Source organism: Amblyomma maculatum, chromosome 10 (genome assembly GCF_055883805.1).
Source record: "Amblyomma maculatum isolate TAMU_Amacu chromosome 10, ASM5588380v1, whole genome shotgun sequence".
In the NCBI taxonomy this organism is placed as follows: Eukaryota; Metazoa; Arthropoda; class Arachnida; order Ixodida; family Ixodidae; genus Amblyomma; species Amblyomma maculatum.
In genome coordinates, this window is record NC_139353.1 from 52,217,675 (window position 1) to 52,289,763 (window position 72,089).

Consider the following 72,089-nt stretch of genomic DNA (forward strand, 5'->3'; position numbering starts at 1 on the left):
CACTATTTAACAGCTCAATGACAGCACATGATGAATGATTGGAGAACAATGCAAAGACCGCCTATGGGATTGCGGTAGCAGCGCGCCATCTGCCTCAGTCGCCTGCGGGATACCGACCGTGTAGGATTGCTCGCACTGCGGTCTCTCCTGATACAAAGCGCCCCAAGGCTGCGGAACGCAAGCGGCGGTACAAAGAAGCACAACGTGACCGGCAACCACCTCGCCCTTGACCACAGAGGCGCCGTGCCAAGCGGATTTCACTGAATAAAAGCACTAGCAGAATGTGAAACAGTAGTCGCTCCCTTTACTCGTAGCAGCATTCATGGCTACATGAGCAACCGTTGCGTAGCAGAATGCCGCACTCAGGCTTTCGCCTTTTACTACTTTAGTCATTGAAGTCCCCCATAATTTTAGATCGTTAGTTACAAATTTATTTCCTAGTTTAACGTTATTCCGCTTTGTCGAAAACGTAATACTTCATGCGTTCGAAAGATGGCGCCCCATATATGCGTGCTGCATGTAGTTTTATCTCGAGCTGCGCAGGAAACATCGTGGCATTCGTCGTAGTGCCACGGCACGACCACTATACCACCGCATATAGCCACGCTTTGTGTAAAACTGCAACACAACCTGGCGCTGCGCAGTAAAGTTTTTGTGAACTTACATCTACGTCGCTCCTTCATATAACCTAGGTAAATACACTAGACACATACGCCATCTCACTAAAGGCAGACGCAGCCATAACAGGACGTTTGCCGAGACCATTGAAGAAAGAGAAGACAGACTAGCCCATTAGCTAGGAGCTTATCAAACGCTAAACCGAGACAAAAACGAAGCGGCAGCAGCCGCTGAGTTGGCGGTAGCTGGCTATGCTCCTAAATTTTGCTACAAGGGCAGTTAAACCTCTCCACTCCTTTCGCTGCACTCATGCTGAAGGGAATGTATACTATGCTTTTTTTCTTTCCGACCACCGGATGTATACCTAGACATCTTGTACAATCGCTTTACAGTGTTCTGAATTGAACCATTTTACAGATATTTTAAGTTATAACTGTGCAACAGCAACAATATATCCCTACATCTTCTCGCTGCAACATTGTTTTCCTTATTTATTTTCAAAACGCATCTCACTTATGTTCTATCGCAGTCGTAATTTTTTTAGAGCACGGGGAAAATTTGAGAAGCAGAATTGTGCTCTGCAATCACAGCTTGCACAATATCTATCGATATGTTCATAAAAGTATGTCACTATGAGGAGGTTCTTTAAAACTCACAAATCAAAGGGGTGAATTAGTGGGTATAACCAAACACGCTACCAAACCGGTCAAACTGGAAACATATAATTTTATACAAGCACATTAGTCTAGACAAAACCAACATCAAATTACAAGTGAAATTCTTAACAGACAAGACGAAGACGAATACAAACTAATGACAGTCACCGGACTCTACAAGAAGGAAGTCCATGCGGACATTCCCGGTGCCGCGGGATTGGAGTGCCAGGAACGCCCTGGGTCCAAAGGCGCTTTGGTCAGGTTAACAAGTGGCTGAAAGGCAAGAGACGCCCAGCCGAGGCGAGAGGCCGCAGGCTGGCGTTATGTGGCAGCGACGTCCTATTTTCAGGTGCGTCTAGTGTGGGAAGGAATATTGACTAATCTTACCGTAGCAGGGGAAGTCCTCTGTTGCGAAGAAACTGGTGAATCAACTACAAATGGAACCTTTGCACCCGGAACCCCGCCAATTATAACATCGTGAAGGGAAGTGGGTAGGCATCATGCATTAACCTTGCCCGATAAGTATGCCATCGAGATCCTCATCTCCGCCTCTGGAACTTCATTGCTAGTACCATCTGTCAAGGACAGCATAGCCATCATAAAAGTAAGTCACAACAGTCCAAAGCTGCGTCACCCACACATTCAAAAAGGAAGTCAATTAGTTTTCTCTCAAATATTAATTACTCAGTGCGATAACAAGGAAATATATTCAAAGCGATGTTTTCTGCTCATCGTGTGCTTATAACAACAACGTTATCAAGTCCAAATGCTGTATCGTACTGTATCCAACAGATAATTCATATTTAAATGGAACATGTCTCAGGAAGGTAGACATAAACTATAATGTAAACTGATAAACATGTTGTGATGCTTTATTTAAGTCTTTATTACACCTCATTTTCACCAATTTTAAAAATTTGCTATCATTCTATCTTTGCTCCTCCCTCCGCTCCCCTTCCATAAGCAGGTCGGTTACACTACACAAATAATAATATTGACAGAGAAGTTATCTTCCGCGCAGGTCAAGAACACATTAAAGAAAGTTTACCGATAAAAATCGTTCATTTAAAAAAATATAGCAATGAACGAACTTAGGGCACGATCTTTTGTTCCAAGGTGCAAGAGAAAACATGCAAACAGAACTGCAAAGAGAAAACAAGAAATCATGTTTTTCATAGAGGCCACATGTGTAGTTCTTGAGGAAGACACATTGTCTCACGTGACATAGACTTGATTCTTGACTTTGACGTCACTGCCATCGCTGCGCCGTTGAAACCGAAGAAGGTTAGAAAGAAATTCGATTATAAATCATTCAGCATTTGTAGGCGAATATCTTAAAGTGATCCACGAACAGTAACGTCCTACGCATCACTGTAAAGGATAAAACACGAGCCCGAGAATTTGGTGCTTATGTTCCCTTAATTTTCTCAATTAATTACAGGCAGTCCGAACATCAGAGGCCTGTTCGCCTGTACGAGGAATCCCGAAGAAGTCATAAAAGATTAAGAAATCTAATACGGAGACAGCAAGTGGCATCTAGAAGTGGAACATCAGTGCCGTGGGAACGCATCCCCGCAATGCTGGTCAAAGGCCTATTTTGCGGCAGTAGAATTACAATGACCGTGACATGTACACCACGAAACTAAATTAACCAGAAAAGAAAGACATGGTCACTCATTACTGGTTTTGCTATTTCTGCCGCTTTGATGATATAACCGGCCTGATTTACGTCCTACTCACTGGCAAACATGCTTCGCATTTGGTAGGTGCTAGTGGCAACTTAGCTGGTTTCCCCCGGGTTTCTATGAACAAAGGATTGCCACAAGCCCTATGCTCGTCTCTTTGCCATTGATATGTTTGTAGACGGGTTGTTCGGTAACCTCTCCCCCTTTCCGTGAGTCATCAATACTCGAGTGAAAGAATACCGTTATTTTGCCATAAAATGTACTCAGGCCTTTCTTTTTCATTGCCACAATGACGAACTAAAGAGATTTACGTTGACAGTTTCGGCTAGCATTTTCGTTCGTTAGGTGGCAAGATAGCGGATTTTAGATAATCAGCGGGATGGATTCCAAAAGCAAGCAACTGTGGCGAGAACAGGGAGAGAGACAGGAGGGCAAAAAAAGATTTGAAAGTGTGTTGGGATACATTTTAGCTTGTAGCCTGTTGGCACACAAGCTGGAAGATGCCGAAATATGGGAGCGGCAATTTTCCTATAAGGTGTGTGCTTACACTTATAATAATGGCGCTGACGTCGATTCTACAATTCACAGCGCTATAGAGCCGAGATAACTTGAAGGGAATCCTCTATTAACTGCACAGCCAAAAAAACTAGAAGGGAATACTGAAATATGTTATTTTGCTTGTCTATCCTCTTGTCCGTATAATTAAAGACTCTTTTCAGATTCATTTATTCGCTCTTGGAATTTCTTGAACTGCGTAATTGTTTGAGGACAGCTAGCCAGCCTAAACATTAAATACGAATAATCATGTCCTTAAGCGCACTCTCTTGCAAGCTCACGGTACTCTCTCCATGTTCTGGGGTAGATTTGCGTCACTTCAAAGCAGAGAACCTACGTTCGACAACGCGAGGGCACATTCACTTCGATACATACGAATCTCTATCAATTATCAAGAAATTAACCATAGTTTCAACATCTTCTAATTGTTACCTGAAACCGCCTGCTTCTGTTAAACATTTCTTGTCAATGCTAATTGCACGGTATAAATATGATTTGAGGAGGAAATATGACTATATTGCCAGTAGTTAGCATTGCATACATTCAGTACCGGAAATCAACAACAGAGCTTGGAGGGAGTGTCACAATTTAAAGGGAGTGCGCTAGGGGACATGGATGCCTGCTTTTTGCTCCCTTAGGACCTTAATTGTGTTTATACTGTAGAAACGTTGCTATTGAATGAAGACGTGCGTACATCTCGGATTACGATGACCTAAAAACGCTGCCGTGCTTCATATGTCCCTTAGGTTAGACAATCCATCTATTGTACGGAGGAATTTTACACGAATGCAAGAACTCTTTACCCTCTCTCCCAGCCGCGACAGAAGCATTATCATTCTCTCCCCCAGCATCCCCAGCCTTTCTGCATATTTATAACTATCGCTAATTGTTGGTGGGCAGAAGCGAAAAACGTTTAAGTCGAAGGCGATAGCTTTTTTTTTTAAGTAGAGCGCTCCGGAAACTTCTGCGCCAGCAAATTGGTCATCAAAGCGATCTCTATCTCTTGCTACAACGATTTTTATACTACCTCGTATATTTACATTGCGTATTTCATTTGGTAGTCAATCAATTAACATATCGAAAGTTTTGCACACTTTTGCACACAGACGTATTTTCGCCCTCTGCCTCCTACAAGCATTCTTTTACTCATCAATCAATTCATTTCTCGACAATTGACGGTATTACACCTTCTGCGGACGCACAAGCCCTGTCCACACTCATGACCCTATAAAGGCTTTTGCCTTCAAAGTGTGCCATCATTAATTTTACATAACATTCAATTACGTAATTTTTTAATAAAATAATGAATGAGATAATGTACAGTGGATTGGTCTTAAAATACCTTATATCCTCTGTAGCAATTTTATATGGTGCTCAGTATTTTTCTTGTGTAAAAAACGAAGAGTGTGCCTTCGGCAGAATTGCGCACTCCAAAAGCGCCAAGTATTATCGTCTACAAACTATTCGTTTTGAATAAATATATAAACTAGTCACCTGCAAATTGTAAGGGTAGAAGTAACCTACATGTTATGTCCGATAGCAACAATACCAAGTGCCTGGGTCACAAGGCAGAGCTGTCATGCCTCTTTTCCTTCGAAGTAGTGCTTGTGATTATGGAAGGACGAGTGTCTTTAAGACCCCCTGCTCGGACATTTCGGTTTGCATTTTCTCAATTTATGCGATCAGGTAACGAAGCGATCAGGCTTCAGACCTATATCACGCCGACAGTAGACAGTGTTAGGCTGCCTGCGAATAAGTCTTTATCAAGGTAAAGAAGCATATATATATATATTGTGAGACAGCACTTGCACAAAACGTCTGTTCTATTCCAGAACCAGCTGGCACACAGCGCGCGACGCTCCGAGCAGCAATCAGCGATGATGATGATAATGATGATGGATCTATACAGATGAAAGAGGTGAAAGTTCACGCGTTGCGCTCACACAAATCCCCCCGACAAAAGAGCGGCCACCCTGGTCGCTGATTACAGGGATGAGGGACGACGGGCATAGGGCTTCATGCGCGAGACGTGGACGATCTCTTCGGAGCGACGACGTCGATCTGCGACGGTGTGCGAGGGAATAACGCGATAGTTCACCGGAGACGTTTGTTGGAATACTGTATAAGGGCCAATGTAACGATGGAGAAACTTCTCACACAGGCCAGGAATGCGGATTAGTGTCCACAGGAGAACTTCATCACCGGGGTAAAAGGAGGGAGTTCGATGGCGTTGATCATACAGGGCTTTGCGTTCTTGTTGAGCATCTTCAGTGTTCAAACGGGCAAGTTGGCGACACTGGGCCATACGAGTGGCAAACTCTTCGCCCAGAGATTCAGACGTAGAGGGAGCAGAGAAGAAAGTAGTGTCCAGTACTGTCGATGGTTGACGGCCATAAACTAAAAAGAAAGGGCTATAACCAGTAGTGCGCTGAACAGCGGAATTGTAGGCGTAGGTGACGAAAGGTAAAACGTTGTCCCAGTTCCGGTGATCAGGAGCGATATACATGGATATCATGTCGGACAAAGTGCGATGAAACCGCTCGATGAGTCCGTTGGTCTGAGGGTGGTAGCTAGAAGAAGTCTTATGGACGGTGTTGGCTGCGCGCAGTACTTCCTCAAGGACTTGAGAAAGAAATGTCTTTCCACGGTCGCTAATGAGAATACGAGGAGCACCATGACGCAAAACTATCGCACGCAGGAAAAAAATTGGCGACTTCAGAGGCGGCACCGGAGCGAAGAGGTGCGGTTTCAGCGTACCACGTTAGATGGTCGATGGCAGTGACAACAAAACGGTTGCCGTCTGACGTCAAAGGGAGAGGACCAAACAAGTCTATGGCGACCATGTCAAAAGGCACAGATGGGCAAGGTAGAGGTTGCAGTAGGCCAGCAGGAGGGGATGTTGAACGCTTGCGATGCTGGCAAGACGGACATGATGAAATGTATTTGGCGACGCTGGCAGAAAGCCCAGGCCAGAAGTAGCGGCTCTTGATACGGTCGTAAGTTTTAAAGTGGCCTAAATGTCCAGCAGTGGGGTCGTCGTGGCAAGCCTCCATAATTTTAAAACGAAGGGAGCGAGGGGCAACGGGTACCCAGCGTTGACCCGTAGGGTGATAAACGTCGCGGTAAAGTGTTCCATGGTGAAATCGGAACCGACGAAGCTGACGGCGCAAGCGACTGTTTGGGACAACTGATTCTCCACGGAGGCGAACGATGATTGGGCGGCAGTAAGGGTCAGTCAGCTGCAGGGACGAGAAATCAGCATTGTTCTCGAGTGGAGCTATAGCGATTGGTGCAACATTCAGGTGGCCAGCAGAAGGCTGACTCGGATGGCAGCAGGGAGAGGAGACCGTATGTGGGGCCGCGTCAGTAGGTAGCAATGGGCAGCGGGAGAGGGCGTCAGCGTCGAGGTGTTTTCGCCCAGATTTATAAGTGATGGTGAAGGTGTATTCTTGAAGACGTAGTACCCAGCGACCCAGTCGACCCTTAATGCGGGTAATGCGGCGAGTAATGCTCTCGTGCATTACCCGCCTTCTTGGGGAAGGAAATTAACAGCATGTCACTTTTCTGGCAAGTAGTATATATGCATTATACATACGGTACTGAAGAAAACGAGCCTGCCTGCTGCAGCGTCTAACCTCCGGCTCCTCTGGCATGAGCCACATGCCTGAGTGTGATATTCGAAATCAAATGTCTGCGAATGACTGATGTTTGATATTTTTAAGGACATTCTCTTTTAGCGTGCATTTTTTGCAATGCCTGAAGCTTTCAAGCCATGTTAGGATGTTCAACAATGCGACGAAATGCAACGTCATCTGTCGTGTTGACCCGTTCGCAGTGCTGGATGTTCTTGCTCTGTTTTGCGTTGGCATATGTGAAAACCGTATGTACACGTTTTCTCATCTATATATAAAATTGAATAAAAAAATTGAGCACACCTCAGATATGTTAACAATTTTGTTTGCGGCTACCTGTATTTAATCTTTTATCCTTGCTTCCGCCGCATTTTTTGTGGCAGGTGTAGCTGTGTGAATGCGACATACACAGTAGAAGCAACAAAAAAAAAGTATTTGCTTAATATAGCAATTAGTGCTTGCCTCAAAATATTGATGTATTTCCATATATTGACCGACAATGCGAAACATACTTGTGTCCTAGTGATTCAACCTAGAATGAACCTAGTTTCTTGCATAGCTTCGGGTGTAAGTGTGATTTTTTTTTAATGCTTAAAAAGATGTGCTCTGAAATACGAGTAATCTTCCCTTTAAATTTTGTATTAAAAACACTTGATATGAACAGTTAATGAGCATAGAGGATTGCACAGGTTATTTCATTCCAATATTCAAAACAGCACTGACGAGGTACACGGTGAAGTGTGCTTTCATGCACAAGCATAGCAGTGCAATGATATTCTGCAGCCGTTTAATGAGAACAGTAATCTGATATTCTTGAGCGCCAGTGACGTACTAAGTTCAGAGCCTTCCTTTTGCTCTCTCTTTGTGCGCCCTTGTGCCTAAAAAAAACAAATTTGTTAATTTTATTTCATGACAGACCAGTTGCTCATGCATGCATTTCTAGTGGAAAGCCATATCTAGGTCTAATTGTAATCAAGAAAGAGTTTTTTACTCTACCGTAAGCTTGCCTTGTTGGCGACGTTATGCAACTGTAAATGTGTAGATGCACATGATCGGTGGATTTCGTGTATTTGTTTTACCGTTTCTTTATATTTTGCCTAAAAAATGTTAGCATGTAGCTATGTGTGGTGATTCGAATTAACTCTCACTTAAAAACAACAGCTCTATTGCACCCTTTGCTGTTATTCCCTTGTTCGCGTCCTTCTGTGCTATCTTAATACGAAGGATGTCTTCGTTTCGTGGTCGTTACGGGGATCCGGAAGAATATGACGGTGCCTCCACTTTCTCCAATATGGTTCAGCCCCCTCACTGTGTTGAGCGTGCTTCAAAATATGTGTGTCAAGGAAACGCTTTGCGGTCTCCGAGAGTCAAGGTGGACTGAGTAAACCAGAGACAGTGCTCTTTATTTGCACCTGAAGAAATAAGGAGCGTAGTTGCATTTTTTGACTGACGCCACGAGTACCCATGAAAACAGAGTCGTTTAGCTTGTACAGATGACACGAGCTGCGGAGATTAATTTCAAGTTTTGAAAAAAGATAACCAGCCACAAAGGTATTCGTTTCCGAGTTTGGCTCGCACTCGAGCCTCGGCCACCGCAGCGGAAACGCAGACGCCATCTGTTACGTTAGCTTGTCGAGAGGAGCACATAAGCAGGCCCCGTGTGTAATAGGTGGCATTCCTTCCATTCGCATGAAACCCTCCGGTTGTAGTTGGGAATAGCAGCGCCATCTGTTGTTGTGCGGGCTTAACGTCCTGCCTTGCCCTTTGCATTGCTTGCCATCGCCTCCGTGGCGGCACTTTCGAAGCCATGGGGTTGCAGCAAAAAGCTGCCCTGAAACCAGTCCGCCGCGGTTTATACAGTGTTGAGAACATGGGATATGTTCTCCCTTCGCTCAACTCAAAGTGCATAACGTAGGCGACTGGATGTAATGGACCAGTTGCAGCTAGCGCAAGCGTTAACCAAGTCCCAACAGCGCCCAAGAAGTGACCGGTCCTCGGTGGTACCGTCCTCGAGCGGTTATCTTGAATGCCTCTGAACGCAGACGCCGTGTTCGGTAAAGCTGTTTTCATCCTCAAATCCGAACATCCGTGCGTTGTAACTTACAGCGACGTTTACTAGTTGCCATAAAGTTCACTGGCGTCACTGCATGACTGCGACGCACGGTATAGCCGACGCACGAGATTTCAAATGCGTATTTTTGCCTTTCCATATATCGAACTACTTTGCAGATTAGAAACTTTTAAAAAACATGGCTCACCATTGATGTTGACAGCCTTAATTCAGTGTCGCATTATGTTTAGCCTTGAAGTCATTATTAATAAGGAGACTAAGCATTTGAAGTCCAATATTCGTGCAGTCGACGAACTTTGTTATTTCTTACGCAATATCTACCTTGTTGTAAAAGCCAATCTCTCAGGGCCGCGCTCACATGTCTCTCATAATCTAAAAGCGAAGGCATTTCTTTGCTAATGTGTGCCGTTTACAGAAAGGGTGATCAGAAAACATCCTTCACACCGGCACTTAAAAAATATCTGTTGTCTACACTGGGGTTCGAACCACTATTCTTTCGATCCTTAGAGGAGCTCGCAAACCAGTACTGCACACCAGACCCGTGAGAAACAGATCATTGTTCTCCTAGTCTAAAAATGACGTCTCCATGGCAACGTAAGCGGCATTACTGTGCCTTGGCAGACAATATAAAAGCTATACTGGGCTGGCGGCTCTTCAGTCACTCTCTCTGGACGCGGTAGTATGCTGACCCGTAATAAGTGTGTGATATGTGTGATACGTGATATGTGAGCGTGTAACGCAGAGAGCAAGAATCGAAAACGTGCGATACAAAGACAGGCGACTCGTACTCAGCGGACTCTTCGATATCCGACAGCAAGAAGGGCCACACTCACTGCGTCGATGCGTCGGATACGCCAACAACGGGAAGCTGGCTATATTCAACGCACACCACACATAAATAATCTCAAAATGTCTTGTAAACAAACTTCTGCAAGGAGGAGGAGGAAAAACTTTATTAAACGAGCGAGTTTGGACCCTTCAAGGGCCCAGGGCCACCGCACGGCCCTCACATTACGTGCATGTGTCCAAGTCACGTAGGGCCATGGCACTGGCACCCCGGTCCACACAGCGAAGTTGTATGTCCAGGTCCTGCGACGTAAGGAGGGCCTCCCATTCCTCCCATGATCCGATGGCGGGCTGTCCCTGCGGGGGAGAATCGGCAGGGCAGCCGAAAAGAATGTGGTCCAAGGTGGCGTGCAACTCTCCACAGAGAGTGCACTCAGGGGAAACGGGTCGGTAGTAGGATAGGCGTTGAGGGGTGAGAAGCGTTCGGGTTTGAAGACGCCTCCAGAGGATTTGTTGGGAGTGAGACAGCTGGGGGTGGGGAGGGGGGTAGAGTCGACGGGCAAGGCGTGCTTGCTGTGTGAGCTCAGAAAATGTATGTGCCCGCTCCCTCGAGAAATCCCGGCATGGGTCGCCATTTGCCCGGCTAATAAGTCCTCGGGCTATGTTATCGGCGGCCTCATTTCCGGGATTGCCAGAGTGAGCCGGCACCCATATAAGCTCAATACGCCTGTCAGAATTCAGGGTGCACATTCTCAATATTTGCCACGCGGGAGGATGGACGCGTCCGCGGGCAAAGTTAAGTATGGCTGTTTTGGAGTCGCTAAGTATGTAAGCCGCATCTGTTTGGGCGATTGCTAAGGCTATAGCCACTTCCTCTGCTTCCTCCGAGTTACAGGGAGGGTCTATGAAGTGAGTGAGTAGGGGGGCTGCTGGATTGTAGGCCACAGCTACCGAACGGTCTGAACCACATGCGGCGTCCACCCAGCGGACATCCTCTGCAGTCCCATAGTGTTTATGGAGAGCTTTGGCTCGCGCGACGCGGCGGGATTGATGGTGTTCTGGGTGGACGTTCCTAGGAAGAGGTTTGAGGATAAGCGCTGAATGCACGGCCTGAGGGAGAGGGTTTAACTCTTCAGCATGTGCGGGTATGCGAATGCCGAGAGTATCCAGTATATGTCGTCTTGTTTGCGTGCCAGCCAACCGAAGGTACTGTGTGTACCGATGTGCCTCTATAAGTTCTTGTATATTGTTGTGCATTTCTAGTTTTAAGAGCCTGTCCGTGCTAGTGGTCTTCGGTAGGTTGAGCGCTGCTTTGGTAGCCATGCGGATTAAGGCGTTGAGTTTATCTTTGTCTGCACAGGAGAGGTTCAGGTAAGGAGAGGTGTAAAGAATGCGACTGAGCACAAAGGCATGTAGTACCTTTAAATTGTCAGCTTCATCTAGGCCGGCTCGCGAGTGTGAAACCCTTCTCAAAAGATGGATGACGGAGTAAGTAGACTGTTTTAGTGCCTTCAGGGTAAGGTCGTTTTTCCCCGTGTCCTGTAAGTTCAGACCAAGAATGCGGAGGTTGGGAGTTTGTGGTATGGGAGTATCGTGCAGATAAATTGTTATGGGGCCGGTAGGAACACGCCGCGGCCGGAGTAGAAAGAGTGCGGACTTTGTCGGGGAGCATTCAAGGCCAATTTTTTCCGTGTGGGTAGATATAGCTGTGGACGCTTCTTGAAGTGTAGATTCTATGTCTCCATCCGAGCCGTATGTGGTCCAAACCGTGATATCATCCGCGTAAATGGTGTGTCCCAAGTGTGGGATACTGCTTAAAGCCTTTGCCAGCGGGATCATGGTAATATTAAAAAGGAATGGCGACAACACTGCGCCTTGCGGGGTGCCAATGTTACCAAGTGTGAAAGAGGGGGTCTGTATATCATCTATATGCAGGGAGGCGGTGCGTCCGTTCAGGAAGGCCCTTATATAGTTATAGGCCTTAGGCCCTAGCTGCAGCTCTTGAATGCCTTGCAGGATAGCACTGTGCGTGACCTTATCAAATGCTTTGGTGAGGTCTACTGCCAGTATTGCTCTGGTGTGGTGTGCATATCATTGAGGATAGCATTTGAAATCTGTAGTAGGGCGTCCTGCGCCGATAAATGAGCTCGAAAACCTAGCATGCTATGGGGATACAGTCCATGGGATTCCATGTGTTGCGTAAGACGGTTGAGGATGACATGCTCAAAGAGTTTCCCCAGACATGATGTCAGGGAGATGGGATGGAGATTTTGGGCATTTATGGGCTTGTTTGGTTTAGGAATGAATATTATTTTACCGTGCTTCCATTCATCCGGCAGCTGCCCCGCTTCCCAGCACTCGTTAAAGTATTCAGTGAGCAGGGAAATAGAACGGTCATCTAGGTTTCTGAGCATGACATTGGTGATTTTGTCCTCTCCAGGGGTTGAGTTGCGTAGCTTAAGGAGGGCTGATCTAACTTCGATCTCCATAATGGCGGCATCTAGGGAGGGTTGATCAGGGCCTATGTAGTCTGGATAGGATATTGCTTGGCCCACAGTAGTATAATTTGATTGCAGTTGGGCTAAGAGCGATTGCTGACTACATCGATGTTTATGGATAAGCCTTTTGAGGGTAAGCCGAGTTTCCTTTTTATTTTGTGCGGGGTCTATCATGTGTCGAAGAAGATGCCAGGCCCTGGAGGAGGAGAGATTACCTCGCAACCCATCGCATATTTGGTGCCAGTTATGTTTACTGAGGGCGGCGCTGTGCTCCTCTACTTGCTTTTGAATTTGCGCCAGTTTATGTTTAAGTTTTCGATTATGCTTATGTTTTTTCCAGCGCGCAAGGATACTCTTCTGTGCTTCGAGAAGGTGCATTAACCTACTATCTGCAATGGGAGTCTCGGGGGTGGTGTCTAAAGTTTGCGGGAAAGCCTGGACATCCTCCTTGAGCTGTGTCATCCATGTGTGGAGGTTAAAGGGGGTCTTTAATGTTCTGGCCTCTCTGTGCTTACGCAGATTATCCCACCTAGTTTGCCGGACACGGTAGATTTTAGCTTTTTTGGCAAAGTCAAGCTCTATAGTTATTATATAATGGTCACTGCCCAGGGTCTCATTCGAGTTGCTCCATACCAGTGTTGGAAGGTTTCGGCCGAATGTAAGGTCAGGACTAGTATCGGTGGTGACACTATTGCCGATTCTTGTAGGTGTGCTGAGATCATTATATATAGAGAGGCCCTGCATCTGAAGGGTGTTGAGTAATTCCGCTCCTCTCTTGTTGGTGCGCATGTAGCCCCAGTCTATATGTGCGCAGTTAAAGTCGCCTATAATAATGAGGGGGTCCTTTTTTGCCACTGTGGACGCAGCTTTAATGAGAGCAATTAATTCGGCGACCGGCTGTCTCGGAAGGAGGTAACAGTTAAGGATGAATAGGGGATAGGATTTCTGAGTAGACGGGATTAATTCTAAATATGTGTGAGCCACGGGGGAGTGTATTTCGTGACAAGTGTATGGAATTAAGTGTTGAACATACGTGGTAACCCAAGGGTTGGGAGTGATGTCAGAGGGTACCAGAGCATATCCTGGCAGTGATACATTTGTTCCAGCATCCTGGAACGCTAATATATCGGGGTGTGTGGAGGAAGCAGAGAGTAGTTGCTGCAGGGGGTCTCGTTTGCGGCAAAACCCCCTGCAGTTTCATTGCAAAATGCGTAGTCGGGGGTTACTGCTTCCTGTCGACAGGGCCATGCTGGAGGGTAGGAGGGCGAAGGATAGAAGTTGGTGTAGGGTTGCAAAAAATGTCTAAAAAACAGTTCGGTCAAATAAGCACTACGATGGACCCAGCAGCCTTATCGCTTTTAAAGGTGCTCAAGTGTCTCGTAGAATGTTTTTCAATATAAAAGTTTAAAATGTATATATTACTAACCATTGCATTATGTACCTTTATTATGCAATATTTCGCGGATACGACGTTTGTTCTCAATAAATGGCTTAAAATTGCAAAGCTTAATTAAGCGCTGTGGCTAATTAAAATAGTGATGAGCTAATTTATTGCGAGACGTTTCTTCCGGAATCAAATGACCTAGATACGTTTTTCACGTCACTGCCACCGTTGCGCTGTTCCGACCGAAGCAGCATAAAATATATTTGCAAATTATTTCTCGACCGTAGGAGAACGTGACGTGGTGTTTTTCTATGTATTCGAATGACTGGTGCATCACTGCAAGGAAAACACGTAATGAAATATGCACCACCGATATATATTTGAAGAAATGTTACGCTGATAACTTACAGAGAACAAAAATAATTCCTTTTTTTAGTCGGCACCACTGTATAGAGGAGGTTTGCACAAGCTCGATATGAAAAATATTGGCCACAGACAAAGAAGCTCCCGATGAAAAAACAAATTTCTATTCTGGCGACTGAGCTCTATGGCTGTGCTTGTAGCTTGCTTTTCAAGCATTCTTTGTTAAAATTGTAAGGTCATAGAAGTGCGTCTTTCTGACGGCAAAACTTTACTGGGTTGCTCTATGTGCGCTCGGCCTTCTTTGCTCCACTCTTCTCTACGGCTTTCTGAAAGGCATTTGCTGTTTTTGGTTCGTTTGTAAGTGTGGAGACGCTCGCAACATGTCACAACCTTCGCTGCGAGCCGACTGCAGCAGAACATCCTGAAAACAGCTGTTCTCTGCGCTGTGTCTCCTGGCTTGCGATTAGACATCTGCAACCAAAATGAAACGTCGACCTTGCCAAATTGCAGTCCTCGATCTGTAAACACATGGACCATCCCTATGGCTTTGTCGTAGGCTGCTGCTAAAAATTTGGAGGTCATGGCTGTAACTGCATTAGGGCAATGCGGCGTTCTTTAATTTTTACTATTTTACTTTTAATGTGTTTCGTATATTTATATACTTTTTAGCTCTTTTATAATGTTATGCCTTTTTTCATTCAGCACTGTCAATTATTATCTTCAGTATAATTGTTTATTATAATTATTAATAATGTATATTTCCAACATCACTAAATGTTATTCTTTATTTTTACCTAGCCTATTAATGTTTTTGCTATAGTAATCGGTTTATAAGAAAGGGAAGGCGAATTATCGGCCACATTTCCTCTCTGGACACCTGAACCTTCATGACTTTACATTTTACGTCGACATTTCGCGTTTACGGTTTAGCCTCGCTAACATACCGCGCGTTGCACAATTACCGCCTCGCATGTAGAATGTTTCTCCCAGCTAAACCGCGGAATCCTCGCTGCTCAAATTTCGCCCGGAAATGGAAATCTGTCGTTAGTATTTTAATACCACATATTTTTGGTTTACTTGCTGATTCAATAAGAAGACAGATGTTCTTAACGTATGCGGCGGAGGTGAAGCAAAATAAACCACTAACACAACGATAACATCAGTAACGCCATCTTCCACAACAATCCTTCATTGCCTCTCGTTGTGCTGTGATAAAGTTGATGGAATCAGCACAAGATGGCATCTCTCGTGTGAGCGCTGGGGCAGTGATTTCTATCGCTGCCGCCGCATACGATAGGGACATGCAACGTTTTCTGATTGAATCAGGCAAGTACCTCAAACATATATGCTATCAAAGAATCCTAACGACGAAGTGCCATTTCTGTGCGAAATTTGAGCTTCGAGGATTTTGCGGTTTAGTAGAGAAAAGCGTTTTAGAGCGCGCTGATACTTTTGCAACCCACTGTATGTATTAATGCTTTTGCATTAATAATAATGCTTTCAAGTCTTTACAATCTATTATGTCGAACTTTCTTTCAAAACGGTGCGAAGTGAAGCAACAACAAATTGGTTGAGATTAGCGTCGTTCGTACCAGGCTGGCGGCTCCGCGGTGCCCTCAAGCCGGAGTTCACAAGGTGTAATCAATGACTGCCTCAAGGTGATTCGGTCACGCTCTAAACTTAGCGAAATATAAGTCAGCGAATGTATCTGAGATCTGGGTAACGGTGTCTGAACTAAGAACCGAGCACGAGTATGAGAAATTACAAGAGTACGCTTAAGTCTACTCAAGAGCGGATATGGCGAAATCCCCTTTACATGACTGTTTTCACAAACTCCATCGTGATTTTTATTCCTAATATCCTCATCCCCATTACTGATGCAAGTATCCTCATTATCAACTAAATGCACCTTCATTGCCATCCCTACTACCATCACTATCAGACCATCATTAGGAGACCAGCTATGCTGGTTTCTGGGTTAGACCACAGTTCCATCTTCAAAGCTCAATTAATCACATGCTAGACTGTGAGTCTCACGCTACACTCTGGATGTCGTCCTGATCGTCTTCATCTCCTCTGACAATATTACAGTCAGGGCTTAATCAGCTTTCCTTCTTTAGGATAACTACAAGTTAAGCTTAGCTAAGCGTGGCAAACAATGACATGGAACAAAGAGCTGAACAAATAAGTGTGAGCTAACCCAGTGCTAAACACTGATTTGAATCCGCCAAACTAAACCGCTGCTATTTCTTTTTAAGTGTTCATCCGCTTCGACCTGGACAGCGGCGTCGTCCACATTGGCCTCATGCTGAGTGTCTTCAAGCATGGTGTATATTTTGGAATGACGCGTGTCATGCTCAGTCTTAGTCACTAATGGCGGAATTTGAGGACTAAGGGTGACTGTGCCCATCAGTCAACTATTTTGACGAGCACACAAGAGACCTTTCTGATGAGTACTCGAGGAGATAAACGCCAAATATGGTGCTCTTAAGCCTATTAACACAATTCATACTTTTCGGCCACTTGCTACCAGCAGTAAGTACATACGAAAAAACAGGAGCGTACCGGATTATGAGCATTCATAATTTTACGCCCTGCCATGACAGTAGATCATTCCGAGCTCAAAGAAGTTAAAATTGAGTTTTTTCTTCTAGTATACAACGCGCTACAGAGGCGCAAATGGGGACATTCAAAAACCTCGGTACGTCGACAGCGTCAGATACCACGTTCTTAAACTGAATGCAAAAGAACTCGGCAGAAGACTGTAATTGACGTGTCTTTTTTTTTTTCAGTTGTAATTTAGGGATGAGCGCCCGATTCCATGCTGCGACAGAATTCAGACGTTAATAATCACATGCTCACATATGGTTTAAGTGCAAGGTTTCAACACACGAACCACTGAAGACTCCCCCCTTTACAGCCTTCCACCCTCCTTTTCTCCTCCTCCTCCTCCCTCCTCCACTGTACCGAAGCTCATGCATCCCCATAGTTCAGTGGTATGAGATTTCAAAATGAGACTGACAGAACTGCCAGATCAACCAGGACCACCAGGACTACAAGATGAAGAGAGACTTCCAGACTGAGGCGCCAAGCCCAATGCGCGTGCGTGGAACGAAGACTGTGAGCATGCCCATAGTAATGCCAGGAAGGGAAAGTTGACTTCACCTGTCAGTGACGAGGTGTTATTAGCGGCCAGAAACCGTTCTGACGAGGAGTCGTGCTAATAAGAGCTACCGCGGCAAACAAAATGTAGGATTTGTGGCCCGAATAAAACAACTACAATTTTTCGGCTACTTCTGTCAACGCTCGTCTCTACCGTACCGCCTGCTAGCGGTGGTTCGGCGTTTCCACATGTGCCCTTAACTGCGATGTGTTTGCTGCCTACTGTGGCTGTGATTATTTTATTGAAACAATTGGGTGACATCACTCACTAATCCATACGTTGAACTCATAACATTTTCATGAACCTTAATTTCATTTTTGGCATTCGACAAATTTGCTACTGGCAGCACGCTGAGGCTTCCCGCTAAGTTTGATTTAACGCGAGTAGAGAATCTGAGTGACGCTGCTTTTAGCACATAAAATCCAGCAAGTCAATGAAATTACAGTCGTTATTTGAGGTGAAAGCATGAATTAAGCTGTTGAGCTTTTCAAATGTGCTCATGTGGACGACCTGAAAAAAAAAATAGTGTGACTACATGATAGGCAACGGCAACGTCTGTTACGAAACGGTGCCTGACTACAGGCTAAACAACATTAACTGAACAATTAGAAAATATTTTTCTCATTTACGAAAATTCCCATAAGCGACCCTATATGACAATAAAGTAGCGTTTTAGAGTCCTTCCTCAGCCAAATTTGGAGTGCGCCCCTGCATTCGGAGAAAGCGGGTTATCGCACTATTGAAATGAAAGGAACAAAGGTAGAAAAAAAGCCACATTCTTATTGTATGCATTGAACTGAACAAGGATCATTTATGGTGTTCATCAAAACTACATATCGTTTTAGGACAATTAAATGAGGATCATGCTATATTCAGAATTATTGTGTTATTTTGTAAGAATGAGTGTTCAATCGCGTATAAAAACCCGCTTGGCTATTATTTCCCGCCAGACGCTCAGAAATTATGGGAAGTATAAAATAGTGATATGTGTATTGGTATGAGCCAAACTTCACTAAATGGCACCGCGAAGTGCGGAAAGAAGCCCAGAAGCTCCATTAATATTTTTATGCTGATGGGTCAGAGACAACGAAGCAATAAAGGCTTATTAAATTTGATTACCTGAAGCCTAACAATTAATGGTTGCTAAAAAGCCCGAACCAATTCGATAATCAGACCTACGCAAATAAGCAAACAAAACAATAAAATGTATGAAAAAAGGAATATAAGATGAGTCTTTGTAATAGTCGCTCAGTTATTTATTATTATGAAAAATCAAAAGAGCTTCTAAGAAGCAAAACGAAATGTGCTGCAGCTCAAATACGCTGGACACAGATTCCACCGTATTTAACGCGAGTTAACACCCGGAATTTGAAATCCGGTGCCATTAGGCCACAGAAAATAATCAGCAACATCTGCCATCCAGCGATAAGCGCATTTCGCTCAAGCATCAACTGTAGAAAATCTGATGTTCAGCAAGGCAAGTCCTGAAACGCGCTTATCTACCGCAGGCTACCAAAAACAACTAGTCAGGCTGTCTCATCTGTGTCCGGTTTGGTTTTCTCGGCAGTCCACGCAGGATGGCAGGTAACGAAGCAAGCTTTTTGAAATCCGGTCGGTAAGCTCTAATGAGCGCATCTCAGAAAGGCAAAGGAGCACAAAAGGGCTTTACCAAGCATTGTGCATTTAGAATAAACCGTCGAAAGATGAGTAGACCAAAGCGCTTTTTACAAAGCATTTCACACTTGAACAGTCGCACAAGAAACGAGGGCTTAGCTTGCAACCAGACACAATATTATTGTCGTGGACAAAAGGGAAAGACGTGAAAGACAGGGCTAAGCTGTAGAAGCAGGCGCAGTTCCGAACACAGCGCGCGAGCCGACTTCATTGTCCTCTTCTTCCAGGCGCCACCTAAGAACATCAGGAACACCAGGTGGCAATGTGATACTCGACGGCTGAGAGAATCGAAATCGGAGATGCTCTAGCATGCCAGACCGATGCGGAAGACGCTGTGCCACAATTACGATAGCAATGTACCTTGTAACAGTATTTTGTAGGTGTAGGTCGGAATGCCCGCACTGTCAGTAAGGAAAATACCAGAAATGGGCCTTAAACATCGTGCACGTGCTATCGGATGTGTACCAAAATAGTCATGTTAGAACATGACAAGCGTGACATGCGTGACGGGCTGTGCTTATGTCACGTTTATGCGAATGAAAACCTAATGCTCAAGAAACACGTTTTAAACTAGATTTTCGGACTATTTTCGTGGGCAATTTACATTCCCTTGGCGTTCCACTGGTTTCTCTACGCTGCACTATTAACTTCTATGTTTGATATTTAATTATGCTGCTGGCTCAAGTCTCGGATGCAGATAAACCTTACAAGACGAGCTCAGTACAGAAAACGAGCAAATAAAATAGGCGCATATAACGGCTCCCTTCGTCTAACGTGAGCACTTCAGTAAACACAACCGAACAAGACACTTTTACTTGGCTTTTTTAATCGTAGCTCATCTAGTGAAGAGCTATTTTGTAATCTCTGTACCCCTAGAATACGTAAAAATTGAAATACCAATCATCGCAAGTTCATACAAAGGCAGCAGTGGAAGGAGAATAAAACGCTGCGATGAAATGCAACACGTTCCAGTTACAACCAGAAATTATTATCCAACTTATCACACGTTATTGCTCACACCACGCACTTCAATAATAGCCATATGTAAAAAGTAAAAACATCCCACATTTTTTTGAGCGCAATGTGCCAGTAGAGCTCGATTCGAAAAACCTATCTTACTTTTTATTATTTCCTCTTAACTTCTTAAAATGCTTTACATGACATCTTATATTATGGTTAAAAAAATAGAGAACGGCACACGGGTTCAGACACAGCCGCACGTCGAGGAAGAAGGTCCTTCCGTTAACCGTTAAATCTTATTTGCCCCCATTCTAATAATTCAGCATAATAAAATGTTGCCATAAAAAATCAGCGTAAACATCTTCGAGCTTGACCACTTTAAGTCGATCTTGGCACTGTGGCGGCCAAAATGGCGTCTATCTATACGCATTTTCGCTTTCAGTCGTCTCCACGCTCTCGTGGCGCTGTGATTCTCCCCTCGGCGGCCGGTGGCAAAAGAGAAAGCCCTCCGCCGTGCACAACCCGCGTGACCGACTTCTAGGAGAGGCCACAAGAAGGAAGAAGTGAAAGAGCACATCTGTCGCGAGGAAACCTGGAAAAGAAAGAGGTTTCCGTGACAACCAGACCCCTCGATCTCCCTTGGTTACACTTCCCGTCTGTCTCGCTCCTCTCCATAGATTATTTTTAAGAAGCGAAGAAGGAGCGAAACGGAGATTACGCCGAAGGCCGCCACACGCAGAGAGACGGGGCTGCGCTTTACGTCGGAATAAGGCTGCTGTCGGCGACAAACGGTGAGTATCCCTGATGCCGTTCACCACTGTCCGATCAAGCTTTCTTGCGCGGAGCTTAACTTTCCACGTCCATCTGTACGATGGACGGGAAGCATGAAAGGTAGATATCACTGGAAACTCAAGTTAGCATAGCTGCTTAGTTTCTGGTGTTGTGCCTACCGAAACAGCGCTGGGGTTTGTAAGGCACGCTTCAAGTCGAGAACTAAGGACTGGCTTATTCCGCCGCCAAACTTTATCGCGTAAACTGTAAGGCTATGAGTGCATTTTGAGTCTGGCTTCAACAGCAACAGCGGAAACGCAACCAATCCACGTAGCTACATCCAACCTGTGCAATGCCTGGAAAATACATCTGTTTTCCGTCGCTTTGGGTTCATCCAGCTAGGATGGTGTGTTTGAGCGCATCCATTTGATTGTGTCACCAATTCTTTCGTTTGGCTCGATTGCTACGCAGGGGTCGTTACAACGAAAAAGGAAAAAAAAAAAGCATAGGAGCAGTAAATATATTAAGTCACCTGAATAATATACTTGGCAGGCATTTCCAAGCAAGTAGGAAGAAGCGCTAGCACGCGTACAGAAAGAAAAGCGTATTTTGAGAAAGCTGGGAAAACTCTGGCTCTTGTAAAGCCTTTGGAAACATACAAGAGTGTGGTTTGAGGCTTTTATAATTATCGGCTTTTGCTTTATAGACCGCCTTAAGCATGATCTTCGATGGAGTCATGAAAAAATGATTTTCATATTTTAGTTTGTATAGCAATTTCATCAAGCAACGCCGCACCGTCATCGCGGGGGGGGGCTTAAACCAGCCACAAGATGACATTCTGTCTCGGCAAATTCCACGCGTGCTTCGAATTACATCGGAATTTCACACATTCTGCTCATTTAGGTAACTCCTAATTTTCGATCATCCCTTCGAGCAGTTCACTACGAATGTTGGCAGTGTTTCTATTGATAGCTTTTTAAAAACGCGTAAGAGAGGGTTGCTTGGGTGAATACAAAGGCGGTAATAATGAAGGAGCGGTAATAAAGCTTGTTGCATACGCTTATCTCTGTCACTTGGGCCCATAAAAATACGAAGACTCTGTTCTAATATTCAGCACGAAAGAATAATCTTTTAAGAGGTGCCCTTTCATACACTAATAAAAACTGGGCGTTGCCCACACAGGTCTGCTCTAGGAGACCTTCCCAGTTATATCTCTGAAGTCATGTTTTCCGGTTTAAGCGATGGTTTTGACGTCATATTCGCGAAAGCGGTATCCATTAAGTTTAATTTCGTTTGCTTTCTTATTGGCCACCAAGGTTAGGTCTTGGTGACCGGGATACCAGATAGCACATATTTAATTTGCAAGTGCAATTAAAGGCACGCAGCCTGCTCCTGCGTAAGACATACATCGGAAGTCCTTGCTGAGGGTCTTTCACGCGGTATTATTTCTAGATTCCGAGATAAATGTATTCGAAATAGGCATGCCCTCCTTAAAAATTCCAATCGTACAGGTTGGCCTCGTTTGAAGTTGTCTGAAATTATCCAGAAAAGATTGATCGGATCGCGTATTTTCCAGCACGTGAGCTTCAGTTCGAAAGATTAATTTAAAACTTGCGCAAATGCATAAACACCAAGAAGTCAAATGTAATCGCCGTAAATTTACGTTTACTATGTGCTGCCCAATCTGTCTTTTCAGTTGTTCCGTTTAAAAGGGTTTTTTTTTTCTTAAGCGAAAGGAAACATAAAAGCACGTGCAACTTATTATTGAAGGAGGGCCCGTCGTATTAATTTCGGCCGTGTTTCGTTGTGATTACTTTCTCCGTAACTAGTTTTGTCATTTTTTTGCATAAAGTAACTTTCTGCCATATTACCCCATGTTAGTAAAGCTGGACAAAACATATGGCTTTTGGACTAAGAGGCGACACATCTTATTGAGAAAGAGGTAGAGTGTAAAGAAGAAAAGTATCTGACACTAAGCACTTCTCTGCAGCTCCCGTGAACGCTGGACCGAACAGTAAATTTTCGTTTTTTGTGTGTTTTTTTTAATTTAGAAATAATTATGCACACAGTAATTCACCTTGGAGAATTATACACTTGCAATAGCAATTACCAGTCATCAGAATTAAGCGCATACTCTAGATGTATCATCGAGTATAATTGACAGTGTAAAGTCAGGAGCATACTTTAGGGGGCACCTGATGCATAAGGAAGACAGTTCTCCCTTATATGGTTTTGAGCCAGGCAAGAGAGTAACTTTTTATTGTAAGTTCATACGTCTCCCTTCATAAGTGCCATCATAAAAGTTTACACCAATATATATAATATGGTACAAAAAAATAATTTAGTGTTAAAGCGACTCTCCACGGAAACGAGTTTGCAATAAAATAACAATAACCCTGGTGAAGAAATGATGAATTATTTTCGAGGCTCCGCTTCAGCGGAAGTACACACGCGTCCATTCGTGTCCACATCGCTTGTTATAGAAAGTAATTGCGAGGCGCTGCAATAAAGCAATGCCTTTTCCTTCGAACACAAGCTGTCCTTATATATTTGAATTTCTATAAGATGTCAGTTTGCTTATATTAGAAATTTGTTGGTGGTGAAACATTTGCAGCTGAAACCTGTAATAAGCTTTGTCGAATGTTATGATTTATGTCGACGGTGCATATACTATTATGCTTTTATGTAGACATCAAGCTCGTGTACCTTTGCAATGGCAAGTAACATCTTGAAGCTGTATACATTAGTCATAGGACAATTGGCATGGTTTATGTGGTTTAACGTTTCAAAGCCACACATACTATGAAAGGCGCCGTGCTGGAGGGCTCCGGAAATTTGTATCAACTTCGGGTGTTTAAAGTGCACTGATATCGCCCACAAGACGAGAGCCTTTCTTTTCGTTTCCATCGAAAAGCAGTTGCAGTACCCGGAGTGAACAATTGTCCTGGAGCCCACAAAATGTCAGCCAGAATGTGTACATAACCCATATTATAGGTTCCTTTCTTTCCTTTTTCCTGCATTTTCTCCAGACACAAAGACAATTCCAAAAATAACTGTCACATAAAGATGATGCAGCGAGTCCCTTACAAGTATGTCGACGGATACTGCGTCAACACTTTCGTCAACGATGACATCGTTAGATCCGCACTGAACTACAAACCCAAACACGATGACGTCTTCATCGCGACATACCCCAAGTGCGGCACAACCTGGGTTCAATTTATTGTGCACGGAATCTTCAACCGTGGAGCGTTTCCAAAGGACGCTGTAGAGTTCATGCTGGCATCACCATTCCTCGAAATGCTGGGAGCCGAAGCCGCACTGAAGATGCCTCGCCCCGGGGCTATCAAGACTCACATGCCCTTCCACAAGGTTCCGTACTCGAAGGACGCCAAGTACATCAACGTTTCTAGGAATCCTTTCGACGTGTGCGTTTCGTTTTACCACCACACCAAGGGAAAGCCGTGGTATCCTGATATGACGTTTGATGATTACTTTGAGAACTTTGTTCAAGGAACAGTGTCCTTCGGGGATTACTTCGACCACTTGCTCTCCTGGTATGAACACAAGGATGACCCGAACGTTCTGTTTCTTACGTATGAACAGTTGAAGTCTGATACAAGGTAAGTAATCACCAAGGTGTCGATAATTTCCGCATTCTCATTCCTCGCAAATGCGCATAAATATAGCGCACTGCGATATCGGAAATTTGCCCAGCATAGCTTAGAGCGATGGCACAGCTGAGTACTGTAGACTCATTTAAAGTCCTTCAATGAGCGATATTGAAACTTAAAAGCCAAGCTGTTTCCGTATCCGTCACACTGCCCTTTATGGGTAACGCTCCAGTTCCTCTTATGGGTTAGTCGCCAGCAGAATTCGTCGCAACGGGCATCTCTCGTGCTCAGACCAATGTTTTGGTTTATAGGGCTTTGGTTTTGGTTTATAGGGCTTAACGTTCCAAAGCAACTCAGATTATGATAGACGCAGTAGCGCAAGATACTCCGGAAATTTCGGCTACCCGCGGCTCTTTAACGTGCACTGACATCGCTATAAATTGAACAAAACACCTTATTGCCACCACCGTAGGAACAAGTATCTTGGGCTATATGGGCGATTATGCCGATACCGATACCTCAGATATCGATAGTGCCTAGTCTGCTCTCGGCAGCGTAAGCTTACATAAAGCTCGCTGCTGCCACAATACGGTTTAAAAAGCGGACACTCATCAACTGAAGCAATCCTGCGAGTATATCAGCATTCGAAGTCGAAATGAACAAGCACAGGAATGCTTCCGACCAATAAAAAATAAAAATAGACCTTCCTTGAGCTGCCCATGGTTGCACTCTGTCTCTCCTTTTCTCTAGGCTGATCCTGCTCTGATAGAAAGCACACGTTCTAGTGTTCCCTAGGGCCCGAAAAGGATCGGTCAGAAAAAAAAAAAGTAGTGCAGTGGATTCCTTTCTAAATGCACATCGTGCAGCACGCCACCGCCAAATGCTTGACACTATACTGTTTTTCTCTATAACTCTAATGCCGACTCACTAGATCATTGGGTTCCTATCATCGCTCAGGTCCTCATGCTGTTGAGACCTAAGAGTAAGGGGTATTAGTTTCCCACTGTGAAATTAGTCTGACAGCTTCCTTAAGCGGTGTCATAATTATCTCATTGCGATTGCCTCGCTACTGATTTGGACATTTTGTGATAAGACGTGCACTGTTTTTTAACTTTATCTGTGCTCCCTCTTCATTTCAGGACGCAAGTCCTACGCATCGCTGATTTCTTAGGCCCCGAGTACGGAAGTTCGCTCAGGGAAAACGAAGATATTTTGACAAGAATACTGGATGGCAGCGAGTTCAAGAACATGCAAGCAGTTGTCGACAGCGGTGATAGTGTCCTGAACCGTCTGTTAGACTTCCCGGCTGAGAGACTCCTGCAGTCCATAGAAGTCTGCAGGGAGCCCCTTAAGAAGGACCAAGGAAGCAAGGGCGATCTCAGGTTCCTGAGAAAGGGTGTCGTTGGTGACTGGAGGAGTCATTTTTCGGAAGTGCAGATCGAAAGGATGAAGACAAGGATCAGAGAAAAGTGCAATCACACGGACGTGATGACACTCTGGGAAGGCATTGGTTTGCCGTTATAACGATAATGCAGTGAAAGACTGGCGAACAGTCAGCTAATTTTTTGGCATCAGCGTAAAAGATCAATGTTTCCTATACCTGACTTTGTTCGCCTAACGTCCTGCGAAAGAGACTTGTAATTTCTTTATATAAAAGATCCTGCAATTTCAAGTGGATTGGAATAAGATCAATCTTTTCAAATGGACTTGAAACTGCATCCAAAATGAAGACTTCTATCATAGCCAACGAACTATGTCGGTTTGTTCTTGTAATTGTAAACAAAATAAAACAACCGAGGCAGTTCAATAAAGAACTGAATTGGCAGCATAAAAGGGTCCTCGCTAAAATAATTATTTTAACTCCTTTTCTTTTTGTAACCTCAAAGCCCCCAGTAAAGGCCATTGAATGACGCGTTAGTATTCGCAACTAAAAGAACAACAATAAGAGGAGCCTATTCTGTACCTGTACCGAGGGACTAAATAGAAATTTGACATAGGCAAACTGCTATAACAGTTACAAAAAAAAAATTAACAGAAAATGATAAACAGGTGTCAGCAGTGGATGGAAAACCGCGTAACGCATTAGAAAACAAGAAAAAACTGGAAACTAACACCAAAGTACAATAGATCAATGTTTCAGCATGTATATACCTGAAACTAAAGTGCGTAACTAGATTTCAGCATAGTTTGAATTTAGAAAACTCTTCAATGGTTACAGCGATATTGGAAAGGCCGTTGAAATCGTTTGCTGTCCGTATGAAAAAAGACTGCGCAAATGTTTCCAATTTTATTCACAGATTTTATACGGATGACTGTTTTTGTGGCGAGCTGAAAATGGGGAGCATTTTGTGACGTAGGTACGAGATGGGAGTGAATACTATACTCTATGAACAACAGCTAAACTAGCTAAATTTTGGCAGTGCTAAATTAGGTGTAAACCGGCACACATCCTTAAATGGGTGGCTCGTGTACGACGAAAACATGCAATAGAGGAATGTAATGGCGCGATTCAGATACTGTCAGAAAGGTACTGTGTGGGTGGGTTTTAAAAAGCGGCGCCATGTTATAATTAAGGGTGTATTAATGTTTTGTAGGCTAATAACTTTACGTGTGCTGGAGCGAATTTCATGGGACGTTGAAAGTGGCCCAGGAATCGATTCGATGCTGAAGTGGTGTGCTTAATGTGAGTAGAACGCGTAAGGTCGCTATGAAGGTGCATACCGACATATTTATATGTTTTATTATGTAAATCAGGTCTACAGAGAATATAGGTATCTACAGTTAAGTTGGAGCACCTTTGAAACTGCATCGCCTTACATTTAGCAGTGTTTAACGACATTTGTCATTTTCTGCACCAATTTTCTACAGCTAATAAATCACGTTGCAAGCTAATACTATATCAAAAATTGGTTATATGAATATAAATAACGCAGTCACCTGCAAAAACCGAATGTATTGTTTATGCACTAAGAAAGATCGTTTATGTAAAAAAAAAACAAAAAAAAACAGGAGGTGCCCGAGCACCGATCCCTGGGGCAAGATGGCCAAGTTTAGAAGTTGCATTATTAATTACTACAAACTGTTTTCTCTCGATAAGATAATTTTCTAACCATGCAACTAGAAATAGGTCGATATCCAAAAGTAATAATTTACGCATTTACCGCCCTTGAGGAACTATTTCAAAAGTTTTTGAAGTTAAGAAAGACAGCTTATTACCCGTTCTTACAGAAGTTTGCATATAGGTCGTGAAGACATTTAGGTAATTGTGTTTCACAGTAAAGGCCTTTAGTAATCTTGTTTAGCTGGGTTAATAAAATTATGGCACTCATAGTGTTCCCTAATATTAGAGGAAATAATGTAATCCATGATTTTAGATATTAGACCACTTAATGATATGGGCCCGTAATTGATGGTAGGCTACCTGACTGTAGGCTGCCTTATGGTTACAGAACCTATTTCGCGCAACATCCAGACCTAATCGTAGTCTAGGAACTTTGGACACGCGGTCTTCTCCAAATGCATCCAGACAAGGTGTTCGCTGGTTGCCTTCTATGCAGCATAGCGGAGACTCCTAAGCAATCTCTACACTTCCCTTGGCGAAAATCGAAATTTAAGGACTGCGTTGTAACATGTTTGTGAAGTTATTTTTGATCAGGTCTGCCCCAGTATGGTATGTAATGTGCTGCGAATAAATTATTACTTCCAATAAAATTATGTTTCATATTTTATTTCTTGACTGTCTACTGGTCTCAATACAACAATCCGGCTGTTTCTTCTACTTTGGTCTATTGCCAGCAAACCAGTTACTTTTTTTTTCAATAATAAAGTTTTATAAACTCCTCGACTTCGAAAACCTGAATTTGGCTATAACCCTGATAAAATCGAATGGCATAGACATTCTTATACGTACCTATTGGTAAAACCGCAGGCTCCGCTTCGTGCAGCAAGGGCGTTCTGAGAAGGTTAGCTTTTCCTATTCTTTCTTATATAACCGGCTAAAATTCTTCAGTCGTAAGGCTATAACTTTTGCAACCGCAAACCTTACAGAATGTTTTTCCTCAATACTATACGAGAGTAATAAACAGTTTTCAGTTAACCCAGATATATTAAATAGGTGAACAGAAAAAAAAAAGGCATTGTAATAATTTATTTGCAATCTGCAAACGGCTCTTCCCAGCCTTGGTGACAGCATAGACTGAGTTTAACTCTACAGTTCCTATGCGGCTGTAATTCCGTGGCAGAATTCATAGTTTTAGCCCGCCCTTAGCCAAGCCGAAAGCGAAACCTCACTAGCCTGAGATGCCAGTGCGGAATAAAGCGCGCATTAAAAACAAACACAAAATGTGGTCACCTAATTGTTCTCTAGGCATTGTTTTAGAAACACAGGAGCGATTAACCCTTTGTAAGGCACGGTATATTTTGTTCAGAAAATAAGAAAAGTGTTGTGTTATTTGACTAAACGAAGCCAACAGAAATAGTTTGCACGAAATTTCATGCCATATAAACAAGTAGTTTATTAAATAAAAGTGGGACATATGTGTCCCACTGACACTCAGTGGAATTTCAGGAAGTGGGACGTATTTGTCCCATTGCCTCTCAAGGGCTTTCAGTTTACTTCCGACCAGCATGAAAAGGCCCAAAACATGTTGCGCAAAGCGGCACATTGCATGCAGAGCACAAAAGACTGGTGCGAGCTTCTTTCTTGGTACTCGAGCACCAACGACATCGCCTCCTTTTCGCGACCTTCTGAGGGTGGTGTCCACCTCCCAGAAATCGGACTTCGTCCTCAACTCCTACCATTTTTTGTCCGTTTTTGGTACCTTCTTTGTTGGCTTTATAAGGGCGATTGTTAGAGCCTTTGAAGGTTTGGCCGTTTATCAGCTGGCGACCGAGGACCAGCCGGAACCACAGGTAGCTCATTTGATTGTCTTGTTTCATTTGGAGGAAAGCATTCACTACTGCTGCATCCAGCAGAAAGTAGAAAATTCGGTACCAGGACTTCTTAGATCTTCTGTCTGCCGGATACGCATTTCTCCTCTGGTCAAACTTGTCGACTCCACCCATCCAGGTGTTGTAGTCTGAGATAGCCTTTGGGCATTGGACAGACACGGACGAGCCATTGGCGAGCTTTCGAACAACGTCCGCAGTGTCATTCGGGTGATGAAAGTTGGAAAGTACGTGGACGTTTTTCGTATCCTTCCACTGGTAAGCCGTTATGTTTCCTTTTGTCCGCCATACATAGTCACCCTTTTGCAGCTTGTTATCATGTCTGATTTCTTCAGGGAGATCCTTGCGATTTGTTCGAACGGTCCCCGCTGCCAGAATTCCCTTTTCTTTCAAGGCCTCCATTAGCCGTGTGGATGTAAAAAAATTATCAAAATATAGCTGTGTGCCAGGCTCCACACCATCAAGCAGGGAGAGCACAACATGTTCTCCGAGACCCATGCCGGCTGGGCGGTCGGCACCTTTCCCTTCATAAACCTGAAATTCAATCAGGTATCCTGTCTGGGAGTCAGCGCGGCACCAAACCTTATATCCGAGTTTTATTGGCTTCATAGGGAGGTATTGCTTCAAAGATGACCGCCCTTTGAAGCGTATCATGCTCTCGTCAATGGCTTGATGGGAAGACGGAGTGTATTGCCGCTTGAAGCTGGCATTCAGCGCTTGTATGAGAGGGCGTACTCTCGACAATCTGTCGTACCCGTCTTCACCTTTCTTTTTTTCTTTGGTGAGGTCGTTGATGTGTAAACAGTTCATAATGTTTTGAAAACGGCGGAATGACATGACCCTTGATATGTCAGGGCAATTGAAGAAACTGTCGCTGCTCCAGTATAGATACATTTGATGCCTTGGATTGGTGCTCATCAGCAGCAGTATGCCAAAATATGCGCGAAGTTCATCAATTGTCAGCTCTTTCCAGTGCTTGCGGTCTTTCTGCTTTGCAAACCGGTTTGTCTCTGTTACTAGTGTATGCATGACACTGTCGTCAAAAATATAGAGCAAAAGCTTCACATGGCGTCGTCGGTGATTTTGATGAGAACTGTGGGTCCCAAATTTTCGGGTCGCGGACGGCATGCTCCGGTTCGCTGCTACCCCAGAAACCAGGCTCCTCTTCGACTTCTTCTTCAGCAGAAACTTCAGGCGCTTTCGTTCGTTTTCTTGTCTTTCTGGTGTAAGTAGCCTTGCGCTTTTTATGTCTGCTTGTTGAAGCTGCTGCTCCATCGTCGCCGCTTTCTTCATCCGAGTCCGGCGGAGCGAGCTCGGGTACGAAGTCGTCGTCTGTATCCTCATCCGAGTCACTCGAAGTGGGGTCGTCCGGAAGGCTAAAATATAGCTCAAGCGCTTCTGCTGCCGTTAGGAATCGTTTATCTGCGTTTTCAAGAGCAAACAAAATACAAAAGTTTGAGTAACGTATCCCTCAACACATCGTCACTGAAAAGCGGGAAGTTAGGCCTAGCATACTTCATGCTGTTTTCTAAGGGTGGTCGTATTTATACAAGATTTTCAGGCTAAGTATTGCTTTTATTCCTCAAAAAATGCGATTAAAACAAGCTACTGGGCTCAGTTTTGAAGCACAGAAACGGAAACACTCACCTGACATCTCGAATTATTCTTGTTTGGAGACACACCAGGAAAAAAATTCTTCGCCTTTCCGAACGGAGACACAATTTTCCAAACAACGGACGCCTAGCACCACCTGTCGTAGAAGCAGCAAAACTACTTCCAGGAGTAATTACAGCATCCGCTGGTAGATGGCAGCACAGTAAAAAACGGGATGCAAGCGTCCCAATGCCTTTGAAGAGCCCTTTTCTGCGGCGTAAAAAGTGGGATGTATATGTCCCATTGCCCTACAAAGGGTTAACTCTGACGCAATTCTCGGTCCAAATTTGGGGACGCCAAACAGAATTCGTCAGTGACAGCGAAGCGGCTGGTTCTTTAAACCTTTCTATATATACTATATACATCTAGTAACCATTACTCCGAGAATTACGAACCCTCCAGCTTGTTTCGTATAGTCAAACAAAAAAAAACATTGATTTTCTTCAGTCCAGTAGTTTTTCAGCAGGTAGATGAATGCAACACTCTATTTATAGGCTCAACGTAGTAAGATGTCTATTCGTTGGTTGCATCGGCAGACAGGAAGCCCACACCTACCAGGAAGCCGACGACCAGATAAAGAACCTCTCTTATTGCAGCTCTATACCTGAAAATAACCACATGAGCGCTTTCGGGAACCCCCGTTCTGTTACAATACCCTTCAACCAACCTCACAGTGTAATGTTTGGAGGATGCGCAATTTTTTCGAGGCTTATATCTCCCGCACAAAATACCCGGCGGCTTATATACAGCGCATGGAGATGGAGATATATCTTACGAAGCCGCGCAATACAAGAATTCTCTGTACACTACCCCTTGTTCTATTGGCCAACTCGCACTTTATTCTGTCTCCCTCATAACAATCAAGCGCTCAGCTGAACTAGGCTGTGGGACAGCATCAGCAGCGACTAACTAAATCAGCCACCCATCTTTTCGGATCACAGTCGGACTGAAAATGTACGTTTTTGTTATTTTAGGTTGTAAGTCAGAAAGAAAATTATATTTGATTCTGTAGTGGAAGAAAAATGTCTCCCAAAGATTTGTACAAAATGTCTCATTCACACCCTGTGCATTTCTTTTCGTCGTTGATTTTCTTGCACTCTTTGCATAAGTATTGCTTCATTTACAATGACTCTTGAAAAATCTACAACCACGACAATAGCCTGATATATGGGCAGATGAAATGCCAGATGTTTTAAAAGGCTATAAAATATCCGTCTACATAAAAATAAATCCTGTCTATAGTTAACGTTCAATATTGCTTGGCATGACTAAAAAAACTGCCCTTTTCGAGTACATTTGCAAAAATCCACACGAAGTTCGAATTCAGCACACCATGCTTTCCTTTTAATCGTCGTAAATCTACTAAGAAGCCTTTTGCTATTCTCTGTACCAGTAACACTCGTAAAAATATAAAATAAAAACCGGACGAGTTAATACTGAGGCTATGATGACGAATAAAATGCTCCTATGATATCGAACGGGCTACGCATAAAACAAAAAATTCAAATACAAATATTTGCATGCTACATGCTACTGCTCGTCCACGCGTTTCAAAAATAGCCTTGAATGAAAAGTGAAACATATCGCACATATAGTATTTTAGTACAAAGGACAGTACAGCCCGATTGTAGAAGCCTGTTTTGCATTTTATTATTGCCGCTTAACTACGTCTAATGCTTTACATGACAATCATGTTAGCCTTATGACACGTTTACGAAAAAAAAAAAAGAAAACTGCACACAGGTTCAGCATTAGCCCTACGTCGGGGAAGTAGGTCCTTCAGTTTACGTTATTCCTCCTGTGCCTATATATTATTAATTTAGCCTAGTTAAGGACATGCTAATCTGCATAAACATATTTGAGCTTGACCGCTTTACGGCGATATTAGTAATGCGTCTGCCAATTTGGCGTCTACCCACATATTTTCGCCTTCTGTCGATTGTACGCTGCTCGTGGCGTTGCAGTTCTCCCGCCGGCAGCCTGCGATAAGAGAGAAAGCCCTTTGCCGTTTACAACACACTTGGTCGACTTCTAGGAGAAACCGCAGAAAGTAAGGAGTGAGAGAGCAGAGCTGTCGCGAGGAAAACCGGAAATGAAAGAAGGTTTCCGCGACACCGAGGCCACTGGATCTCCCTTGGTTACCCTTCCCGCCTTTCTCTCTCCTCTCCGTAGATGATTTTCGAGGGTCGGAGGAGGCGGTGGCAGACGTAGATTACACCGACGGCCACCACACGCATACAGACGGGGCTGCGCTTTGTGTCGGAATAAGGCTGCAGCGGCTGTCGGCAACAAACGGTGAGTATTCCTGAAGGCGTTCAGCACTACTTGCTCAAGCTTTCTTGCACAGAGGTCGACTTCCACCGCCTCGAACAGATAGACGGGAAGCATGCACGGTAGATGCTACGGGCACTGAAGCTAGCAGGGCAAGTTAGTTTCTGGTGTTGTGCCTGCCGAAACAGTGCTGGGGTTTGTAAGGCACGCTTTTGTCGAGATCTCAGGACTGGCTTATTCCTCCCGTCAAACGTTCTAGCGTAAACTGTAAGCATATGACTGCATTTTGCGTCTCGCTTCCATAAAAACTGTGAAAATGCGACCAATTCATGTAGCTACATCAAGCCTTTGCAATGCCTTTAAAATGCATCACTTTAGCTTCCGTCGTTTTGGGGTTCATCCAGCTAGGACAGTTTGTTTGAGCGCATCAATTTTATTATGTCACTCACCAATTATTTCGTTTGGCTAGATTGCTATGCTGCGGTTGTTTCAAAGAAAAAGAAAAAAAAAAGACATAGGAGCAGTAAATATATATAGTCAGCTCCCTACTGAAAAAGCAAGTTATACCTGACATTAACCTCATAAAATCTCATCTAATCGCATAGACTCTCATACGGTGCACATAATTATCATAAAATATCTTACATAAGTTATGATAATGTACAAGAATATATGAGACCTTATGCAATTATAAGCGACTTGTATGTGATCTGTTATGTGAATTGAGTGAGATTTTGCGCAAAAATGTGAGGTTATTGCATCGTACAATTTTTGCAGTAGGGCTGAATAATATAATTGGCTGGTTTTTCCACGGAAGTACAAACAAGCGGAAGCGTGTGCACAGAAAAAAAAAAATACATATTTTAAGTAAGCTGGGCCACTACTGGCCATTGAACTGACCTACTGAACTACTGACCACTACTGCCCATTTTTATACATAACCTGCATGCCAACCTAGATCTTAACCTACAAACTGACGCTATCTTTCTTGATTTTAAAAAAAGCTTTCGATAAAGTTCCTCACAAACGCGTGTTACACAAGTTATCTCACATTAACCTCGATCCAAATGTGGTTATATGGATTACCGAATTTCTAACTAACCGCACTCAATCCGTCTTCGTAAATGAATATAATTCCAGCTTCCTTCCTGTAACATCTGGCGTCCCTCAAGGTTCTGTACTAGGTCCCCTTCTGTTTTTAATATACATAAATGATTTACCCTTTCAAGTGTCCTGTAAAATCCGCATGTTTGCTGATGATTGTGTTCTTTATAAAACAGTTAATAACACCTCTGATCAATTATACCTCCAAAACGACCTTAACAAGATTCAGGAGTGGTGTGAAATTTGGCAAATGGAACTAAACCCTCACAAATGCAGTGTACTGTCTTTTCATCGCCGCCGCAACCCACTCATATCCCTTTACCAAATTGCCTCCGTTCCCGTGCTACCAGTGCTATCATACAAATATTTAGGCGTAACTCTGTGCGCTGATTTGTCCTGGAAAACTCATATAACTAACATCATTTCTTCAGCTAACAAATCCCTTGGTTTTCTAAGACATCTTCGCGATGCTCCCGTGCACGTCAAGTTACTAGCTTACGAATCACTTGTGAAATCAAAGCTAGAATATGCATCACCCATTTGGCACCCACATCAAGCTTACCTCACCAATGCACTAGAACTTTTGCAGAATCGCGCCGCCAGATTTATTCATTCGTCATACCATTACAGCACCAGTGTATCATATCTGAAATCCCTTTCAAGTTTACAGCCACTCGAGATACGCCGCCGCATAGCCAGTCTTTCACTGTTTCACAAGTTTTTTTACAGCCATCTACAAATTGCACCCTATATGGTCCCACCAGCCCGCATATCTCACCGCACTCTCCACCATCTCCAGATCAGCCGTCCACGTGCACGAACCGTCACCTTCGCAAACTCATTTTTTTCACACGCCGCTGCGGACTGGAATGGCCTTCCCGAAGAGATTGCAACAACAACCTGTCCAATAATCTTCGCACAAAAAGCCTACAGCTATTTATCATCATAGCACATGACTTTGTACCACCTCATCCAAAATTTGTATCCACCCCTTATGTAATGCCCCTCAAAAGGGGTCTTTAAGGAAATAAAAATGAAATGAAATGAAATGAAAAGGCTTTGGAAACATACAAACGTATGGTTTCAGTGTATTGAGAATCATGGGTTCTTTGCTTTGGAGACCGCCTTAAACCATGATCTTGCACGGAGCGATGAAAAAAATTGCTTTCATATCATTCGCAACTTATTTTAATTTGCTTCGTAATTTCATCAAGCAACGCCACACCCTGCCATCGCGCAGGGTTCAAGCCAGCCACAACGTAAAACAGAAACAGGTGATACAACCTTCACTCTGTTCACAGTAGACAGCCTTCACACAACTGCTTAAATGGAGTTTACGCCAACTCTGACAATGCTCTGAGTTCTGGGTAATCCGCCATCTTGTCGTCTTGGCAAAGTAGTCGACGCAGCCGTCGCACTAGAAACAGCCTTGTTTGAAGGGTCACATACCGTGTTGAAACGGTGCTGGCATGATGGTATACAGTGTTGTCGTGGGCCGAAAGCCGAGCACAGAGCACAGACAGAAAACAAGGCATGTCGACGGCGCGTTTGTCAGGATTTCGATGATACATTTGCATGATCGTGAGAAGAGAGCTTGAAACGAGCATTCACACAAACAGTTCGCACGAGCTAACAGAGGGATCGGAGTCAAAGCCAGTAGCAATAATTATACAAGGTGTTCCCGCCACTTAGCGTCCGGTTCACCTACGATCTGAGGAAAACGGGAAGAGCACATTTATTTCCTTGAGATCCTTTGTATTATGTTTTGCATGGCTGGCACTGGCGCATTCTTTATGTGTTTTTGTTTTATTTATTTACACTTCCACTTTGAATTTACTTGCAACCGAGGGGTTGCCGGGCGAAACTGACCAGTTCTGATTTTGGACGTAAATTTTACGCGTCAGCCACCGAAACCTTTCTACGAATGCATCCCCGACTGGACTTCATCGTTGGACTTACATTATTGTTCGAAGTACCCTCATCAGTCCCAATACCATCACCGCACAACACGATTTCACGCAAAATTGAGCTCTAGCAATGAGAAAGCTGTCATTATTTTCCGGCCTTCATGTAGAAATGAGCGAGTAGTGGGATCGTGTTTTGCAGGGATAAAATTGCGACTTATGTGGCGATGTCAAAGAATTCGAGGTGCATCCAGTCAGGGTTGTAATCTTCGAAAGGTTGCGACGGCCGATTCATAAAAGTGGCGCGCGTAATCAGGAATGATTAGATTCGGCAACATTTCTAAAGCTTCAAGTAAATTCCAGGTTAAGAATCGATAGACCTACATAGACACGCGCTTCGTATCTCCCTCATATAAAGGGTAGAATGCAGAGGCCGAAGTATATAAATGGGCTATAGAACTTCCATAATGTCAAAGATAGGCTAAGCACCTCACATGGAGAGAGCAAAGAGACCTGGTACCCGCATGTTTTGGCGTACGAGGCATTTCTTTCAGCGCCGTTGAGAGAGTTAATTCGCCTTCTTATAGTCGGGCGCACATGCACATCTTGTCACGAAAAATGCGGACTCGGTCTGTTTTGTCCTCTGTGTCTACGTTTCGCTTTGGGTTCGGCAATTGCAGTCCCCGACGTCGAATCTCGTCATCATCGTTGACACACAAAACGACAGGATAAAAACTCAGCCGTGCACGTTTGGTGGCTTCATTGACTGCTGCCTATGACGGCAAGATGTGGACTGACCGGAATTCATAGCATTGAAGGTTCGTTCAAACACCCTATAAGCAGCTGAGTGGTGAAATCGGGGAAAAGAGTAGATTAGTCAGTAAAAATTAAAAGATGCGGCACCATGTGAGAAAAAAATGATCGCTTTATGGTCAGATAAACCGTGACAGTTAAAAATAATAAAGAATAATAAAGAGACACACATGCTTCTTTGAATCAAGAGAAACCAGTTGACCAGCTGGAGCGCAAACGCAAATTGTTGAGTGAATATGCATAACAGAAACTACTTCGTGACTACATGTCCGCTTAAAGGAAGCATTGAGATTTTGTTTGGACTACTATATGATATAACGCGAATAACAAGAAGAATGTGACACACATCTGATATAGTTACGCTACCTGATGGGCGCTGACATGCCGCAACTTGCGGTACTTTTCTCGCACGAAAAATATTTATTGCACCATTGCGTAAAATATTTAACTCGCTAGTTAAGACGATATTCGACACGTGTTCCTGCTTAGTCAAATAATCGCTCTTTGTTTGGAAGCTATTTGCATACTCTTCGCGCCTGAAATTTTCTCAATGCAAAACACAGGTGGGGATCGTGTTTTAAAGGACCGCTAGGTGAAGGCACGGGGAGAATAAAGCCAAATACAACAGGACGCTGCGTTTATAGAAACCTACCGCCTAGTAAAGAGCAGAGACATTAGTCTGCCAACCAAGATCCGTATAACCCGTGCTATGGTCTTTCCAGTTGTGATGTATGAATGCGAGAGTTGGACTGTGAAAAAGGCTGACCGCCGAAGAATTGACGCGTTTGATTTGTGGTGCTGGCGAAGACTCTTAAGAGTTCCTTGGACTGCCAGAAGATCAAATCAGTCGATATTGTCGACCATAAACCCTGACTGCTCATTGGAGGGTCGAATTCTAAAGTTAAAGCTCAGCTACTTTGGTCATCTGATGAGAAGAGAGGAGTCGCTGGAGAAAGATATGATTTTGGGAAAGGTTGAGGGTCGCCGGAGAAGGGGTAGGCAGCGAACGCGATGGTTAGATGGCATCCTCGAGGCACTGCAGATGAAGTTATGTGATGTTAGGAAGATAGTGAGAGACCGGAAAGCGTGGCGTGACATGGTCCATAGGGTCACGAAGAGTCGGACACGACTGAACGACTGAACTGAGGGTCTCGATATTACATACAGAGGCAAGCACATGAACTAGTCTTAGTTCTTCGATAAAAATTAAAATTAGATTGTTCAAAGCTGCACCTAAATACGACAATTCAGGTAAAACGCATGAGTATTCCTCTACGGCATTCATCGCCGTGTCATCTTTCTGCGAAATAATACAAAGGCATTCCTCAAAATGATATTCTGCCTTGGCAAATCCTTTGTGTGCCTCGAATCACGTCGAAATTACACATATTCCGCTCATTTAGGCAGCCCTTACTTTGAGTTCTTCACTTTCAACAATTCACTACCATTGAGTCCGGTGTTTTTATTGCTATCTTTTTAAAAACAGGTAAGAAAATCTTGCTCGGGTGAATACAGAGGCGGTAATGATAAAAAGAGTGGTATTGTCGCAGACGCTTTTCTCTGTTACCAGGGCCCATGAAAATAAGAAGACTGCGTTCTAGCATTGAGCATGAAAGAATAATTTTTAGAGTGTCCTTTTCTTATGCTATTAAACATTGGGCGTTGTCCGCTCAGGTCTGCTCTGAGAGGACCCTCCCAGTTATACCGCCGAAGTCCTGTTTTCCGCTGTAAGCAACGGCTTTGATAGCGTATGCACGAGAGCGGTCTGATTACGCTTTATTTCGTTCGCTTTCTCACTGGCCGCCAAGGCTAGCTCTTGACGACCGCGATGCTCGATAGCACATAATTAATTTTCAATGGCAATTAAAGGCACGCAGCCGGTTTTGTGCGTAAAACATTCCTTGCTGAGGGTTCTTTCACGCGGTATTATTTCTAGATTCTGAGATAAAGTCATTCGAAATAGGCGTGACCTCCTTACAAATTCCTATGTTATAGGTAGGCCTCGTTTCAAGCTGCCTGAAGTTATTCAGGAATGGTTTAATGGGATCGTATATTTCGCAGCCAGTGCGTTTCAGTTCAAGTTATAGATTTAAATCTTGAACTACCTGCAGAAACAACCGCAAGTCAAATATTATCGCCGTAAACTTTAGGTTTTTCATTTGTTGCCCAATATGTCTGGTCGGCTTGTTCCATTTGAAAGGAATTTGTTGCAAAAGCAAAATGAAGAAATAACAGTGCGTGCAACTGATTATAGTAGGGGCAAACCAATTGTAATTGTTTCAGTCGTGCATTGTTCTGATCATTTTCTGAGTAACTGTCTATGCCATTTTGTTTTTGGATAACGTAATTATTTGCCTTATAACTAATGGTACTAAATCCGGAGAAAAATACACATCGCTTTTTGTCTGGGAAGCAGGGCGTGTTATGGGGAAAGTGGCAGATTTAGGAGGAGAAAAGTATCGGCCACTAAGCATGCCTCTGCTGCTCCCATGAACGGTGGTCAAAACTGTAAATTTTCTTTTGTTCTTATTTTTTTTCTTAATTCAGAAATAATATGCACGAAATACTTCTCTTTGGAGAAATATACCCTTGCAATAGCAACTTCAAATCATCAGAATGAAGCGCAGACTTTATAATATCATCATATATAATTCAGTGTGTGAAGCCAGAAGCATACTTTAACGACACCTGATACATAAGGAAGACCGCTCTTCGTATGAGCCAGGCTTGTTATTTTAAGTTTATACGTCTAACCTAATAAGCGCCCTCAACAAAGTTTGCACAAATAGAAATCAAATATGACATAAAAGTAATTTCTTGCTAAAACGACTCTCCAGTGAAACGAGTTTGGATTAAAACAACTATACCTTTGGTGAAGAATTGGCAAATTATTTCCGAAACTCGGCGTAAGCAAAAGTATTCATGTGTTCATTCGTGTCCACATCTCTTGTAATGGCAAACAACTGCGAGTCGCAGCTGTAAAACCACAACAGGGCTGTGCTTCGATAATTGAATTTCTTTTATGTATTTCTATTAGATGTCAATTACTTTATATGATACAAATTGCTGGCAGTGAAACATTTGCCGCTCAAACCAGTGATAGGCTTTGTTGAACTTTGCTTGCTTTCGACGGTCTGCATATATACGATCATGCTCTTCTGTCCACATCAATCTAGTGTACCTTTGTAATGAAGCTTCACACATTAATCGCCGGACAATTGGCATGTATTTTGGGGTGTAACGTCCCAAAGCGCCGCAGGCTATGAGAGACATCATAATTGACAGCTCCGGAAATCTGGACCAACCGAGGTTCTTTAAAGTGTACTGATATCGCACGGCCTACAGATGTCTTTCTTCTAGCTTCCATCGAAAAGCGGCCGCCGCAACAGGGGTGGACAATTTTCCTGTAGCCCGCCTAGTGTGTGTGGAAATTAGTACATAGCCTGTATTACATGTTCCTTTCTTTTTTTTTCACACATTTTCTCCAGACAAAAAGACACTCCCAAAAATAACTGTCACATAAAGACGATGCAGCGAGTGCCTTACAAGTATGTCGACGGATACTGCTGCAACGGTTTCTTCCACGATGACATCGTCAGATCCGCATTGAACTACAAGCCCAGACACGATGACGTCTTCATCGCGACATACCCCAAGTGTGGCACAACTTGGGTTCAATTTATTGTGCACGGAATCTTCAACCGTGGAGCATTTCCCAAGGACGCTGTGGAGTTTATGCTGGCATCACCGTTCATCGAAATGCTGGGAGCCGAAGCCGCGCTGAAGATGCCTCGCCCCGGGGCAATCAAGACTCACATGCCCTTCCACAAGGTTCCGTACTCGAAGGAAGCCAAGTACATCACCGTTACTAGGAATCCTTTCGACGTGTGCGTCTCGTTTTACCACCACACCAAGGAAAAGCCGTCGTATAATGTCCCTACTATGACGTTTGATGATTACTTCGAGAACTTTGTCCAAGGAACAGTGTCCTTCGGGGATTACTTCGACCACTTGCTCTCCTGGTACGAACACAAGGATGACCCGAACGTCCTGTTTCTTACCTATGAACAGTTGAAGTCTGATGCAAGGTGAGTGATCACCAAGGTTTAGATAATTTCCGCATGTTCACTCTTTGCATATGCGCGTAAAGATAGCGCACTGCTATATCGGAACTTTTCACAGCATAATTCAGAGCGATGGCACTACTGAGTACGGTAGACCCGTTTAGAGTCCTTCAATGCGCGGTATTGAAACTTAAGAGCAATGCTGGTTTCCGTAGCCGTCACACTGTCCTTTAAGGGTAACCCTCCAGTTCTTCTTTCGGGTTGATGGCCAGCAGTATTCGTCGCAATGGGCATCTCTGCTCAGGTCAAAACTAAAACAAATTTCTGCTCAAATATTTTTAATATCTTATAATGGTTTGGTTTTTAGGGCTTAACGTCCCAAAGAAAATGAGATTATGAAATACGCAGTAGCTGCAATCTCCGGAAAATTCGGCTACCCGTGCTTCATTAACGGGCACTGATATCGCTATAAATTAAACAAAACACCTCTCAATTACCCCACCTTAGCAACAAGTATTTTGGGCTATATTGTCGATTACACCGATACCGATACTTCAGGTAACGAGAGTGCCTCGTCTCCTCTCGGCTGCTCAAACTTCCGCAATGATTGCTACCACAATTCGATCTAAAAAAACGGACACTCATTAACTGGAACAACCCTGTGGGTATATTTGCATTCCAAGTGGAAATGAACAAGCATAGGAATGCTTCCAACTAAAAAAAAAAGCCTTTTTTGAGCTGGCCATGGTTGCTATCTCTCTCTCTCTCTCTCTATCTCTAGGTTGATACTGCTCTAATAGAAAGCAGACGTTCTAGCGTTAACTAGGGCGTGGAGATGATTGGTAAGAAAAAAGAAAGGTAGTAAGTGGATTCCTTTCTAAATGCACATCGTGCAGCGCGCCACCGCCTGAATTCTTGACACTATACTGTCTCTCTCTATAGCTCTAATGCCGACTCACTAGAGCATTGGGGTTCAATCTTCACTCAGGTCCTCATGCTGTTGAGACCGAAGAGTAGGGGGTATGAGTTTCAGACTGTGAATTTAGTCTGGCAGCATTCTTAAGCGGTGTCATGATTATCTCATTGTGATTGCCTCGCTGCTGCGTTTGGACATTTCTTGATAAGACATGCACTGTTTTTTACCTTTATCTGTGCTCCCTCTCCTTTATAGGACACAAGTCCTCCGCATCGCTGATTTCTTAGGCCCAGAGTACGGAAGTTCGCTAAGGGAAAACGAAACAATTTTGACGAGAATACTGGATGGCAGCGAGTTCAAGAACATGCAAGCAGTTGTCGACAGCGGTGACAGTGTCCTGAACCGCCTGCTAGACTTGCCGGCTGAGAGAGCCCTGCAGTCCATAGAAGTCTACAGGGAGCCCCTAAAGAAGCGCCAAGGAAGCAAGGGCGACGTCAGGTTCCTGAGAAAGGGTGTCGTTGGTGACTGGAGGAGTCATTTTTCAGAAGCGCAGATCGAAAGGATGAAGACAAGGATCAGAGAAAAGTTCAATCACACGGACGTGATGAAACTCTGGAAAGGCATTGATTTGCCGTTACAATAGTAGCGCAGTGAAAGCGCACTGTCAGCCAATGTTTCGTCGTCAGCGTAAATGCTCAGTATTTCTATGCATTTACTTTTCTCACTCAATGTCTTATTAAAGAAAGTTGTGATTACTTTACGAGAAGGAGCTTTTCCAATGCACTTGAAATTGCATCCAAAATGAAGGTATCCCTCATGGCCATGAAACAACCTCGGTTTGTTGTCAGTCAAAGCGTTCGCATTATGCCAGACTGACTTCTCAGATAATCATAAAGAAAATAAGGCTACTGAGTCTGTTCAATCAAGAACTTGAATGGCAGCAAATATGCCTTCTTTTCAACGTATTTTTATTTTATTATAATTTTATTTTTTAGCGTCAAATTCTAGATGTGAAAAAACCTCTATGAGTCACAATAACCTCATACAAATTCTCATACTAAACTCATACTAAACTGGTACAAATCTCATTCAGCGTATGAGATATATATGTGATTGTATGACATTCGTGTGAGTTTAGTATGAGAAATTTGTATGAGGTTATTGTGACTGATACGGCTTTTTTCACTAGGGATGCAGTAAAGCACATTACATGAGTGGCATGTATTGAGACTAAAGCACCAACAAAAAGTGGACCATATTCTGCGGAATGCCTATATAGAGGACATAAATAGAAATTTGACAGCCAAACAACTACTACGGTTACAAAAACGATAACAGAAAAAAAGGTAAACAGGGGACGAAGAGTGAATGAATCTACTTATGCACCTGACCCTAAGGTGCATAAGTAGATTTAAGCTTATCGTCTATTCGTAAAATCTTCAATGGTTATAGATATGGCCGTTAGAATCGATTGGTGTCCGTATGAAGAAGGACAGCGAAAATGTTTGTTTTTCGAAAAGAGTATGGCACCTGTTGACTGTTTTTGTGGCGAGCTGGAAAGAGGGAGTGGTTTGGGACGTATGTGCTTAATGGTAGAAACAGTAGAATCGATTAAGAAAATCTAAACTGGCCAAATGTCGTTGGTGCTTTAGGAGAGGTAAACCGGTACGGTTATTTATTTCGGTTAAACAAGTGTGTCATGAAAAAAAAAAAGAAAGATGCGATTTTGGACAGTTTCAATACTCTCAGATGGTATCGTTGTTGATATGGGTTCCAAATGGCGGCGGTATATTTTAATTTAGGCCAAACTACTGTGGTGTAAGCTAATAATTTTACGTGTGCTGGAGCGAGCTTCATGGAACATTTAAGGTAGCCTATGGATCAGCTCAGTGCTGAAGTGATTTGATTAATGTGTGTGGACCACGTAAGGTTATTAAAAAGGTTTATTTCTAAATATTTATATGTTTTCTTATCATGTAACTGAGATCCACAGCGAATGTAGTTATGTGCATTTAAATTGGAGCGCCTATGAAAGTGCATCGCTTTACATTTTGCAGCTTTAATGACATTCGCCATTTTTTTACCCATTTTCTACAGCTAATAAGTCACATTACAAGCTATTACTACCTTCACAATCGGTTATTTGAGTATATACACCTAAGTCATATGAGAAAAGCCGAATGTATATGTACTGAGAAAGATCGTTATTAAAAATAAGAAAGAGGAGGGGTCCATGCACCGATCCCTGCAAGAACATGGGCAGGTTTAGACAATGGGTTATTAATGACTACAAACTTTTCTATCTTGAAGGAAATCTTTTTGTACATGCAAGAACAAATGGGTCGGTATTTAAATGTGATAATTTGCACAGGTCATGAGAAACTCCTTTAAAACGATTTTTTAAAGTAAAGAAAGATAACATCGTCGGTTACTGATTCTTACTTGTCTTCGTGTAACTCTTGAAAACATAAAGTTGACTGCGTTTCCCAGAAAAGGCCTTTGCAAAATCCGTGTCGAGCGACGTTAATAAAACTATGGCGCTCGATGTGTTTAATATATTTGAGAAAATGTGCTCCATCATTTTACATGGCACACACCTTAATGATATTGCCTGTATTTATGGTAAGATTCCTCGTGATAGCCTAACGTATGATTACAGAACCCATTATGCGCAATATTTATATCTAACTGGTGTCTACAAACTTTGTATGCGCCGTCTTTTCGAAATGCAACCATGCAACGAGGTTAGCTTCTATGCCGCATAATGGAGCCTCTAAAATACTAAAGGTATTGGAACGTTACGTAATGTCTCCGCTTACCTTACAGAAATTCAAAATTTGTAGTTTTGCCTAATACACGCTTGTGCAGCTACTTTTGATTAAGACAGAACCAGTGTGGTATGTAATGATGAAAGTAAACTGTTACTTTTAAAAATTAGTTTTTCGTACCATTTATTCCTTGCCAGTTTACTGTTTCTAATGTAACGTTCGGGATATGCTATTCCTACTGTAATTGATTACTGGCCATCAGCTACCTTTTTCTCCAAAACCAAAATTTAAATACTGCTCGAATTCGAGAGCTTCAACTTGGCTATAAACGCTGGCGTAATCGAGCGACATAGACATTCTCATACGGTCTTGTTCAAAAGTCCTGAAGCCAAGGATTTTCATCTCAGCAGAAAATGAAGTCGTCACGGAGCCATTGAAGGTAAACAGACCGTAAAACTGTGTTAGCGAGTCTCTTTGTGTCAGGGGAAATCATTTACTAGCATTTTAAATGCCCAGCAGCTTTAATGATGCTGAGACGAAAATTATCTGGCTTCAAGACGTTTCACGAAGACTGTACATATTGGTAAAACTTGCAGTTAGCTGCATATACAAAAAGCGTCCTGAGAATATTTTTATTTTTTCGTCCTATAGTATCGGCTAAAATTCCTTCAGGCATAAGAATACAACTTTTACAAAGGCAAATTAATCTCACAGAAATGTTTCCTTAATTGCTAAATGAGAGTAATAAACTGCTTTCAGATAAGCAAAATTTGTTAAACAATTGAACGAAAAAAGTCGTTGTAATGACAATTTCCAATCAGCACATGGTGGAAAGCTCCCCAGCAACGATGGCAGTATAAGCCCACTGTGTACAGCTCCACAGTTCCATACGGCTCTATTTCATCTGCAGAATTGATGGTTTTGTCCCACCACTAGCCACGCCAAACACAAAACTCCATTAGCCTAAGATACCAGTTATAGATGACGTGATTTGAAAAAAAAAAAAAAAACAAAAAAAACTAAGAGTTTATTGAGCTAGTTTTTCCAGCATTGTTTGGAAACAGTCTAAGCGAATAACTCTGACGCAATGCTCAGTGCAAATTTGTAATATAGCGTGAGGCGATATTATAGAAGGCAGCGTCTGAAACTGCCCCTTCAGACAAGATTATAGATGTAAAACAGATGATGGCAAGGAGGCATCTGCAAGCAGATACGTATCTAAATCCGGTCTTGAACAAATAAATATTCCCATATTATGAAGATAAGTGCTGGAGGGTTCGCGGGAGAGGGGTACCCTGAACTACATATATGGGAGTGCTTGTATTCCCCTGACAGGGCAAACAATATTGATAGCAGGGAAGCCTGGGAGGCGTTTCTAGAAAGCTCAACCGCGGAACACCAGCTGCTAGCGGTTCGAATGACTGAGGAGCCCGCCGAGATCCAATGGATTACGACCAGCATCTGAAGCTGATTCCCACCTGCCCTAAGGCGCCTCTGCTCTAGGGGGAGGGCCTGGGGTAGGAAAGAAGCCTATCTGTTGAACAATAAAGTTGATTCACTCACTAAAGGACGCCAAGACAATTCGTCGGCGACATTGAAGCAGCTCGTTCTTTAAGCTTTTCTACACATTTCTACGGTTCTAGTACCAATTATCTCAATAACTGAGATTCTTCGGGCTTGTTTCATATAGTTAAACAATAAAAACAAATTTTTGCTCAGTCCTGTACATTTTCAGCACAAAGAATTCAGATTCTTCGGGCTTGTTTGATATAGTCAAACATTAAAAAAAAATATCGGTTTTGCTCAGTCCTGTAGTCTTTCAGCATGTAGATGGATGAAAGCCTTTATTCATCGGCTGAATGTTGGGGAATGGTGAGTTCGTTGCATCGAGAGACAGGAAGCCCACAACCCGGAGAAGGAGACCACGGAATCAGGGCTCTCTCCTATACACCTTTTCAGGAGCCTTGGCAAACCGGTTTGACTGGGCTGTGGGTCTGGTTTGGGGGAGATAATTCTCAGCTTTCCCTGTGCTTTGAGCACCGTCCTGCATCCAGCGTGGCAGGGCCATGATCACGTTTGAGAAAAGTTATTTTACAGCGCTGTCTCTGCAAGTACCAGGTGATCGCTTTCAGAAACCCGCATCCTGTCGCAATGATCTTCAACAGACCTCACACTGTAATGCTTGGAGGATGCGGATGGTTTCAATGCTTTTATTCCCCACATTCTTGGCGGCTTCCAGATTGCGACGGAGGTGGAGATATATCTGATGGAGGCATGCATTAATAGAATTCTCTGGAAACCACCATTTTTGCTCGTTTGCCCTAATTACAGTTTGTTCTCCTGGTCTCCCGCATAAAAAATGAAGCTATCAGCTAAACACGGGGGCGGGAGAGGATCAGCAAGGATGTCTAACTAAATATTCCACCCATATATCCGGGTCATAACAGGACGGAAAATCTGTATGTGTATTCTAGGCAGTAAATAAAAAATAAAACTATATTACATTCTATGGTGGTAAAGAAATGTCTCGCAAAGACTCGTACGAAAAGTCGCAGGCACAACCTTTGCATGCCTTTTCATCATTTATTTGCTTGCACACTTGGTGTAAGTATAATCACTGTTGGAAAACCTGCAATCATGGTAAGAGCCAGCCTGACATATAGAGTGTGTGACTATACCGGATTTTTTTAAATACGGTAAAATATGCATCCTCCTAAAATATATAGAGTGACAAGTTAACGTTCAATATTCTTCGCCATGGCTAGACAATCTTCCTGTTTTCGAGTACATTGACAATAATTCACACTAAATTCGAATGCCGCACACCATGGTATATCCTTCGATGAGTTATTGAAAAGCAGTGATACTTCGATGCCTTGCAGCATTCTTTCGCTGTCAGTCAGCGCGGGCTATAGGCAATTAATCTCTGGGACGCGGCTAACTATGAAGTCCCGCCCACTTGGCAGCGTTTCTTCGGCGTCGCGTCAGCGCTTCGTCTGTGAGCATCGTCGCCCAGAGCACGCGCCGGAGAGGTTGACCAAACGCATGGCGGCGTACGAACTGGCAACTGCAAGCCAAGGCATGGCTCGAAATGCCTGGCCTTATATCAGTATTGGATAGTGCATAGATAAGGAAAGTAAACAGAGAGTGAGGAAGTCTGGGAACAATAACTCATCGCTGTTTCTCTTTCCACACGAGCTTGTCTGCCGTCGCTGTTTGCCCTGTAGTTCCCTCTCCTACGCTCCTTTCTCGCGTTCTCTCGACTCTAGCGGAATCAGGAAAAGCGCCTCACTCTGCAGCTGTAGACGAACAGCTCTCATTCGAACTGCTGTTCGCTCATCTTCGTTCTCCTACTGCCGATTGTGGCGATCGTCGGATTCAGTGCAGGTGGGTGGAACGCGAATACTTGCATTCAATTGTTGGCGACCGCTCTCGAAGCCTAAGCTCCGTTCATCACGGTGCAAATTGCATCTCCGCAATGCGCACGCTCGCATCCAAAGCTAGAATTTATCCGCAATATGTACTGATATCTCCATGTTGCCGTTTCTCCTGCTTCTCTGTTCGGTACCCGCATTAGTATCATCGAAAAGAGTTCAATCCACTACCATTTTTAACTCGCTTTTACTTCAAACACTAATAAGTCGTTAGTATGTGTTAAAATATGCTAATAATCGATTCTTCCATCCAAAACGCAGGATTTGAAACAATTCCTCCTTATTATCATAATAAATGTAATTTCACATGTACATTTCACACTGCCGAACGTTTAGTAATGAATGAAGAAATAAGTTATTGAAACATACTTTTTGCTTTTCGAAATCATCCGGTGGTGGTAAAAACTTTAATTTCCAACAGATACAGCGTAAGCGTCAACTTACTCCCCTACACGATGGCCTGGAGCCCTTGGACCCGGACGGCGTGTTCGGCCAGTCGGATTACACCTAGCTGTCTCTCAGGGTGTGAGCTCAACAGTAGAGTCTCCCAAAATTCTTCTGTTTTTGTCTGTTCATTTATATTTTTTATTTCTGAACACGTCGATATCATATGTACCCGATCCGCCTTATCCTGACATAGTTTGCACCTATCTGAGAATTTCTCCCGGTACCACTGACTTAAAGTAGCCGGGTTCGGAAAAGAATTTTTTGCTGCATGTCTTTACCGACCGAGCTGAAGTTTTTAAATTTCGGCTTGAGAAAAGCACTATGAACTGAAGACGCGTAGCCTTTCTATGAAAGAAAGGAGAGAGAAAAAACTTTATATGATGCGAAAAATTAAAATAAACTAGAGCTCCTGTGGTTGGGTCCTCAGTCCAGGACTCCCGCGGCCTTTGCTGCCCAGCTGGCCCGTTCAATCAGCCAAAGCTGGTCTTTCGACTCCAAATTGGACAGCGCAGCCTCCCACTGCTCCGGTGTGGCATTGTGAATTATCGGCACTGCATCTATTTTCTGACAGGCCCATGTGATATGATAAATTGTCGGTTTCTGTCCACACTAGGGACACGTGTCCCTGTATACGGTCGGATGTATCTTGCTGTATAACGAAAAGAGATACAGCTGGGATGTTCTGAGCAACATACTTTTTCTCCCAGATTAGAGAAGCTATCATCAGCGTCCTGAAGGAGGAGCGAGTAAAATATAAACCATAGCGATGACTGAGTAGTCAATCCAGCGCCGTAAACGCTCGCTCAAAAACATTCAACTTTTCTGCGGGGCACTTTTGCCGCACAATGGCTGCGTTGCTGGCCATCTGGAGATGAGTGACAGCAACAGTTGGCGCTTCGCGAACAGAGGCGGTCACCGCTCCAGAACGCATTAAAAAGTGATCGCCTTACTTTATTTTTTGTGGGTTGATGTTCTCCGGCTTTATTTCACAAGTGCCACATTCTCTAGTGATGTACAATATCGACGCTCGACTGCTGCCGCCGTCGCTCTCTTTACGTGCAAGATAGGGACGTAGTAAAGTCAGTCAGTCAGTAATTATTGGCGCATAACTGACCGCAAACACTATCTCTTCGCAAACAACGGACGACCGGTAAGCTGATTTCACCATGCCAAGGCACTTGCTGACTGATGAGACAGGCATAAATAAGGTAGAAATATTTGTGTTCTGACTACCATAAGCTTGTGTCGTAGCAGCTCTGTTTTGTTAAAGAATGGTATAACAGACCTTTCTTACTAATCACACAAATTAACAAATGTATATATCTATATATCGCCGACTGTTGGCATCTTTCCTTCATATATATATATGAAAGCCAGCACTCGGCGGTATTTGGGAAAGCGTACGGGATTTTTAAATTGTTAACTTTGTTATTGGCTTGAAATAGTACTCTAATCAGCTTTAGGGTGAAATATAGTTATACAAAAATAATTGAATTGGTAAGAGCACCGTAAGCGATATTCGGAGGTCGTGGGTTCGGTTCCCATCATGGCGCGTTTGAATTCATTATACTTTTCCTAATTCCCCTTCCCCTTAAACTGCTCACATTCCTAATTCAAGCCAATATCAAAATAACAACTGGAATACTGAAAAACAAATCCCCCTACGCTTTGTTTTTTGCTTTTTACTGATGGGCCAAGGCAATTCAAACTAGGGTGCCACACATTTTTCCCGATTATCCTATTTTGTTTTACCGACAATTTCGCATAGCGGACCGTAATTTTTCTTGGTAAAATTGATAATATAGCCAACCAATTTTACCCGCTTTTCGAGACAGATTATCTAGTACCACTCTCTTCCTTTAAAAACTTTACGAACAGTCAATTTGCAATTTCATCAATGCAGCCAATAAAGGAGCTGGTATGATCGAACAACTAGCGCTAATTATTCAATATTTCTTTACTCCGAACGATGAAGGCACAGGGTTTATCTTATTATCTTTTATATCTGAGGTTTGTCTTAGATATCGTATTTAGTTAAGCATATTTTGAGCGTAGTGAAATGTCTGAAAAATGAAATTTACGTTATCCCCAGAGACTTTGCAAGAAAATAAATTATAAGGCACTATATGTGTGCGATTCCGAAATATCACCTCCTTACTGTAACTATAAATGTTAATCTGAAATATTTTTTTTTGTTTTTTATAGGAGAACCAAGCCTGGAAGATCATGGATCCAGAATCCCATGTGGACATAGATGGCCTGCGCATGATCAAGTTCTTTGACGAAGGCAACGTCCGATTCGCCATGAACTATCAACCGAGCGCGGACGACGTTTTTATCTACAGCTACCCCAAGTGCGGCACCACGTGGACGCAGTACATCGTCTCCAACATCTTTACTGCGGGGAATCCGCCAAAGACAACGGTCGACTTCATGTTGTCCTCACCGATAATAGAACTCATGGGAGAAGACGCTGTTCGAAAGATGCCCAGGCCTGGAGCTTTGATGTCTCACCTCCCTTTCGACAAGCGTAAGCACTCGACTGAGGCCAAGTACATCTATGTCACCAGAAACCCTTACGATTGCTGCGTGTCTTACTACCACTTCATTAAAAACTTCACTTCAAAGCACTGCCAGGAAGTGTCCTTCGACAAATTTTTGAGTCTCTTCTTGTCCGGAGACTTGCTATACGGCGATTACTTCGATCATCTACTCTCCTGGTATCCGCACCGCGAAGACCCTAACGTGCTGTTCTTGACCTACGAGAACTTGAAAAAAGACACGCCGTACTGGGTTCTACGGATAGCTGAATTTTTGGGACCACCATACGGCAGTGCACTAAGCGGTAACCAGGCTTTTTTGAAAGCGTTATTGGAATCGTGCTCGGTAAAAAGCATGAAAACTGTCTTCACCGACCCCACGAAAGTGTGGATCCGAAAGGCATTGGATTTACCCTTGGAGAGGCGCATTGCTTCGATGGAAGTATACAGGAAGAACACTGCTCACCAAGAGGAGACGCACCTTGGAGGAGGCCTTGTCCGGAAAGGCTCTGTAGGAGACTGGAAGAGCCATTTTTCACCGGAGCACATACAGCAAATGAAGACACGAATTCGGGAGAAGACAGCGGGCACTCCGGATGTTATGAACCTATGGGAAGATTCGGGACTGCCTTGATGAGGCCCCGACATTACGACAACTGTATCGTAAGCTCAAACGAAAGCCAAAGTACTTTTCAGCTCACCCTACGACTCCTTCTAGCGGGTGGAAGGACCTCTAATTCAGTGAATGTTATTTTACGTGGCTTTGTGAGAATGCACCGAAGCCGTGAATTCGAGACAGACAATTGATATGCCTAAGTAAAGGCTCTCAACTTAGTGTGGCCTGCTTTGTAGCTGTTTTAACCATTCTTTTCTGGCTCATCGACTGAAGAACGGAACAGTTAAGCTTTAGACTCTGAACGACTTGATCACAATGGGTGATGCGAACGAGGGAGAAGAGGACGCGCAACGTGAGCTGCAAGAGGCAAAGTTACATTAAGTGACGGAGGACTGACTAACTAAGCCAGTATCTTGGTAGCCGCGCAACATTTTCTTCAATAATAAAGCACCTTCTGATGAGCTCATTATTTCACTACTCGATCGAGGCAGCTAAGAGGTTCCGCAGAACCAGAAATCTCGACACAGTGAAAACCATCAGCTGAGAGAGTGTGTTCCATTTGAAGCTTTATTAAAGTGGCAATGTGACTGCAAAGGTATGATTTTTCAGATGTTTTTTAACGTAAACATTCAGAAATAGTTTTTCACTTAAGTTAGCTTTTATTATTACCAATCCTGCTAATTTTTGCTAGCCGTGCGTTTAACAAAGTAATCTGCTCACCGCGGCAGATTATGAGCGAAGAAAATACTACTGGGAAAAAAAGAACTTGGTGGAAAAAACATTTCTAACATTGGAACCATCATTTCCTCCATCACGCCGTGAGAGGCAGTCAAACGCGATACGTCAAAGTATGCGTTTGCTGCAAGCTATTCTATTCTTTTTTACTTAGAGTAGCTTATGCTTCACACCATCTGTCTCGACACAGCGTTCTTTCTTATTGGACAATGGTTTTTTTTTAAATATTTTTAATAATTTTTAATTGCCCCGCTCTACAGACAAATCCTTGTCTCTGGCATTTTGCACATGTGGAGGCTAAATGACGCTAGGTTTGACAGGCGTCATTCGCACTCACTTGTAAAATGTAGCTAGCATCCGGCAGCGAATAGCAGGAACTCAAAATGCCATTTTTTTTTTTACAGAAAGGCCCACATCATAGTGTCATGGGTGGAAATGACACGGTGAAATGCACACGTGGAAAGCGGTGGGGTGGCAATGGAAGCAAAGTTCATTGGTAGTAGAGACAAAGTGCATGTATATAATAAGCTTAAGTAAGCATTACATTCGAACGTATGTCTGGTTATTTCGTTACTAAGTTGCAAAAATTCCAGCTGAGAAATTCCCATTGCCGACTGAATAATGACATCCGTCAAACATATCCACAGATTTGACGTACACTTCCCCCTCTTTTTCTTTTGTTTCATTTTTTGTTGTTTTTCTCTCTTTCCAACAATGCGAAATTGTCTATTTCTGCCCATTATTTTATTCTATATTGGTTGAAGCCCTTTGTGCTTTAGGCGGGGCTAGCTGGGTATTGCGTTTTAACTGCCCAAGCTAACTTGAGGTGGAGTAAACGGGTTCTGGCATATCTTCCGCCCTCCCTGTCGTTCACCTTCTACGTAACGTTCGCGGCAATGGATGGGGGGGGGTGGGGGGCGCTGGTGCATGTTCTCAATGTTAGGTAACAACCAGATAACACCGAAAATTATTATTTAAGTGTATGACCTCATAGCATAGGCTGTCAGCCCACATAAGACCCGGCTCTAACCAAGCATCATGAACGTCCCTGCCTGACCTAGGGGTAGTGTGACTGCAACGGTTGTGTACGGCTGATTCAAATATCACCCTCTCAAAATGAAAGGTGAGGCCCGAGTTTGTAGCTCCTACCAAACGTAACGTCACTCAGTCTTGTGTCCAGCCAGTGCGCTCTCAGGAAACTAACCCCATCTTAACGATGTCTAGTTTTCAGCCTGTCGACTCCACCAATTCATCTTAACGTCAACTTCATGTAACTGGTAGCCAAACTTAGCCGGTGTGAAGGGGGCTATATCTCAGCTAACGCTCTAGCCAATCTGCTCTTCAAAACGGCTTGGCGAGCCATGCTGAAGTTGTGTTTTAGACCATTTCTACGGCCCTTGGGCATTGCCTTTTTAGTTCCTGTGTGGCAGCAGTTAGCGGTATACACATGTTGTATGCGACACATATGATGGCAGTGCAAGGCTAAAGCTATACTCGGATACAACTCAAGACCAAAGCGGCAACTACGCCCTCAGAGGGCGCTCTGTAAATGGCATCACACACTTCATGACACCATCGGTGTCAGAACTTCCTTCGTAGTGTATCTGCAGAAGTTTTCTGGAACTGTAACCAATTACATCTGCGTGTTTCCAAAAGAGATCAAACTGCTTAAATACTTCAGATCTCTGATTTTGTGTATTACATTAATGCCATGCATATATTTCCCATTTGACTAATAGTGAAATCAGTTCGTGGGAATGATAATATTGTTACAGACGATCAAGAAAGAAGAAGCGGGCAGTGGCGCGGAAAGGAGCGCTCGCGCTAGGCCCGACAACATTACATTAAATGTCAGCTCACTGTAATCGAACGTCTCTTTGTGCTCTGTTCTATGTTTTCATCGATTTGCCGTACCGTAACATGTGGTTGAAAATGCTGGGTATTTCATCATCCCTCATTCTGGCCCGGATTTGCTTCGGCGCCCTTCGACTTATTGCGCCGTCGGCTGAAGGTTAGGAGGCATCGCATGGCTCTTCCCCAGCCTGCTGGACCCACCAAGACCTTGCCGTTCCTCCGCCCCGTCCCCCCGCCCCGAACACAAGACATTACGAAGGCGAGACTGACCAGATACGCCACACATGACCACAAGACACAAGGAGAGACCCGAACGACCATATGTGGCCCCACTGGCCAGATGTGCTGTCCAAAGACCCCACGACACAAGACACCGCTACACTTGAAGACATCCTCCCTGCCTTTGCCACGCGGTGCGTGCCTTGGCCTTCAACAGCGAGTCGTAGCCCGAGAGTGTCCTGGACCAAGGTTCCTCGGGTATTATCATGCCAGCAAGCCGTTCTATTCTTCCTTGTTCCTATTCTTCTTCAAGCATCTACACACGCCCATCATCATACCATAGAATCGTCAGCATTGGTAAACTTCATCGTCTACGATCAGGACGATCGCTCTGTGGCCCCGGTCATGTTACGCACTATCAAGGAAGAAGAAGCGGGCAGTGGCGCGGACAGCAGCGCTCGCGCTAGGCCCGGCAACATTTCATTAAACGTCAGCTCACTGTCATCGAACATCTCTCTGTCCTCTGTTCTCCTGTTTTCATCGGCTTGCAAAAGCAGCTTTTCAATGCATAGCGCTTTTTTCATAACTTTGATATGAGTTATACATCAAAATTAAAGGGTGCAAAGAATATAATAAATCTGCTAAGAGTATAAAGGACAAAGAGTTTGCCAGGCATATATTTGATGCTGTGAGGAAGTCACTGCCTCTTAAAAAAGATGTTAAAAATGCTACAAGTGAAAAATCAATCTATATTCAAATATTTGTTTTCTGTAACTACAAGGAATACTATAAATATTGTGTATTGCATAACCTGCTGGATGCTAAAAATTGCACAATTCTTTTCTTGTTATATATGAAATGTAAGTACAAGAAACACATTCCCAAAGTCCCAAATATTGGCATGTTTAAACATTAATATTGGTTATCTCAAAGAACACACAAGATCCCGACATTTCTGCAGTCATACAAATGAAATCCTGTCGCACGTCATGTCATTCTTAAAAATAAAGACATAAGCTTGTCCTAGTTAGCCATCTTTTGGGGTGCCCACGTTCACCAGTACACGCTACAGTGAAAAGTAGAAAGGAAATAGAAGACTAGACAAACATTACAAGGCTAATGAAGCCACCGATACCAGTACCATCATTGCTTTCGGGCTGTCAGTACTGACCCGCTAGTTTTTTCTATATGTTACCAAGCGAAGTTTTCTTCCGATTGCACCCTGTGTCCTCAGCCACCTACTCTGGGGAAGTAAGAAGGACCCCTCACCTCCAGAATTAGGTGAAATTCTGCTTCCAGACTAGTGTCACCCCGCCGCGGTGGTGCAGTGGTAAGACGCCCGACTACTGTGCCGGAGTACCCGGGTTCGATGCCGACCGCGGTGACTGCGTTTCGATGGAGGCGAAACGAAGAGGCATCCGTGTGCTGTGCGATGTCAGCGCACGTTAAAGATCCCCAGGTGGTGTAAATTACTCCGTAGACCTCCACTACGGCTCCCCTTTCTCCCTATCGACTTGCACTCCTACCTTCTTCACTTCCCTTACGGCGCGGTTCAGGCGTCCACAGAAACAAGTGTGACAGATACTGCGCCTTTCCCTTCCTGCGAACCAATTATTATCATTTTATTACTATTAGTGGCAGACCCTGCTGCGAAGCTCAGACCCTGGCATACAAAACCTGATCCTTAAGCGCCCGCCTAAAGGTAGCCAGTATGCTTGACCTGCTGGCCGTCTAGTAGGGCAAAAGAGTCCGGTCGTAAAAGCGACACACCTAAATAGAGGTTTTCTCTCTCTCTCTCTCTCTCTCTGAAATATCCGCCTACTCACTGCTAAGGCGCGTCGCGTGAGCCGTGTACTCACCTTCTTTTCCGTCACTTCAAGTTCACGCAGTAAAAGAGGGAGGCTTCAGAGAGGCATCGGCGAAATCCTGGATTGTAGCTAGAAGTACTACACACAAAAAACTTTCTGCACTAGCAGCCATCTCCAATCTCTTATGGCAAACGAATCTGCCGGTGTGCCTCTTTTTGCGTCGCAATGCTTGAAAGATATTTTGCATAACGCTCAGCCAGACGTTACGAACCGTCCGCAGTACATACATATAAAGCATAAAAAGCAATCAACAAAAAAAAGCTGGCAATTATTAATCTGATATTTTGTACGGGGATGTTAACTGTTATTTTTACCGACGCACGTAATATTTGCCAGCCTTCCGTTTTACTGTTTTTGTAGCTCACAATAATCAATTATGTAGAAGGAGAAACCCTCTGGTAAAAGCAAATGTTTGACGAGGAAAAAGTTTATTTTCGAGCCAATAATTCATCTGCACTATATGAAAGGCAATAAAGCGATACGGGCCAAACCTTTCGTTTCAGCCGAGCGTCTTTTGTTCATGGAGGCTTCTGTTACAAATACCCTGACCAGATAACCCGTATTTCTAACTTACCATATTGTTTTACATGCAATTACGGTTAATAAAAGAAATGTCTTCAAAGTCTGATTTAGGACATATGGACCCATATCGCCTCAAATTAGGGTTTTCACTTGCAGTCGGGCGTGAACAAAGAAAACACCGTGAAAGGAATAGTGTAACCTCTAAACGTAGATTTTTTGACAGGCTTCATAGCGTCATAAGTATTGTTGTTAAAAATACTGCATCAAGCTACTTTTACATATGAAAACCTGATAATGCATTAACTCAAAGAGCCTTTAACATGGCTTCACGTGAAAGTATACCGAAATCTGTGAAGCAAGTACTTGTTTGTTCTACAGATCAGGAGACGACAATTTCCGACACCTGATATTCTAAGTAGGCCTGATATTTCTATATTTGAAATATTGTGCGGCTGATATTAAAATAGGAAATCCACAGCTAAATTCGGCAGAATACCGTCCATTCGGGCGCTTGTAATTTCCTGCTTTGTTCGAGAAACGAAGAGGCATGGAACAGTTTGAACAGGAAAACGATCAAGATAGTGGTGCACAGCGAAATGATTATTGGAAAATAGAGGCTCCAGTCACTGGTGCTTCCTAAGCGCGAATTTTCAGCCAGTTTCCTGCTTGTGTTTGCTCCATCGAAGGAGAGCAGCGCCGACCGGCTGTGTATAGAGACTTCCTATAATCTCATTTCGGGCAAATGGGAACATATATATCGGCCCATTCCAGCTGCACAAAAAACGACAAAAACACTACGTTTCCCGAGTGCTCGTTCTGTGTTTGAAGCATTGCATTTGAGTCCTCGAGAAGCGATCAATTATCACTTGGGCCGCTGCGCATGCCACAGAAGCTGAGCTCGAATGTTCAGTTGCACAGTGCTCGCAATGGTGACCCGAGCGTTGCAGACAACAAGTATAAAGAGCGTATAGGGGTGATAAAAACAAATGGCGAATAAAGCGCACTGTCGTGCTCCGTAGATAAAGTTTCTTGTGCACTTTTGAAGCTGTGTGGTGCAGGAGAAATTGTTGTTTTAATCTTTAATCAAACATATTGAGCCTCAATCGCGTCTCGACGGTGCCTGAAGCATAAGAAAGGCGAATTTTAAATGGTGTGGTTGTTTTGAGCACGTGCTGAATAATACACTATTGTACGTTGTACACACATCTAAAATAAGTAGACAGCCTCAACAAAAATTACCGCACACATGTAGTACATTGAAAGCAAAGTTAATTTTTGAACAAGTGAATTTGTAGCGAACACAGGCTGCATGCAACAAAACTACCTCATATAAAAAAAAGGGCGAATAATTGCTAAGGGTAAGCATTCGTAATGTGCCATTAACCTGCATCGCTTATGAAACGTAGTTCCCAGGAGACTCTCCCTAACCCACGCCTCCCTAGACGATGGACGATGGTTCTACAATTGTGTTTCCGGTATAGGTGTAAGTCACGTTACTTCACCATTTTGCATGACGTCAATAGTAATATAGGGATCATCGAAAAGCACTCATTAGATATAGGTTGGCACTGCACTTGCTTTTAAGATATAAACTACCATCAATGTTTGTTCGCACTAAGCTTCTTCTCTATATCTTTCAACTAGATCGTAACATATTGTAACTTGACACATTATTCAGTGATCAATCACTGCGTAGCACGCACAATGTGTATGAAAAAGTAATGCTGCATGTATTTATGTATCGTCCATTCTTCTTTCTGCCTTTTTCCAGCCACGTAGACGTTCCAAAATGATACCAACATACAGATGATATTCAGTCAGTTCGTTGCAAGTATGCCGAAGTTTACTGTCTCATTACGTTTTTCGACAAATGCATTGTAAGAATAACATTGAACTAAAAGCCCAGACCCCATGACGTCGACGTCTTCGTGGCGACATACCTCAAGTGCGGGACGACCTCTATGGACTCAATTCATTGTGTGGAATCTTCAACCATGTAACTTTTCCAAGGACAAGGACTCTCCGGAGTTTAGACTTTCTTCGCGTTCTTGGAAATTTGCCAGACGGAGCCGTGCTTGACGTGCCTCGCCGCGGAGTAATCATGATGCATATATCCTTCGTCAAGGTTACACACTCGAAGGAAGGCAAGTACATCACACTTGCTAGCAATCCTTCCGGGGTGTGTTTCTCGTTTTGTCAACGCTCTAAAAGCTCGTTTGCATTCGGCGGAGAGAGCGAAGGAAATCCGTCGCTGGCGATAGCGCCTTCGTTCTTACTTCCCAGCCAACACATGGCCGCCGTCGCCGCTTCGACCCCGACCTCTCATTTACTCTAAACTGGCCGCTCGACTGAAGCTACGTACGCCACAAAAGAGCATCGAGCTATGCTAAGTGCCGAAGAGAAAATTCATTAACATTCAATTCTTCACTACAGTAAAGCACATATCTGACCCATGTAAAGTGGCAGCATCAGCTTCGACATGATATTTTGCAAGCAAAGTTAACAAAAGTGGAAGTGGCGTACCTACTGCTCATGTCAAGTGCAGCGCCGATCTTACTTCAAACGTCACTCTTCAGTACATTGTTTTTATGTTTGGGGTGACAGTTGTCATACAGCACATAATATAGCTCTGCAGCATAAATGAGCATTTAGGCTGTGAACGTGATTTCTTGTGAGTCGATGATCACTTCAAGTACGCCGTCGTCATTTTTGACTAATGAGGGATGCTACTGATCGACGCCGTGGTAACACAACTATCTTGCCGTCCTTTTGGCTCAAGGAAATCGACGGAATTTCTTCGGTGGCAAGAGTCGGTCCAAGATTAAAATGGCCTTATATGCCGAGCTTCCCGGCTGATTCTCTGCCACGGCGTCAGATTTCGCTCGCTTTCGCAGCCTAATTCGCTTGTGTCAACTCACCTTAATGTTCCGAACAATGCTCCAGACAGGGCATTTGAGAAATATTTCGTGAATTGTTCTTCTGGAAACAGTGTCGTTCGAAGATTACATTGACCACGTGCTCTCCTAGTTCGAGCGCAAAGATGACCCTAACGTTCATCTCATGATCGACGTATGAACAGCTCAAGTTTGGTGCGAGGTAAGTGATGATAACCAACGTATCTATACTTTTCTCATGTCCACGCTGTACAATTGCGCTTTAAAGACTATTGTTGGCACAGAGCCGTTCTATACGCACTATTGCCATAACGTTCGCGCATCATAGATTTGAACGACGATGCTTTCAGCCCATTCTTGCACTCTTTCATAGAGCCATATTCCTTGGCTGTAATAAGCGGCATTGGACATTATGAGCTGTATTGGCTCCAGCAGCAATCCAACTGTCCTTTGCAAACAACCTTAGGCTTCATTGATTAGGTTGGTGCCAGCAAAAATCGCCGCAACATGCGCATGTTGTACTGGTACGTAAGTACAGAGCACTTCCTGGTGTCAACCAGAATAAGCTAAATGCCTCCTGCTTTTTATCACCCTTTGCAACTTGACCAGTCGAATAATTACAAATTCTAATGCTTCCAGGCTGCGACAGTACCTCTTCGCTTCTTGCGGGATCAAAACAATGTGTTAAGCAGGGATAACATACTTCTAGAATGCATCGCTTCGCTATCTGGAGCGTAAGGTATGGCGTACGCTGCTTTCTTACAGCTGCCGCACACGATCGTTATACTGCAAGGCAATAGCGTATATAGCTCTTTCGGTTGAAACGCGCTGCCATCGTCAACGCCGTAATCCAGAAAGAAAGAAAAAGCGTCGCGAAAATGCGCATCAATGAAGTAAATTTGCCGCCATTAGTATTTGAGCCCAAGCCGCTCATGCCATCCGGTTTACAGGTGGGCCTGCAACGCATTAGAGACGTTTAGTTTAGCGCTACTGCTTGCCGCTACCGTCTAGCGGTACCGCTCGAGACTCAGTACGCATGCGCAGATCACCATGAGGGTGACAGATGGCGCATGTTTCCTTAAAATGTTGGCTGACTCGGCACGCAGGGGCCAATCAACGCGTGCGCCACTGATGGCGCGCGGTAGCGGTATGCATACGCGCGCTGACGTGTAACTCGCATATAGCGGACGTGTTCGGAGGGAGATGAATGAAAACGATTCGCGATGATAGGTAATTTATAGAAGTTATAGACATCGATAGAGTCAACGAATAATGCTAATGCATAATAACGATGATTAATAATCACTAAAACATGACTTGTAATGACCAGTATGTCAAATAATCACCGCAATCGATTAGAAATGAGTAAAATTTTAATAATAATGAGTTTTAATGACTAAAATGACTAGGTTTGACTCATCATGACTGAACATGACTACGAACCGAGCAATATGCCAAACGACTTTTTGTAAGGACCGCAGCTGATTGCAAGTGATAAAAATGCTCAAATATTGTAGTAATTTGACTACAGGGATTAGGCATGGCTCATCATGACTCATAAAACAGCCAATACATAATATGACGACTTGAGTGACCGCAACGTACCGGAAAGGAGTAAAAATGATTAGCGATGAACAATTAAGAAACTACCAGTATGTCAAACGACGACATGAAATGACGGCTATTGGACCAACCGATAAGAGGCAATTGATTAGAAAGGGAGGGTAGCCTTTCACCGCTCTCCTCTTAATACACACAGACAGTCCCAGTAATTCTGTTTTTGTGGACGCTTGTACTACATGCGAAATCATGTGTAGATTTTTTACCGGGAAGCTTTGCTGCGGCGTTTGTGGTGGAATCGTAACAATTATATCAGTTTCAATGTGAGAGAAATAACCGTCTTTTGTTGTGTAGCTCATCGCGCAATCGTTTCGCTGTAACGTTCTTTTCTCTACCAATGTAAATTAGTAGGGATAGAAATTTCATAAAATTTTACATCTCCAGCCCAGATTTATTAAACATTTCTTAAACGTGCGTCCCCTCACGTGTGCCGAAGTCTCTCTGCTCCTGCACGCGAGGTCAGAAATAGCATGTGCAAGGGCGCAGCCTATAGATTTGTACGTGACACGTGTCTGCGTCAGCGCATGGATCTAAACCGGCACGGCAGAGTGCACAAGCTGAAGGACGCCATGTCCCCATGACTTCTGGGGCATGAGCCTGAGTCTGTGGCAGCTGGTGCAACCGCTCTTCTAGGCTTAAAATCAGCCAATCGTGGGCGGCGGCATCAATACAGGGAAATTGCAGGAGGCACAGGGAAGCGCAAAACACAAAAAGCACAAATTGTTTCCTATTCAGCGGAACGATTGCTAAAATATTGCTAAAAATAGAAAAGCACGAATTCGTATCTGGGTTCACTATGCAAAATAGGCAGTTAATTTGATTCTGATACGGGCTTACTCAGTTTGAGAAACACGTGATTTTTAAAATGCCTCTAGTGGTAATAAATATTCTGTCCGCATGAAGTATTATAAATAGTACAAATATAAGCAATGAGGCTCTCGAAGTGCATCTTTGAGAGAATTACTGTACCTAAAAATAAATCGAACTCACGCAGGAGTTCCTTATTTTAGTTTAGTCATCGTATATTCAGCAGTCACGGGTTGGCGTTAACCACTTCCTAGAAAATCTGCCCTTCTCATATGTACACGCCTTACGGACAATGACCTGGCGGATGACTAAACAAGGGCTTAAAATGGCAAGCTGCAATATGCCCGCAGTCACATGATGAAGAAATTGCCTATGTTCTGAAACCTCTGTTTGTCTATTTTTTCTCTTCGTTCCCGTAATTTTTTAGTTGAAATAAAGTCGCAAATTTACAGTGTTCGGTAGATTCAAACACACAGGCAACACTCATGCTGCAGAACTGAAGGGGAGACACTGCTGTTTTTAACGCGGCTGTGGAAGAGTGAACTTCTAAAGTTAGGTGCTGCAGAGGATGTGATCAATGCTATTCGGACCTTCCGATCTCTTGCGTCCTACAGTTTGCCGCTACTCTCCCATATTGTAGGGCGAACATAACTGAACGATAAATGCAATGCTTTATGGTAGGTCTTGAATGCATATATAGAGGATGGCGGGAGACGATTTGCCAGTCATAGGTTACTGTGTACATTCTTAACGAGCGCTGCCCATTTGAGAGGAGTCAGCGAACATGTGGTGTCAAACTGATGACCACGGTTAGTCGTAATCATGGAATTGTGCATAATCTTTTTTTTTTTTTTATTGCGATAGCAATACTGCGCCAGGGTTCGGCCCGTCGCGTCGTCCCGGGAAGGGCCACGTTCGACCTTGAACAGCCGCAGAAAAGAACTCTCGGTCAGCGGCAGTGAATACTCAGTCCTTGAACATAAATATTTACAGTCTACAATGCACCCTGGCCAATCCCCCGCCGTGGGTATGTGCCATTTTGTCTCAGGTCGTCATCATCATCATCAGCTAATGCTTTCGCTCCACATTCGGTTCAGCAGCATTGAACCCTTCTCATTTATATGTGGGCTGGTAGCTTACTCTCCCGCGTGATACTCTTAAAGGATGAGCTTAAGTGTCCCCAATAATGCAACACCTTACACTGATAGGGCGTGATATAGGAACAATGTAGCAAGCAAAATACGCTTCTGCCTTTGCTATCAAAATTCAATTAGGGTTAAAAAGAGTTAAACCGCAACTAATTATTTTCAGCAGCTGACTAGCCATAGCTCGTACCAAATAAAAGGCCTTAACTATTGCGCTCAATATGCTTGCAACTTCCGGCACCATGGCCAAAGCGCTTCATTAAACCAGAGTTGGGCAGATAAGAGGAGAGAACAAAAATGATAAGGAAAGTACGCGTTGCTCTTCCATCAATCAGCATTATTGCCTATGACGTTCGCTCTTGACAATACCAACGATTTATGTGCAGTCCCAGCCTTATAGCACCACCGGCGCCAGCGTGAGGATGCATGTAAGGCAATGCAAGGCACGTAGCGCAGTTGATTCTGCTTACTGTCGAGAACGCGTTTATAACTCCCAAATCTCGCACCTTGAAATGCCCTGTGCGGTCAAGGTTCTAAGAACTTCGAGTTCATTGAGAAGACGATGCGGGGGATATAGCATACTGCCGGAGCTGCAGAATCCGTTCCACTTGAGTCTCAAGCGCACCGCTTTTGGACGCCACCATGCGTCCGTAAAGAGCTCCATCCACACGTTCGCAACTTGCAAGTCATGTTGAGCGCGAAACTACATATCAATATTTAAACGAACTGCTTGTAGTTAACCAGTCGGACAGCCAGTCCAACGTGAGCTTCTAGTTTTCAGGTCTTATGTGCGAAGGAAATATGTTCTCATCACTTGAAATACATTGATCTTATTAGAGCAGACTTGTTCAAGTAGCGTCCGCTTCCAGTTTGAGTGGACGTCCTCAAGTTCAGCAAAATCGTAATATGACATCCTGGTTTCTAATACAGCGTATGACAGTGACAGGCGACAGAGGAGACTTGTCTACACGGACAGCATTAGTACGTTCAGTTGCAGGTGGCGTGATGAGTCCTGTCCTGCTTCCACTGCACTCTAGCCCTTCAACTCTGTTCGTAGCTGGAACAAATGAAAGAGAAGGAGAGGAAGGCAGGATGTCGATAAATGAAATGACCTCTCCTCTTTACGTCTAGAATCCTTCGTATTAAAAAACTGTTTCTCTTTATTTCTGCATTGTTTTTGTGGGTTTCTCCAGCTAAGGTGATAAGCGGTGTATGACAGCTGTCATTCACCTGCTCTAAATGCAGGGCCCGCTTGCACAAAACAATCTTAAGGCTGTCTTAGCTAAGTCCAGACTTAAATTGGAGTCTAAAGAATAGGCTACTAGCATGGCCGCTTAAGACTGGAGTCAAGACTGGGCTTCAGTCCTGACTTGAATAAGTCGCTTGTATGATTACGACTCTAGTGCTGTCTTGGTTAAGACACAAGGACGCCAGGTGTCTAAGTAGATAAATTAGGGAAATACAGGGCTGCGCTGACACTGTCCCTGCTGTAAGATGTACACATTCCGTCAATTTTGCGTTGTGTAAAATCCGTGCCATTGCTTTTTGCGGCTTAAGATTGTGTTACGAGGAAAAATGCCCCAAGTGGTTGCTGAGGCCGTTCTGGGAAGCCACTCTGGTGAACATGAATCAGAAGCGTTCGACGTTCGGAACACCGTCTTAAATAAGCTTGATCTTTCTAAAGACACCATTTAAGTCTGGACTTAGCTCTGACTTTATCGTGCAAGCCGGCCCAGAGCTCCGCGTGCATTGTACCCGAATGATATCCATAGCTTTACACGTGTCGCTACGACTTGTCGCGGTTATTTGGTTTCCTTCAGTAGTTCTTTAAAGACCCGAAGCCATTATGTAAATGTAGGGGACAATAATATAAATAAGGGGTAGTGGTAGAAGGCGAGGAATATGCATGCAGTAGAAATGAAAAAGCCAACAGACAATGACACCAAGAATGCATAGAGAAAGGTTTTTTTTTTCTATGTGAAGTAAAGGTGCAATCGAGGAAATGGGTAAGAATAACAAGCCGACGGCGGGAATAAGGCACTGCTGAACAACACTCGCAACCGTAGGTTGGAGGTAACATAAACACCTAAGAAAATGAAACATAGGACAACCTTCAACGTAGCGCAGTGATAGAACGCAGCACGTGAAATGGGGAATTTGTGGTTTCATATTCCGCCTGCTGCACAATTACATCATTAATTCACATTGATAGCAAAAACGTTCTCTTATTATTTCTTGCTGCCAGCGGGTGTCGGTCGCCTTCGTATGTGTACCTCGTAATCAGTCCCTCATTTTCACTACATTGTTAGCGTACTATACAGTACAGTTTGATTTGGTTTCTGGGGTTTAACGTCCCAAAGCCACTCAGGCTATGAAGATGCCGTAGTAGAGGACATCAGAAATTTCGACCACCTGGGAAAAGCGGCCGCCGAGGCCGGGATTCAGTTTCGCACCCTTGGGAGCAGTACTCGAGCGTCGTAACCATTGCGCCACCCCGCCGGGGCCTATATACAGTATGAAAAAGACCGAACGATATACAGTCTAATAAATGTAAGATAATGTAAAATATAGAATAACGGTACAGTTGGAACTTCATCATCGTAGTGTGCAGCAACAAGTCTGAGACGCAGAGCTGATAAAAGCGCGGACACGAATTATATTCTTGTGAAGTTAGGAACAGTTACTACTCAGTTCTTCGTTTGACGGATGATGATCAGAGCACGTGTGTATGTTGTATAGGAAGGCCATACCAATGCACTATAGCGTGAAACAAATATTAACTGCTCAAAGCGAAGGTGCGGTTATTAATTCTGGCGATAAGACTACTGTGTTTATAATAATAATAATAATAATAATAATAATAATAATAATAATAATAATAATAATAATAATAATAATAATAATAGTCTCTTTATTTCCATCGATGATGGAGGGGACTGCGGGTAAAAGTCGCTTTAGAAGCAAGCGACTTGACAGAGCCTGCAGCCTTCTTTACAAGGCAAGCAACGATAGAAAAGAAAGGAGACATACTTAGAACTTGACTTAATGCGAAAATATACTAAAAAATAACAACCTAAAATCGCTGCTTAGCTGTTTAAGAAAGCATAATGAATAAAAAGTTCACGTAATACTCGTACATGACATGTATGAAAAAAAGGTACGAAAGGTAAGGTACAGAAAAAAACGAGTGTCCGACCCTCTCACGTGGTTATATATGTGAGGAGCACTCAAGGAAGCGCGGACTGACCTTTTTTGGGAATTAAAATTTCAAACTCAATTCCACGACATGTAGAGATGGTCGGAGAATTCTATGGCTATGATATTCAAAACAATGTGGAACGAACAATAAAACTTGTACCCATATGTACTGGCATATGCGTTCACTATTATGTCAGAGGGGAATAAATACTAAAATGCAATTTTGCTTAATATACTGTTTCTATATATATATATATATATATATATATATATATATATATATATATATATATATATATATATATATATATATATATATATGTATATATATATATATATATATATATATATATATATATATATATATATATATATATATATATATATATATATATATATATATATATATATATATATATATCAGAAAGCGTTGATGACAACTGATTAATAAAAGTGAAATGAATCACCAAGAGTTTCCCTATTGCCACATTTTGAACGTTGTATAGTTATTCTATATTGTATAATAATAACCAATGTAAAACTTGTGTTTTTATCTTAAAGGGAGGGACAAAAGGCGGGGAAAAATATTAAGTGTATTCTGCTCAGTACTTCTTGCTAACTATTGTATAACGCCTCTCCCAAATCGTTGTTTTTGCTCTGTTTATAACTTCACGTATGTACTGCTCCACTCACACAATGCTCCCATATTTAAGGGGCCTGTGAGTAACATGAATAAATAAATAAATAAATAAAACATAAGGGTGGATTTATTTCGACGTTGCGACTGGGGTCCGGTCTTGAAGATATATATATATATATATATATATATATATATATATATATATATATATATATATATATATATATATATATATATATATATATATATATATATATATATTGCTAAGTTTATTTACAGAGATGACTCTAGCTTAGCCTGGTGCGTTCATTGAAGGTTGCCGAGCTTCCTCTTCATAGTCCTTCCTTCTGCGAGCCTCTTTTTCGCACTTCCTTTTTCTCGCCTCTGCGCTGCCTGAGATTTCCCTCTTCGCAGACGAAGACCCTTCAGCTGCCAGTCAGAGTGCCGAGGGTGGCAGCACTTAATTCTTGCGTCACTGGACAACTTGTATTTTCCGAGAGGGGCAGCCTTGGGAACGTTGGCGAGACACCACGTAATTCAAGTCATTGATGCGTGTGAGCACAATAAATGGGCCTGTTTAGTGCGAAAACAGCTTGTGGGAAAAACCACGCTTGCGGCGAGGTGTCCAGAGTCATACTGAATCGCCGGGAAAGTAGCAGACATTCTGATGCCGACAATCGTAGCGCTGCTTAGAGTGATTTGGCGAGGCCAGACTGCATAACCGGGCGAGCCGACGAGCCTCTTCAGCGCGGCAAAGTGTGCTCGAAACAGAAGGCTCGGTGTCGAGAGAACGTCGAGGCGGACGGGCATATAGAAGGAAAAGTGGACTATAATAGGCAGTTGTTTCGTGCTTCGAGGTGCTATAGTCATATAAAATGAAGGGAAGCACGTCATCCCAGTTCTTGTGCTGAGAGTCGACATACATCGCAAGCATGTTCGTGAGTGTCTGGTTTGTACGTTCAACGAGGTCATTTGTCTGGGAGTGGTACAGCGTAGAGTGACGCAATTGGCAAGTACAAAACCGCAGAAGCTGTTCCACAACGTCTGCCGTAAACTGGCGGCCACGGTTGCTAATAATTACACGAGGATGCCCACGAAGGAGGTCGATAGCGTGAAGAAGAAAGAAGGAGATGTCAGCGGCGGTGGCGGACGGGATGGCGGCCGTTTCACAGTAACGCTTGAGATGGTTAACGCATATGATGAGCCAGCGATTGCCTTTGGACGAGCGGGGAAAGAGGCCTATGTTGTCAATACCCACTTGCTCATATGATGGGGTCGGTGGTGTCACCGGATGTAAGCAGCCCGGTGTATAAGTCGTGGGAAGCTTGAACCGTTGGCACTGCACACAGGAGTTCAGGTAACACTGAGTCGTCCGATACATATTTGGCCACTAAAAGCGTTTCTTAATGCGGGTAAGGGTCCTGACAAACCCCAAGTGCCCAGCTGTAACGTCATCGTGATATGGGTGTAGAACAGAGGAGTAGAGGCTAGCCAAAACGACGAGCAGAAAGCGCGCACCGGCAGACGAGTACTTTTTTCAGTAGAACAAACCATCAAAAATACAGAAAGGGTTCGCTGTTTCCAGATCACGAGTTTTTTCGAAAAGTGATACCAAATCTTTATCTTTTCGTTGCCTTCACTGGAATGTGGCAAGGTACTGGAATTGTGCAGAAACAGCGGCAAGATAGTCGTCAAAGTTTTCATCGCAAAACGTAGTTACGAGAGGCAGCCTCGAGGTGCAGTCAGCGTCGGCATGTTGGAGGCCGCTTTTTTCCGACGCCGTGAACTTAAACTCCTCTCTCTGCTGTCCCTGCGGGACTCCTCTATCCACCTCTGCGGTCGATTGGCCCGCTGGGAATTACGCCCAGCGTGCCACCCGACCGCAGAGGTCGAGCAGGCTCACCAGCCAGCAAGGCGAATGATGATCGGTGATGACTGTAAAAGCACGTCCATAAAGGTACGAGCGAAACCACTGTACGCCAAAAACGACGGCAAGACACTCTTGCTCCGTCGCGGTATAGTTGCGTTCAGACCTGCCAAGGGTGCAACTTGCGTAAGCGACAACGTGTTGATTTCCGTCATGCCGTTGTATGAGCACAGCACCCTCGCCGATGACAGTTGCGTCAGTGTGGAGTTCAGTGGGAGCTGTCGGGCTGAAATAACGCAGTATGGGCCATGAGGTAAGAAGAAACTTGAGCTGGCGACACGCAGAATCAGATTCAGGAGTCCATTTGAAAGGAATATCTTTCTGCAAGAGGCATGTGAGCGGGTAGACTACGTCAGCAAACTTGGGAGGTAGGTAGGTAGCAACTTTATTGATTCAAAAAAGAACCAGGTGAAGGGGGGGGGGGGGGGTAAAGGGAAGTGAGGGAGCAGGAAGACGATGGGCCCTCAGGCCGCTCTAGATGGCCGGCCGCTTTTGAGCTTCGGCGACCCCTCGGGCCCAGCTCACTGTCAGAAGCTGTACCTCCGGCAGCGAGCTGCGCAGAGCAGCCTCCCATCGCTCCTGATGTCTTGGCCCTTGCCACGGGGGCTTGGGTTTGTTCGGGCAGTTCAGGAAGACGTGAGTAAAGTCGGCTCTGGTGCTAGGACACAAGTGGCAGTGAGGAGAGGTTTCGCCACGGTTTATAATAGAGAGAAGGAAAGGGGTACAGCAGGTGGGAATTTCTATAAAATACGGTGAGGTCGTGGTAGTTAAGAAGCCGATCTCTGGCACTGCGAGACGAAGGCACCAGGTCGCTCTCAGCCCGGTTGACGAGTGCTCGGGCTTGGGAGTGAGCGGCCGTGCTGCCTGGGTGTTCGCTGTGCGTAGGGACCCAGAGGAGGGTGATGAGGTGATGAGGTGGAGGGGATGATGCTAGAATGTTTGCGGCTGGGGAGTGGATTTTGCGATGGGCATAATTACTAATTGCTGTTTTGGAGTCTGAGAAGATATACTCAGCAGAGGAGTGTGTGATTGCTAGGGCAATTGCTGCTTTTTCAGCTTGCAGGGAATCCTGCAAATTTGGAATGGACGCACTGACTATCGTGTTGTGGAATCCATCCACGACGGATAATGCGAAAGCTGGTCGGTTTGAATATTCGGCCGCGTCTACGTAAACTGCCGGAGCGCCAGGAGGATAGTGCTTGTGCAAAGTCTTGGCTCTAGCTTTCCGTCTCTCACGATTATGCTCCGGGTGTGCATTTTTGGGAAGAGGCGGAATGTAAAGATTGTTGCTAACAGCGGCGGGAGGATTGCGCGTGGCTGAGGTATGACCGGGTAGGTTTATCCCAATTCGGCGCAGAAGAATTTGGCCGGTTTCGGTATGTGAGAGTCTGTGGTACTGACTAATGAGGTGAGCTTCTACCAGCTCTCCCAAGGTGTTGTGAACCCCTAGTTGAAGTAGTTTTTCAGTAGGCGTTGATTTAGGGAGGAGGAGAGCGCTCTTGTAAGCTGTGCGGATAAGTCTGTTGAGTTGCTCGGTCTCTGTGGGTGTAAGGTAGAGGTAAGGGATGGAGTAGGTGATCCTGCATAGGCAAAATGCTTGAATGAGGCGACGTGTGTCTGCTTCCCTCATGCCGCGATGGCGATTGGCGATACGCTTAATTAGTGAGGCTGTATTCGAAATGGCAGCACGAATTAATTTTATGGTCTCGGCGTTGGAGCCGTTGTCAGAAATACTGAGACCTAAAATTTTGATTCTATTGACCCTGCGGATGGGGGTGTCGTTTAATGTGACTTGAATATTAGGGGGTTTCCGTTCTTTTAGGTCCATGACTATGAGCTCAGATTTAGCTGCCGAGCAGCTTAGACCAGTGCTGCTTGCATGCGTAGCAACAGTTTCAACGGCCAGCTGAAGTTTGGATTCTATTTCGCAATGGTTGCCGGTATTGACCCAGATGGTGATGTCATCCGCATACAAGGAGTGGTAGATGGAAGGAATTTTGTCAAGATCCCTCGCTAACGGGATAAGAGTAATGTTAAATAGAAATGGGGACAAAACTGCTCCCTTAGGCGTTTCCTTACTGCCTAGCGTGAAAGGGCAAGTTTTTACTGTGCCTAATTGTAGGCGGACAAATCGGTTGCTGAGAAAAGCAGCAATATAGTCATGCGTGCGAGAGCCCACGTTTAGGTCGCTCAGTGATTGTAAAACGGATGAGCGGGCAACATTATCAAAGGCCTTCGTCAGGTCGAATGCAAGGATAGCTCTTGTGATGTGAGGAAAAACGGGATTGAGCACATCCTCCTTAAGTTGTAACATGACGTCTTGAGTTGACAGGCCCGCGCGGAAGCCAAGCATGGTGGTGGGGAAGAGCTGGTTTTGCTCCATGTATCGGTTAAGTCGATTTAGAATTACGTGCTCCATGACTTTGCCTGTGCAGGAGGTAAGAGAGATTGGTCTCAAATTCTTAAGGTCTAAAGGTTTGTTAGGTTTTTATATGAAAGTTACCTTGGCTGATTTCCATTCCGGGGGCAGCGTGCCCTGGTCCCAGTGTTGATTCATGTATCTAGTGAGAGAGGCTAATGATTTGGCGTCTAAATTTCGTAGCGCTTTGTTAGTTACTCCATCAAGACCTTGTGCAGACGTGATGCGGAGCCTACCCAGGGCAGCCCATACCTCCGCCTCTGTGATGGGAGCGTCCAAGTCTGAATTGGGGGTTTCTTTGTAAGCCGGTAATGGTTCCTGCTTTAGGTCGGGG

The 72,089-nt window shown here is 43.8% G+C and overlaps 3 protein-coding genes across 5 annotated transcripts; all 3 read left to right on the forward strand.

Annotated features, from left to right (window-relative positions):
- Positions 1-20,752: 20,752 nt before the first annotated feature.
- On the forward strand, positions 20,753-26,047 carry LOC146176392 (sulfotransferase 1C4-like). Its single transcript, XM_084582738.1, has 3 exons — positions 20,753-20,836; positions 23,846-24,439; positions 25,570-26,047. The coding sequence occupies exons 2-3, from the start codon at positions 23,883-23,885 to the stop codon at positions 25,952-25,954; spliced, it is 942 nt and encodes a 313-aa protein (XP_084438864.1). The 5' UTR covers positions 20,753-20,836; positions 23,846-23,882; the 3' UTR covers positions 25,955-26,047.
- Positions 20,823-45,307, forward strand: LOC146176393 (sulfotransferase 1C4-like). 2 transcript variants are annotated; one of them, XM_084582737.1, is made up of 3 exons: positions 20,823-20,836; positions 40,611-41,210; positions 42,358-45,307. In XM_084582737.1, exons 2-3 carry the CDS (start codon positions 40,651-40,653, stop codon positions 42,743-42,745), a joined length of 948 nt encoding a protein of 315 aa, XP_084438863.1. In that variant the 5' UTR covers positions 20,823-20,836; positions 40,611-40,650; the 3' UTR covers positions 42,746-45,307. The 2 variants fall into 2 exon arrangements, with proteins under 2 accessions (XP_084438863.1, XP_084438862.1); XM_084582736.1 differs by lacking the exon at positions 20,823-20,836 and adding an exon at positions 33,100-33,325 and having other exon boundaries at positions 42,358-45,305.
- Positions 45,308-48,182: 2,875 nt separating this feature from the next.
- Positions 48,183-52,481, forward strand: LOC146176394 (sulfotransferase ssu-1-like). Of its 2 annotated transcripts, none has more exons than XM_084580960.1 (2): positions 48,183-48,257; positions 50,957-52,481. In XM_084580960.1, the coding sequence occupies exon 2, from the start codon at positions 50,978-50,980 to the stop codon at positions 51,923-51,925; it is 948 nt and encodes a 315-aa protein (XP_084437086.1). In that variant the 5' UTR covers positions 48,183-48,257; positions 50,957-50,977; the 3' UTR covers positions 51,926-52,481. The 2 variants fall into 2 exon arrangements, with proteins under 2 accessions (XP_084437086.1, XP_084437085.1); XM_084580959.1 differs by lacking the exon at positions 48,183-48,257 and adding an exon at positions 48,801-48,829.
- The last annotated feature ends 19,608 nt before the right edge of the window (positions 52,482-72,089 follow it).

What these genes read in the sequence shown, in the direction of transcription:
- LOC146176394 (XM_084580960.1), top strand. Translation starts at nt 50,978, where the DNA reads ATGGATCCAGAATCCCATGTGGACATAGATGGCCTGCGCATGATCAAG.
- LOC146176393 (XM_084582737.1), top strand. Translation starts at nt 40,651, where the DNA reads ATGCAGCGAGTGCCTTACAAGTATGTCGACGGATACTGCTGCAACGGT. An exon ending in CAGTTGAAGTCTGATGCAAG is followed by an intron (nt 41,211 to 42,357) that starts GTGAGTGATCAC and finishes TCTCCTTTATAG; the next exon opens with GACACAAGTCCTCCGCATCG.
- LOC146176392 (XM_084582738.1), top strand. Translation starts at nt 23,883, where the DNA reads ATGATGCAGCGAGTCCCTTACAAGTATGTCGACGGATACTGCGTCAAC. An exon ending in CAGTTGAAGTCTGATACAAG is followed by an intron (nt 24,440 to 25,569) that starts GTAAGTAATCAC and finishes TCTTCATTTCAG; the next exon opens with GACGCAAGTCCTACGCATCG.